The following is a 72,089-nucleotide window of genomic DNA, read 5'->3' as shown; positions in this document are numbered from 1 at the left end:
CACTTGGTGTTTTGTGTCTTTGGCCAAAATGTTAGATCTATCGTATCTTTTGACTCGTAGCTCCGATTTAGTCACCGTTTTTTTAGATCGTGTATTTTTTTGGGATCAATCCGTTGGCAAACTTCCTTAGGCGGTTTGTCCCAAATATTTTTCGAAACGGGACCTCGAAAGCCTACAATTTTGCCTTTTTTCGATTTTGTCCGTTTTGAATTTCTTTCATATCCTTTGTGTATGCATGATTTAGCACGGTACATATTGTTTTAAGGCCTATTATTTCACTTACAATGTAAATATGTATAACACATATAATTTTAAATATAACGTCACTTCATTAAACACGCTTTTTAAATCACCAATATGCGCCGCCAAATGGAGTTACATTTGGCGGCGCATAACCTTTGCTTTCAGATTGTGCTGAAATTCCCGAGATCACCCTAAAACGAACCTAACATCAAGACTCCTGGATAGTGTCTTGACATTCGAGGTAGTCAGGATGCCGAAAAAAGACATTTTACTAATTTTTAATATTCTCTTTAACGTTTTCAATTTATATTGTATTATTAGTTTTGTGTATGCATGACTTAGTAAGGTATATATAGTTTTAAGGGCTATTATTTCACTCGCAATGTAATTATGTGTAACGTATATAATTTTGAATCTTATGTCACTTCATTAAACACACATTTTTAAATCATTAATTAGCGCTGCCAGATGGAGTACCATTTGGCGGCGCATAACCTTCGGTTTCATATTGTGCTGAAATTCTCAAGATCACCCTAAAACGGCCGAACGAATAAGACTCTCAGAACGTGCTTGCCATTCGAGGTCATCTAGATTCCTAAAAATACATATTTCCTCGCAAATTCGCACCACGCACCAAACACGACTGACGGTTCATGGCGCTTGGTGTTTTGTGTCTTTGGCCAAAATGTTAGATCTATCGTATCTTTTGACTCGTAGCTCCGATTTAATCACCGATTTTTTTAGATCGTGTATTTTTTCGGGATCAATCCATTGGCAAACGCCGTAGGCGGTTTGTCCCAAATATTTTTCGAAACGGGACCTCGAAAGCCTTCAATTTTGCCTTTTTTCGATTTTGTCCGTTTTAAATTTCTTTCATATCTTTTGTGTATGCATGACTTAGCACGGTACATATTATTTTAAGGCCTATTATTTCACTTACAATCTAAATATGTATAACACATATAATTTTAAATATAACGCCACTTCATTAAACACGCTTTTTAAATCACCAATATTCGCCGCCAAATGGAGTTACATTTCCTTTGGTTTCAGATTGTGCTGAAATTCCCGAGATCACCCTAAAACGACCCTAACATCAAGACTCCTGGATAGTGTCTTGACATTCGAGCTCGTCAGGATGCCGAAAAAAGATATTTTACTAATTTTTAATATTCTCTTTGAACGTTTTCAATTTATATCGTATTATTAGTTTTGTGTATGCATGACTTAGCAATGTATATATAGTTTTAAGGCCTATTATTTCACTCGCAATGTAATTATGTGTAACGTATATAATTTTGAATCTAATGTCACTTCATTAAACACACTTTTTTAAATCATTAATTTGTGCCGCCAGATGGAGTACCATTTGGCGGCGCATAACATTCCGTTTTAGATTGTGCTGAAATTCTCAAGATCACCCTAAAACGGCCGAACGACCAAGGCTCTCAGAACGTGCTTGCCATTCGAGGTCATCTAGATTCCGAAAAAGACATATTTCCTCGCAAATTCTCACTACGCACCAAACACGACTGACGGTTCGTAGCGCTTGGTGTTTTGTGTCTTTGGCCAAAATGTTAGATCTATCGTATCTTTTGACTCGTAGCTCCGATTTAGTCACCGTTTTTTTAGATCGTGTATTTTTCGGGATCAATCCGTTGGCAAACTGTCGTAGGAGGTTTGTCCCAAATATTTTTCGAAACGGGACCTCGAAAGCCTTCAATTTTGCCTTTTTCGATTTTGTCCGTTTTGAATTTCTTTCATATCCTTTGTGTATGCATGATTTAGCACGGTACATATTGTTTTAAGGCCTATTATTTCACTTACAATGTAAATATGTATAACACATATAATTTTAAATATAACGTCACTTCATTAAACACGCTTTTTAAATCACCAATATGCGCCGCCAAATGGAGTTACCTTTGGCGGCGCATAACCTTTGCTTTCAGATTGTGCTAAAATTCCCGAGATCACCCTAAACGACCGTAACATCAAGACTCCTGGATAGTGTCTTGACATTCGAGGTAGTCAGGATGCCGAAAAAAGGCATTTTACTAATTTTTAATATTTTCTTTGAACGTTTTCAATTTATATCGTATTATTAGTTTTGTGTATGCATGACTTAGCAAGGTATATATAGTTTTAAGGCCTATTATTTCACACGCAATGTAATTATATGTAACGTATATAATTTTGAATCTAATGTCACTTCAATAAACAAACTTTTTTAAATCATTAATTAGCGCCGCCAGATGGAGTACCATTTGCGGCGCATAACCTTCGGTTTCAGATTGTGCTGAAATTCTCAAGATCAGCCTAAAACAGCTGAACGACCAAGACTCTCAGAACGTGCTTGCCATTCGAGGTCGTCTAGATTCCTAAAAAGACATATTTCCTCGCAAATTTGCACCACGCACCAAACACGACTGACGGTTCGTGGCACTTGGTGTTTTGTGTCTTTGGCCAAAATGTTAGATCTATCGTATCTTTTGACTCGTAGCTCCGATTTAGTCACCGTTTTTTTAGATCGTGTATTTTTTTGGGATCAATCCGTTGGCAAACTGCCGTAGGCGGTTTGTCCCAAATATTTTTCGAAACGGGACCTCGAAAGCCTACAATTTTGCCTTTTTTCGATTTTGTCCGTTTTGAATTTCTTTCATATCCTTTGTGTATGCATGATTTAGCACGGTACATATTGTTTTAAGGCCTATTATTTCACTTACAATGTAAATATATATAACACATATAATTTTAAATATAACGTCACTTCATTAAACACGCTTTTTAAATCACCAATATGCGCCGCCAAATGGAGTTACATTTGGCGGCGCATAACCTTTGCTTTCAGATTGTGCTGAAATTCCCGAGATCACCCTAAAACGACCCTAACATCAAGACTCCTTGATAGTGTCTTGACATTCGAGGTCGTCAGGATGCCGAAAAAAGACATTTTACTAATTTTTAATATTCTCTTTAACGTTTTCAATTTATATCGTATTATTAGTTTTGTGTATGCATGACTTAGTAAGGTATATATAGTTTTAAGGCCTATTATTTCACTCGCAATGTAATTATGTGTAACGTATATAATTTTGAATCTAATGTCACTTCATTAAACACACATTTTTAAATCATTAATTAGCGCTGCCAGATGGAGTACCATTTGGCGGCGCATAACCTTCGGTTTCATATTGTGCTGAAATTCTCATGATCACCCTAAAACGGCTGAACGACTAAGACTCTCAGAACGTGCTTGCCATTCGAGGTCATCTAGATTCCTAAAAATACATATTTCCTCGCAAATTCGCGCCACGCACCAAACACGACTGACGGTTCGTGGCGCTTGGTGTTTTGTGTCTTTGGCCAAAATGTTAGATCTATCGTATCTTTTGACTCGTAGCTCCGATTTAATCACCGATTTTTTTAGATCTTGTATTTTTTCGGGATCAATCCATTGGCAAACGCCGTAGGCGGTTTGTCCCAAATATTTTTCGAAACGGGACCTCGAAAGCCTTCAATTTTGCCTTTTTTCGATTTTGTCCGTTTTAAATTTCTTTCATATCTTTTGTGTATGCATGACTTAGCACGGTACATATTATTTTAAGGCCTATTATTTCACTTACAATCTAAATATGTATAACACATATAATTTTAAATATAACGCCACTTCATTAAACACGCTTTTTAAATCACCAATATTCGCCGCCAAATGGAGTTACATTTCCTTTGGTTTCAGATTGTGCTGAAATTCCCGAGATCACCCTAAAACGACCCTAACATCAAGACTCCTGGATAGTGTCTTGACATTCGAGCTCGTCAGGATGCCAAAAAAAGATATTTTACTAATTTTTAATATTCTCTTTGAACGTTTTCAATTTATATCGTATTATTAGTTTTGTGTATGCATGACTTAGCAATGTATATATAGTTTTAAGGCCTATTATTTCACTCGCAATGTAATTATGTGTAACGTATATAATTTTGAATCTAATGTCACTTCATTAAACACACTTTTTTAAATCATTAATTTGTGCCGCCAGATGGAGTACCATTTGGCGGCGCATAACATTCCGTTTTAGATTGTGCTGAAATTCTCAAGATCACCCTAAAACGGCCGAACGACCAAGGCTCTCAGAACGTGCTTGCCATTCGAGGTCATCTAGATTCCTAAAAAGACATATTTCCTCACAAATTCTCACTACGCACCAAACACGACTGACGGTTCGTAGCGCTTGGTGTTTTGTGTCTTTGGCCAAAATGTTAGATCTATCGTATCTTTTGACTCGTAGCTCGGATTTAGTCACCGTTTTTTTTAGATCGTGTATTTTTCGGGATCAATCCGTTGGCAAACTGCCGTAGGAGGTTTGTCCCAAATATTTTTCGAAACGGGACCTCGAAAGCCTTCAATTTTGCCTTTTTCGATTTTGTCCGTTTTGAATTTCTTTCATATCCTTTGTGTATGCATGATTTAGCACGGTACATATTGTTTTAAGGCCTATTATTTCACTTACAATGTAAATATGTATAACACATATAATTTTAAATATAACGTCACTTCATTAAACACGCTTTTTAAATCACCAATATGCGCCGCCAAATGGAGTTACCTTTGGCGGCGCATAACCTTTGCTTTCAGATTGTGCTAAAATTCCCGAGATCACCCTAAACGACCCTAACATCAAGACTCCTGGATAGTGTCTTGACATTCGAGGTCGTCAGGATGCCGAAAAAAGGCATTTTACTAATTTTTAATATTTTCTTTGAACGTTTTCAATTTATATCGTATTATTAGTTTTGTGTATGCATGACTTAGCAAGGTATATATAGTTTTAAGGCCTATTATTTCACACGCAATGTAATTATATGTAACGTATATAATTTTGAATCTAATGTCACTTCAATAAACAAACTTTTTTAAATCATTAATTAGCGCCGCAAGATGGAGTACCATTTGCGGCGCATAACCTTCGGTTTCAGATTGTGCTGAAATTCTCAAGATCAGCCTAAAACAGCTGAACGACCAAGACTCTCAGAACGTGCTTGCCATTCGAGGTCGTCTAGATTCCTAAAAAGACATATTTCCTCGCAAATTCGCACCACGCACCAAACACGACTGACGGTTCGTGGCACTTGGTGTTTTGTGTCTTTGGCCAAAATGTTAGATCTATCGTATCTTTTGACTCGTAGCTCCGATTTAGTCACCGTTTTTTTAGATCGTGTATTTGTTTGGGATCAATCCGTTGGCAAACTGCCGTAGGCGGTTTGTCCCAAATATTTTTCGAAACGGGACCTCGAAAGCCTTCAATTTTGCCTTTTTTCGATTTTGTCCGTTTTGAATTTCTTTCATATCCTTTGTGTATGCATGATTTAGCACGGTACATATTGTTTTAAGGCCTATTATTTCACTTACAATGTAAATATGTATAACACATATAATTTTAAATATAACGTCACTTCATTAAACACGCTTTTTAAATCACCAATATGCGCCGCCAAATGGAGTTACATTTGGCGGCGCATAACCTTTGCTTTCAGATTGTGCTGAAATTCCCGAGATCACCCTAAAACGACCCTAACATCAAGACTCCTGGATAGTGTCTTGACATTCGAGGTCGTCAGGATGCCGAAAAAAGACATTTTACTAATTTTTAATATTCTCTTTAACGTTTTCAATTTATATCGTATTATTAGTTTTGTGTATGCATGACTTAGTAAGGTATATATAGTTTTAAGGCCTATTATTTCACTCGCAATGTAATTATGTGTAACGTATATAATTTTGAATCTAATGTCACTTCATTAAACACACATTTTTAAATCATTAATTAGCGCTGCCAGATGGAGTACCATTTGGCGGCGCATAACCTTCGGTTTCATATTGTGCTGAAATTCTCAAGATCACCCTAAAACGGCCGAACGACTAAGACTCTCAGAACGTGCTAGCCATTCGAGGTCATCTATATTCCTAAAAATACATATTTCCTCGCAAATTCGCACCACGCACCAAACACGACTGACGGTTCGTGGCGCTTGGTGTTTTGTGTCTTTGGCCAAAATGTTAGATCTATCGTATCTTTTGACTCGTAGCTCCGATTTAATCACTGATTTTTTTAGATAGTGTATTTTTTCGGGATCAATCCATTGGCAAACGCCGTAGGCGGTTTGTCCCAAATATTTTTCGAAACGGGACCTCGAAAGCCTTCAATTTTGCCTTTTTTCGATTTTGTCCGTTTTAAATTTCTTTCATATCTTTTGTGTATGCATGACTTAGCACGGTACATATTATTTTAAGGCCTATTATTTCACTTACAATCTAAATATGTATAACACATATAATTTTAAATATAACGCCACTTCATTAAACACGCTTTTTAAATCACCAATATTCGCCGCCAAATGGAGTTACATTTCCTTTGGTTTCAGATTGTGCTGAAATTCTCGAGATCACCCTAAAACGACCCTAACATCAAGACTCCTGGATAGTGTCTTGACATTCGAGCTCGTCAGGATGCCGAAAAAAGATATTTTACTAATTTTTAATATTCTCTTTGAACGTTTTCAATTTATATCGTATTATTAGTTTTGTGTATGCATGACTTAGCAATGTGTATATAGTTTTAAGGTCTATTATTTCACTCGCAATGTAATTATGTGTAACGTATATAATTTTGAATCTAATGTCACTTCATTAAACACACTTTTTTAAATCATTAATTTGTGCCGCCAGATGGAGTACCATTTGGCGGCGCATAACATTCCGTTTCATATTGTGCTGAAATTCTCAAGATCACCCTAAAACGGCCGAACGACTAAGACTCTCAGAACGTGCTTGCCATTCGAGGTCATCTAGATTCCTAAAAATACATATTTCCTCGCAAATTCTCACTACGCACCAAACACGACTGACGGTTCGTAGCGCTTGGTGTTTTGTGTCTTTGGCCAAAATGTTAGATCTATCGTATCTTTTGACTCGTAGCTCCGATTTAGTCACCGTTTTTTTTAGATCGTGTATTTTTCGGGATCAATCCGTTGGCAAACTGCCGTAGGAGGTTTGTCCCAAATATTTTTCGAAACGGGACCTCGAAAGCCTTCAATTTTGCCTTTTTTCGATTTTGTCCATTTTGAATTTCTTTCATATCCTTTGTGTATGCATGATTTAGCACGGTACATATTGTTTTAAGGCCTATTATTTCACTTACAATGTAAATATGTATAACACATATAATTTTAAATATAACGTCACTTCATTAAACACGCTTTTTAAATCACCAATATGCGCCGCCAAATGGAGTTACCTTTGGCGGCGCATAACCTTTGCTTTCAGATTGTGCTGAAATTCCCGAGATCACCCTAAAACGACCCTAACATCAAGACTCCTGGATAGTGTCTTGACATTCGAGGTCGTCAGGATGCCGAAAAAAGACATTTTACTAATTTTTAATATTCTCTTTAACGTTTTCAATTTATATCGTATTATTAGTTTTGTGTATGCATGACTTAGCAAGGTATATATAGTTTTAAGGTCTATTATTTCACACGCAATGTAATTATATGTAACGTATATAATTTTTAATCTAATGTCACTTCAATAAACAAACTTTTTTAAATCATTAATTAGCGCCGCCAGATGGAGTACCATTTGCGGCGCATAACCTTCGGTTTCAGATTGTGCTGAAATTCTCAAGATCAGCCTAAAACAGCTGAACGACCAAGACTCTCAGAACGTGCTTGCTATTCGAGGTCGTCTAGATTCCTAAAAAGACATATTTCCTCGCAAATTCGCACCACGCACCAAACACGACTGACGGTTCGTGGCACTTGGTGTTTTGTGTCTTTGGCCAAAATGTTAGATCTATCGTATCTTTTGACTCGTAGCTCCGATTTAGTCACCGTTTTTTTTAGATCGTGTAGTTTTTTGGGATCAATCCATTGGCAAACTGCCGTAGGCGGTTTGTCCCAAATATATTTCGAAACGGGACCTCGAAAGCCTTCAATTTTGCCTTTTTTCGATTTTGTCCGTTTTGAATTTCTTTCATATCCTTTGTGTTTGCATGATTTAGCACGGTACATATTGTTTTAAGGCCTATTATTTCACTTACAATGTAAATATGTATAACACATATAATTTTAAATATAACGTCACTTCATTAAACACGCTTTTTAAATCACCAATATACGCCGCCAAATGGAGTTACATTTGGCGGCGCATAACCTTTGCTTTCAGATTGTGCTGAAATTCCTGAGATCACCCTAAAACGACCCTAACATGAAGACTCCTGGATAGTGTCTTGACATTCGAGGTCGTCAGGATGCCGAAAAAAGGCATTTTACTAATTTTTAATATTTTCTTTGAACGTTTTCAATTTATATCGTATTATTAGTTTTGTGTATGCATGACTTAGCAAGGTATATATAGTTTTAAGGCCTATTATTTCACACGGAATGTAATTATATGTAATGTATATAATTTTGAATCTAATTTCACTTCATTAAACAAACTTTTTTAAATCATTAATTAGCGCCGCCAGATGGAGTACCATTTGGCGGCGCATAACATTCGGTTTCAGATTGTGCTGAAATTCTCAAGATCACCCTAAAACAGCTGAACGACCAAGACTCTCAGAACGTGCTTGCCATTCGAGGTCGTCTAGATTCCTAAAAAGACATATTTCCTCGCAAATTCGCACCACGCACCAAACACGACTGACGGTTCGTGGCGCTTGGTGTTTTGTGTCTTTGGCCAAAATGTTAGATCTATCGTATCTTTTGACTCGTAGCTCCGATTTAGTCACCGTTTTTTTAGATCGTGTATTTTTTTGGGATCAATCCGTTGGCAAACTGCCGTAGGCGGTTTGTCCCAAATATTTTTCGAAACGGGACCTCGAAAGCCTACAATTTTGCCTTTTTTCGATTTTGTCCGTTTTGAATTTCTTTCATATCCTTTGTGTATGCATGATTTAGCACGGTACATATTGTTTTAAGGCCTATTATTTCACTTACAATGTAAATATATATAACACATATAATTTTAAATATAACGTCACTTCATTAAACACGCTTTTTAAATCACCAATATGCGCCGCCAAATGGAGTTACATTTGGCGGCGCATAACCTTTGCTTTCAGATTGTGCTGAAATTCCCGAGATCACCCTAAAACGACCCTAACATCAAGACTCCTGGATAGTGTCTTGACATTCGAGGTTGTCAGGATGCCGAAAAAAGACATTTTACTAATTTTTAATATTCTCTTTAACGTTTTCAATTTATATCGTATTATTAGTTTTGTGTATGCATGACTTAGTAAGGTATATATAGTTTTAAGGCCTATTATTTCACTCGCAATGTAATTATGTGTAACGTATATAATTTTGAATCTAATGTCACTTCATTAAACACACATTTTTAAATCATTAATTAGCGCTGCCAGATGGAGTACCATTTGGCGGCGCATAACCTTCGGTTTCATATTGTGCTGAAATTCTCATGATCACCCTAAAACGGCCGAACGACTAAGACTCTCAGAACGTGCTTGCCATTCGAGGTCATCTAGATTCCTAAAAATACATATTTCCTCGCAAATTCGCGCCACGCACCAAACACGACTGACGGTTCGTGGCGCTTGGTGTTTTGTGTCTTTGGCCAAAATGTTAGATCTATCGTATCTTTTGACTCGTAGCTCCGATTTAATCACTGATTTTTTTAGATAGTGTATTTTTTCGGGATCAATCCATTGGCAAACGCCGTAGGCGGTTTGTCCCAAATATTTTTCGAAACGGGACCTCGAAACCTTCAATTTTGCCTTTTTTCGATTTTGTCCGTTTTAAATTTCTTTCATATCTTTTGTGTATGCATGACTTAGCACGGTACATATTATTTTAAGGCCTATTATTTCACTTACAATCTAAATATGTATAACACATATAATTTTAAATATAACGCCACTTCATTAAACACGCTTTTTAAATCACCAATATTCGCCGCCAAATGGAGTTACATTTCCTTTGGTTTCAGATTGTGCTGAAATTCTCGAGATCACCCTAAAACGACCCTAACATCAAGACTCCTGGATAGTGTCTTGACATTCGAGCTCGTCAGGATGCCGAAAAAAGATATTTTACTAATTTTTAATATTCTCTTTGAACGTTTTCAATTTATATCGTATTATTAGTTTTGTGTATGCATGACTTAGCAATGTATATATAGTTTTAAGGCCTATTATTTCACTCGCAATGTAATTATGTGTAACGTATATAATTTTGAATCTAATGTCACTTCATTAAACACACTTTTTTAAATCATTAATTTGTGCCGCCAGATGGAGTACCATTTGGCGGCGCATAACATTCCGTTTCATATTGTGCTGAAATTCTCAAGATCACCCTAAAACGGCCGAACGACTAAGACTCTCAAAACGTGCTTGCCATTCGAGGTCATCTAGATTCCTAAAAAGACATATTTCCTCGCAAATTCTCACTACGCACCAAACACGACTGACGGTTCGTAGCGCTTGGTGTTTTGTGTCTTTGGCCAAAATGTTAGATCTATCGTATCTTTTGACTCGTAGCTCCGATTTAGTCACCGTTTTTTTTAGATCGTGTATTTTTCGGGATCAATCCGTTGGCAAACTGCCGTAGGAGGTTTGTCCCAAATATTTTTCGAAACGGGACCTCGAAAGCCTTCAATTTTGCCTTTTTTCGATTTTGTCCATTTTGAATTTCTTTCATATCCTTTGTGTATGCATGATTTAGCACGGTACATATTGTTTTAAGGCCTATTATTTCACTTACAATGTAAATATGTATAACACATATAATTTTAAATATAACGTCACTTCATTAAACACGCTTTTTAAATCACCAATATGCGCCGCCAAATGGAGTTACCTTTGGCGGCGCATAACCTTTGCTTTCAGATTGTGCTAAAATTCCCGAGATCACCCTAAACGACCCTAACATCAAGACTCCTGGATAGTGTCTTGACATTCGAGGTCGTCAGGATGCCGAAAAAAGGCATTTTACTAATTTTTAATATTTTCTTTGAACGTTTTCAATTTATATCGTATAATTAGTTTTGTGTATGCATGACTTAGCAAGGTATATATAGTTTTAAGGCCTATTATTTCACACGCAATGTAATTATATGTAACGTATATAATTTTGAATCTAATGTCACTTCAATAAACAAACTTTTTTAAATCATTAATTAGCGCCGCCAGATGGAGTACCATTTGCGGCGCATAACCTTCGGTTTCAGATTGTGCTGAAATTCTCAAGATCAGCCTAAAACAGCTGAACGACCAAGACTCTCAGAACGTGCTTGCTATTCGAGGTCGTCTAGATTCCTAAAAAGACATATTTCCTCGCAAATTCGCACCACGCACCAAACACGACTGACGGTTCGTGGCACTTGGTGTTTTGTGTCTTTGGCCAAAATGTTAGATCTATCGTATCTTTTGACTCGTAGCTCCGATTTAGTCACCGTTTTTTTTAGATCGTGTAGTTTTTTGGGATCAATCCATTGGCAAACTGCCGTAGGCGGTTTGTCCCAAATATATTTCGAAACGGGACCTCGAAAGCCTTCAATTTTGCCTTTTTTCGATTTTGTCCGTTTTGAATTTCTTTCATATCCTTTGTGTTTGCATGATTTAGCACGGTACATATTGTTTTAAGGCCTATTATTTCACTTACAATGTAAATATGTATAACACATATAATTTTAAATATAACGTCACTTCATTAAACACGCTTTTTAAATCACCAATATGCGCCGCCAAATGGAGTTACATTTGGCGGCGCATAACCTTTGCTTTCAGATTGTGCTGAAATTCCTGAGATCACCCTAAAACGACCCTAACATCAAGACTCCTGGATAGTGTCTTGACATTCGAGGTCGTCAGGATGCCGAAAAAAGGCATTTTACTAATTTTTAATATTTTCTTTGAACATTTTCAATTTATATCGTATTATTAGTTTTGTGTATGCATGACTTAGCAAGGTATATATAGTTTTAAGGCCTATTATTTCACACGCAATGTAATTATATGTAATGTATATAATTTTGAATCTAATTTCACTTCATTAAACAAACTTTTTTAAATCATTAATTAGCGCCGCCAGATGGAGTACCATTTGGCGGCGCATAACATTCGGTTTCAGATTGTGCTGAAATTCTCAAGATCACCCTAAAACAGCTGAACGACCAAGACTCTCAGAACGTGCTTGCCATTCGAGGTCGTCTAGATTCCTAAAAAGACATATTTCCTCGCAAATTCGCACCACGCACCAAACACGACTGACGGTTCGTGGCGCTTGGTGTTTTGTGTCTTTGGCCAAAATGTTAGATCTATCGTATCTTTTGACTCGTAGCTCCGATTTAGTCACTGTTTTTTTAGATCGTGTATTTTTTTGGGATCAATCCGTTGGCAAACTGCCGTAGGCGGTTTGTCCCAAATATTTTTCGAAACGGGACCTCGAAAGCCTACAATTTTGCCTTTTTTCGATTTTGTCCGTTTTGAATTTCTTTCATATCCTTTGTGTATGCATGATTTAGCACGGTACATATTGTTTTAAGGCCTATTATTTCACTTACAATGTAAATATATATAACACATATAATTTTAAATATAACGTCACTTCATTAAACACGCTTTTTAAATCACCAATATGCGCCGCCAAATGGAGTTACATTTGGCGGCGCATAACCTTTGCTTTCAGATTGTGCTGAAATTCCCGAGATCACCCTAAAACGACCCTAACATCAAGACTCCTGGATAGTGTCTTGACATTCGAGGTCGTCAGGATGCCGAAAAAAGACATTTTACTAATTTTTAATATTCTCTTTAACGTTTTCAATTTATATCGTATTATTAGTTTTGTGTATGCATGACTTAGTAAGGTATATATAGTTTTAAGGCCTATTATTTCACTCGCAATGTAATTATGTGTAACGTATATAATTTTGAATCTAATGTCACTTCATTAAACACACATTTTTAAATCATTAATTAGCGCTGCCAGATGGAGTACCATTTGGCGGCGCATAACCTTCGGTTTCATATTGTGCTGAAATTCTCATGATCACCCTAAAACGGCCGAACGACTAAGACTCTCAGAACGTGCTTGCCATTCGAGGTCATCTAGATTCCTAAAAATACATATTTCCTCGCAAATTCGCGCCACGCACCAAACACGACTGACGGTTCGTGGCGCTTGGTGTTTTGTGTCTTTGGCCAAAATGTTAGATCTATCGTATCTTTTGACTCGTAGCTCCGATTTAATCACCGATTTTTTTAGATCGTGTATTTTTTCGGGATCAATCCATTGGCAAACGCCGTAGGCGGTTTGTCCCAAATATTTTTCGAAACGGGACCTCGAAAGCCTTCAATTTTGCCTTTTTTCGATTTTGTCCGTTTTAAATTTCTTTCATATCTTTTGTGTATGCATGACTTAGCACGGTACATATTATTTTAAGGCCTATTATTTCACTTACAATCTAAATATGTATAACACATATAATTTTAAATATAACGCCACTTCATTAAACACGCTTTTTAAATCACCAATATTCGCCGCCAAATGGAGTTACATTTCCTTTGGTTTCAGATTGTGCTGAAATTCCCGAGATCACCCTAAAACGACCCTAACATCAAGACTCCTGGATAGTGTCTTGACATTCGAGCTCGTCAGGATGCCAAAAAAAGATATTTTACTAATTTTTAATATTCTCTTTGAACGTTTTCAATTTATATCGTATTATTAGTTTTGTGTATGCATGACTTAGCAATGTATATATAGTTTTAAGGCCTATTATTTCACTCGCAATGTAATTATGTGTAACGTATATAATTTTGAATCTAATGTCACTTCATTAAACACACTTTTTTAAATCATTAATTTGTGCCGCCAGATGGAGTACCATTTGGCGGCGCATAACATTCCGTTTTAGATTGTGCTGAAATTCTCAAGATCACCCTAAAACGGCCGAACGACCAAGGCTCTCAGAACGTGCTTGCCATTCGAGGTCATCTAGATTCCTAAAAAGACATATTTCCTCACAAATTCTCACTACGCACCAAACACGACTGACGGTTCGTAGCGCTTGGTGTTTTGTGTCTTTGGCCAAAATGTTAGATCTATCGTATCTTTTGACTCGTAGCTCCGATTTAGTCACCGTTTTTTTTAGATCGTGTATTTTTCGGGATCAATCCGTTGGCAAACTGCCGTAGGAGGTTTGTCCCAAATATTTTTCGAAACGGGACCTCGAAAGCCTTCAATTTTGCCTTTTTTCGATTTTGTCCGTTTTGAATTTCTTTCATATCCTTTGTGTATGCATGATTTAGCACGGTACATATTGTTTTAAGGCCTATTATTTCACTTACAATGTAAATATGTATAACACATATAATTTTAAATATAACGTCACTTCATTAAACACGCTTTTTAAATCACCAATATGCGCCGCCAAATGGAGTTACCTTTGGCGGCGCATAACCTTTGCTTTCAGATTGTGCTAAAATTCCCGAGATCACCCTAAACGACCCTAACATCAAGACTCCTGGATAGTGTCTTGACATTCGAGGTCGTCAGGATGCCGAAAAAAGGCATTTTACTAATTTTTAATATTTTCTTTGAACGTTTTCAATTTATATCGTATTATTAGTTTTGTGTATGCATGACTTAGCAAGGTATATATAGTTTTAAGGCCTATTATATCACACGCAATGTAATTATATGTAACGTATATAATTTTGAATCTAATGTCACTTCAATAAACAAACTTTTTTAAATCATTAATTAGCGCCGCCAGATGGAGTACCATTTTTGGCGCATAACCTTTGGTTTCAGATTGTGCTGAAATTCTCAAGATCAGCCTAAAACAGCTGAACGACCAAGACTCTCAGAACGTGCTTGCCATTCGAGGTCGTCTAGATTCCTAAAAAGACATATTTCCTCGCAAATTCGCACCACGCACCAAACACGACTGACGGTTCGTGGCACTTGGTGTTTTGTGTCTTTGGCCAAAATGTTAGATCTATCGTATCTTTTGACTCGTAGCTCCGATTTAGTCACCGTTTTTTTAGATCGTGTATTTTTTTGGGATCAATCCGTTGGCAAACTGCCGTAGGCTGTTTGTCCCAAATATTTTTCGAAACGGGACCTCGAAAGCCTTCAATTTTGCCTTTTTTTGATTTTGTCCGTTTTGAATTTCTTTCATATCCTTTGTGTATGCATGATTTAGCACGGTACATATTGTTTTAAGGCCTATTATTTCACTTACAATGTAAATATGTATAACACATATAATTTTAAATATAACGTCACTTCATTAAACACGCTTTTTAAATCACCAATATGCGCCGCCAAATGGAGTTACATTTGGCGGCGCATAACCTTTGCTTTCAGATTGTGCTGAAATTCCCGAGATCACCCTAAAACGACCCTAACATCAAGACTCCTGGATAGTGTCTTGACATTCGAGGTAGTCAGGATGCCGAAAAAAGACATTTTACTAATTTTTAATATTCTCTTTAACGTTTTCAATTTATATTGTATTATTAGTTTTGTGTATGCATGACTTAGTAAGGTATATATAGTTTTAAGGGCTATTATTTCACTCGCAATGTAATTATGTGTAACGTATATAATTTTGAATCTTATGTCACTTCATTAAACACACATTTTTAAATCATTAATTAGCGCTGCCAGATGGAGTACCATTTGGCGGCGCATAACCTTCGGTTTCATATTGTGCTGAAATTCTCAAGATCACCCTAAAACGGCCGAACGACTAAGACTCTCAGAACGTGCTTGCCATTCGAGGTCATCTAGATTCCTAAAAATACATATTTCCTCGCAAATTCGCACCACGCACCAAACACGACTGACGGTTCATGGCGCTTGGTGTTTTGTGTCTTTGGCCAAAATGTTAGATCTATCGTATCTTTTGACTCGTAGCTCCGATTTAATCACCGATTTTTTTAGATCGTGTATTTTTTCGGGATCAATCCATTGGCAAACGCCGTAGGCGGTTTGTCCCAAATATTTTTCGAAACGGGACCTCGAAAGCCTTCAATTTTGCCTTTTTTCGATTTTGTCCGTTTTAAATTTCTTTCATATCTTTTGTGTATGCATGACTTAGCACGGTACATATTATTTTAAAGCCTATTATTTCACTTACAATCTAAATATGTATAACACATATAATTTTAAATATAACGCCACTTCATTAAACACGCTTTTTAAATCACCAATATTCGCCGCCAAATGGAGTTACATTTCCTTTGGTTTCAGATTGTGCTGAAATTCCCGAGATCACCCTAAAACGACCCTAACATCAAGACTCCTGGATAGTGTCTTGACATTCGAGCTCGTCAGGATGCCGAAAAAAGATATTTTACTAATTTTTAATATTCTCTTTGAACGTTTTCAATTTATATCGTATTATTAGTTTTGTGTATGCATGACTTAGCAATGTATATATAGTGTTAAGGCCTATTATTTCACTCGCAATGTAATTATGTGTAACGTATATAATTTTGAATCTAATGTCACTTCATTAAACACACTTTTTTAAATCATTAATTTGTGCCGCCAGATGGAGTACCATTTGGCGGCGCATAACATTCCGTTTTAGATTGTGCTGAAATTCTCAAGATCACCCTAAAACGGCCGAACGACCAAGGCTCTCAGAACGTGCTTGCCATTCGAGGTCATCTAGATTCCTAAAAAGACATATTTCCTCGCAAATTCTCACTACGCACCAAACACGACTGACGGTTCGTAGCGCTTGGTGTTTTGTGTCTTTGGCCAAAATGTTAGATCTATCGTATCTTTTGACTCGTAGCTCCGATTTAGTCACCGTTTTTTTTAGATCGTGTATTTTTCGGGATCAATCCGTTGGCAAACTGCCGTAGGAGGTTTGTCCCAAATATTTTTCGAAACGGGACCTCGAAAGCCTTCAATTTTGCCTTTTTCGATTTTGTCCGTTTTGAATTTCTTTCATATCCTTTGTGTATGCATGATTTAGCACGGTACATATTGTTTTAAGGCCTATTATTTCACTTACAATGTAAATATGTATAACACATATAATTTTAAATATAACGTCACTTCATTAAACACGCTTTTTAAATCACCAATATGCGCCGCCAAATGGAGTTACCTTTGGCGGCGCATAACCTTTGCTTTCAGATTGTGCTAAAATTCCCGAGATCACCCTAAACGACCCTAACATCAAGACTCCTGGATAGTGTCTTGACATTCGAGGTAGTCAGGATGCCGAAAAAAGGCATTTTACTAATTTTTAATATTTTCTTTGAACGTTTTCAATTTATATCGTATTATTAGTTTTGTGTATGCATGACTTAGCAAGGTATATATAGTTTTAAGGCCTATTATTTCACACGCAATGTAATTATATGTAACGTATATAATTTTGAATCTAATGTCACTTCAATAAACAAACTTTTTTAAATCATTAATTAGCGCCGCCAGATGGAGTACCATTTGCGGCGCATAACCTTCGGTTTCAGATTGTGCTGAAATTCTCAAGATCAGCCTAAAACAGCTGAACGACCAAGACTCTCAGAACGTGCTTGCCATTCGAGGTCGTCTAGATTCCTAAAAAGACATATTTCCTCGCAAATTCGCACCACGCACCAAACACGACTGACGGTTCGTGGCACTTGGTGTTTTGTGTCTTTGGCCAAAATGTTACATCTATCGTATCTTTTGACTCGTAGCTCCGATTTAGTCACCGTTTTTTTAGATCGTGTATTTTTTTGGGATCAATCCGTTGGCAAACTGCCGTAGGCGGTTTGTCCCAAATATTTTTCGAAACGGGACCTCGAAAGCCTACAATTTTGCCTTTTTTCGATTTTGTCCGTTTTGAATTTCTTTCATATCCTTTGTGTATGCATGATTTAGCACGGTACATATTGTTTTAAGGCCTATTATTTCACTTACAATGTAAATATATATAACACATATAATTTTAAATATAACGTCACTTCATTAAACACGCTTTTTAAATCACCAATATGCGCCGCCAAATGGAGTTACATTTGGCGGCGCATAACCTTTGCTTTCAGATTGTGCTGAAATTCCCGAGATCACCCTAAAACGACCCTAACATCAAGACTCCTGGATAGTGTCTTGACATTCGAGGTCGTCAGGATGCCGAAAAAAGACATTTTACTAATTTTTAATATTCTCTTTAACGTTTTCAATTTATATCGTATTATTAGTTTTGTGTATGCATGACTTAGTAAGGTATATATAGTTTTAAGGCCTATTATTTCACTCGCAATGTAATTATGTGTAACGTATATAATTTTGAATCTAATGTCACTTCATTAAACACACATTTTTAAATCATTAATTAGCGCTGCCAGATGGAGTACCATTTGGCGGCGCATAACCTTCGGTTTCATATTGTGCTGAAATTCTCATGATCACCCTAAAACGGCCGAACGACTAAGACTCTCAGAACGTGCTTGCCATTCGAGGTCATCTAGATTCCTAAAAATACATATTTCCTCGCAAATTCGCGCCACGCACCAAACACGACTGACGGTTCGTGGCGCTTGGTGTTTTGTGTCTTTGGCCAAAATGTTAGATCTATCGTATCTTTTGACTCGTAGCTCTGATTTAATCACCGATTTTTTTAGATCGTGTATTTTTTCGGGATCAATCCATTGGCAAACGCCGTAGGCGGTTTGTCCCAAATATTTTTCGAAACGGGACCTCGAAAGCCTTCAATTTTGCCTTTTTTCGATTTTGTCCGTTTTAAATTTCTTTCATATCTTTTGTGTATGCATGACTTAGCACGGTACATATTATTTTAAGGCCTATTATTTCACTTACAATCTAAATATGTATAACACATATAATTTTAAATATAACGCCACTTCATTAAACACGCTTTTTAAATCACCAATATTCGCCGCCAAATGGAGTTACATTTCCTTTGGTTTCAGATTGTGCTGAAATTCCCGAGATCACCCTAAAACGACCCTAACATCAAGACTCCTGGATAGTGTCTTGACATTCGAGCTCGTCAGGATGCCAAAAAAAGATATTTTACTAATTTTTAATATTCTCTTTGAACGTTTTCAATTTATATCGTATTATTAGTTTTGTGTATGCATGACTTAGCAATGTATATATAGTTTTAAGGCCTATTATTTCACTCGCAATGTAATTATGTGTAACGTATATAATTTTGAATTTAATGTCACTTCATTAAACACACTTTTTTAAATCATTAATTTGTGCCGCCAGATGGAGTACCATTTGGCGGCGCATAACATTCCGTTTTAGATTGTGCTGAAATTCTCAAGATCACCCTAAAACGGCCGAACGACCAAGGCTCTCAGAACGTGCTTGCCATTCGAGGTCATCTAGATTCCTAAAAAGACATATTTCCTCACAAATTCTCACTACGCACCAAACACGACTGACGGTTCGTAGCGCTTGGTGTTTTGTGTCTTTGGCCAAAATGTTAGATCTATCGTATCTTTTGACTCGTAGCTCCGATTTAGTCACCGTTTTTTTTAGATCGTGTATTTTTCGGGATCAATCCGTTGGCAAACTGCCGTAGGAGGTTTGTGTGACGACCCGTCCTAATCCTCCTGGACGAAGTCATAAACATTTGGTCCCTTTGCGATGATCAACTCCAAGTAGTATCCTTAACATGAGCTAATGCACAGCGGAAGACTTAATTCGTACCTGAGAATAACATGCTTTAAAACGTCAACACAAAGGTTGGTGAGATATATAGGTTTGATGCTAGCAGCGCTATAACAATGGAACACAAGATTTCATATATAAACATTTTAATAAAAATATTCTAAGTGGTTGAGCACTTGGTAACCATACTTAACATTTAATCACGTCGCATATTCCCTTTATTATGAAATCTTACTACACCGTACCAAGTGTAGTCACGAAACGAAGTACTGTGCAACCGTTGAATACTGGTCGTCCAGTCCGGTTGGGGTTGTCAGGCCCGATAGATCTATCAACAGGATTCGCGTTTACAATACCGCTGTAAATATTAGTTACCAAGCTACAGGGAAATATGCCAGTGGTACAACTCAACGTAGAATATATTTTTCAGTTACTTGTGTCCATAACGTAAAACATAAAAATACATGTATTCTCATCCCGAAATATTTAGAGTTTAAAAGTGGGACTATATACTCACTTTCGTCTTGAAGATATGTAATTTTGACTTGGTCTCCGATTGATATCACAAACCTAACCATATATAATATATCAATACCTTTTCTTTTTAAACAATCGTCACGTATATATACTTATAATACTTTTAATAATTCCTTAGTCCGTAGTTAGCAGTTCGATGTTAGTAATTCAATTTTAAATGGTTCATTTTTAGGTGATTAATAAACCCCCAATGAAATAAATAAAAACCCCATCGTATATGTATTGGTCGAGATTAATCTTGACCCACGGTACCGGTGTTGTCAAATGACGTGTTGCGTACATAAAGTACCGGTGTTGTCAAATGACGTGTTGCGTACAATCATGGGATCTTATGATTAATCTTCTCGTATTGTTTACGGGTGATCCTGAACCATATAAAATTAAATTATGAGTACATATATATAAAATATCATGTTATTTTAGAAAGATGTGATTTATTTAATTTTTTTCCAATTAATCACGTAGCTAAATTAGTCTTGGATATCCGATTTCGTTTTGGTCATAGTTTCTTCGTTACAACTCCGTTTTCGTTGGTTCAACTTGCCACTTCCTTGGATCGAGTCCCTCTTTAAGAATATGAACTGTAAATACCTTAGTTTGTATTCAAAATCACAGGTCATAGGTCAAACTTTGGTGAAACTTATGAAGTTAATCATTTTCCATCATGTAAACAACCTTAAATGATTATTTTTCTAAAAATACTTATACTTTGAGTTAAATCATAAAATTTTTATGCGTTAACATATTCATAGTAAAAATCATTTTTCCAGAAAATAAACCTCCAATTCAAAGTTCAAGATGGTTTTTAATTATCCAACCCAAAACAGCCCCCGGTTGCACTCCGACGACGTAGATTCAGTTTTAAGGTGTTCTTTGTAAAAACAAGTTATATCTTGTTAAGTTAGCATATCATTATGATATATTACAGGTCTTAAAGTGTTTTAAAAGTTAAGTTAGAAGGATCTATTTAGTTTGCGAACAAGTTTGAAATAATTCAAACTATGTTCTCGTTGTTATAATTTATAACTCAAAATAAGATAGCTTTATGAATATGAATCGAATAAAATTATGAATAAGGTTACTACCTCAAGTTACTTGGATAAAGCTACTAGAAAGGAAGTATAATTCTTGATCTTCAAAGAGTTTTTGAAATGGGTTCAAAAGATTGAAAGTATAAACTTGAAATGGATGATCTTCATGAAGTGTTCTTGTTTGGTTTTTCTTATGATAATTTTAGGTTGTTTTAAGACTTATATTTGAAGTGTTTTTGCTGAATTGAAGTAGTAGAACAAAGGCTTTCAAGTGTGTGTTTTTAGGGAGTAAAATCTTAGAATAAAAATTAGAATGGAAATGATATAGATATAGATATAAAATGTCATATATATATAGATATAAAGAGATTCCAAATTGATATTTTAGCTAGAAGTTAAATACTAGATGTTAAGAGTTGTTAAACATGTTCCCCCATGACTAAAAAGGTTGAAAATGATGTTTTACTATTGGTATATACGAATAGTAAATACATCCAGAAGTTGTGTATAATACGGGTATAAATACAAAATTATGTTGTTTATGTGTTTAAAGATGTCTCATGAGTCATATGTAATGACAAGGATGTCATTTTCAATTATAAAATGTTGAAAATGATGTTTTCCTATTAGTATATTCCAATAGTAAATACATCTAGAAACTATGTATTAATACATCTTAATTCAATACATATATATTTATTTTAACTTAGAAGTTATAACGTTTATATATATATATATATATATATATATATATATATTTATATATATATATATAAAATATAATAATATAATAATATTGAAATAGAATATAATAATATAATATTATAATAAAGTAATAATATAATAATAATAAAATAATATAATAATAAAAGGAAAAGGAATCAAATGTGTTTAATTATAATAATATAATAATATAATAAAGTAATAAAATAATAATATAATAATATTGAAATGAAATATAATAATATAATAATAAATTTAGAATCAAATTTGAATCGTAAATTTTAAAAAAGTCGTATTTATTAAATACTTCAGGGGTATATTATGTAACTTATAATTAATAATTTCCATCATGTCATTTTCATGTGAATAGTAAATTAATTAATTTCATTTCATTTACCATTCATATGAATAGTAAATGAATTAATTTCGATTCAACTATTTAAGCTACACATTGTTGTACGTTGTGCTTTACAAATTGTACATTTTTAATTTAACTTCGTTTCTTAAAAAAAATTACAAGAATTATATCATAAAAATAAAACGACTTAATACATAAAATTTTTAATTTGAAATAGCATCGTTTAATAGTAAATTTTTATCATTTCATATATAAATCATGATGGGTTCGAGTTTTAAATTATAGGTTGTTCGTGAACCGTAGGGTAAAGTCCAATGGTTAGTTGATTACATAAAGATTTCAAAACTCTCGAGACTCAACATTACAGATTTTTGCTTATCGTGTCGGAAACATATAGAGTTTAAGGTTTAAATTTGATCGAAAATTTCCGGGTCATTACAGTACCTACCCGTTAAAGAAATTTCGTCCTCGAAATTTGATAGAGGTCGTCATGGATAACAATAAAACATTTTCATGACGAATATGAGTTGGTAACTTAGAGTTTTATCATTATTGAGTAATATAGATAAAACGATTCGATTACGCGAAGAGTATAAATGAGGCTATCGCAAAAGAGTGAGATGAGTAAAAATATATATTCGCTTAACCGAGTCGTAGTTATGATTGATTTTCGGAATTCATGGGATTTAGAGAAAATCTTACGTAATAAGATTTGGTTCTTCGGCGATCAGGATCTTCTTTGATTAAATGCAATAATCTGTTCCGATTTCTCTATCGGATATTTCACTATAAATTCATTCCCTTCAGTTCCTTATTTTCCACAACTCACATCTTCTAATCTTTTTCCTTAATTCCTACTTTAAGACATTCGCCAATATGCTCCATCCCATTCTGATCCTTGATATATTATTAATTTTCACATCCGTCATTCTTCTTTTTCATCTACCACCAGAAGAATCTATTTACTTCTACTATGCTCTTGTGTTCATGGTGTTTCTAGTTCTGCCGTGTCTTTACGTTGCAATACGTATTGATATATACGGTTTGTAATTTCTGGGGGTTGTTATCGGCCTTTGTATTCTTCATTATTTTTCAAAGCCTCATGCTTTCGTTTTCTCTTCCCGACTTCGAGTCAAGCGAGTAATGGTCCAGAATTCGTAGATATGAAATTTGGAATGAACATAGCTAATGTTCTCAGAAAGAAATGGTAATGGCACGATTTTGATATGTCAAATTACCAGATTACCCTTGAAAAGACCGAGTTATCAAGAAAATATTTTCTTGATATATTTAGAGATTAGATAGAATGTAAGAGCCGTGTAACATGGCACATGATGATGGTACTGTGAATCATCACATTCCATTAGAAACTCAACATGACTTACTGTAATATAATGACGTTGATCAAGTGTCATTATATTATACTAATTCATGCATCAGTTCCCAACACTACTTCAAAACATTCATATTTTAAACTTGATGGTTTCAGAATTTAGAAACTAGCACAGTTTCTTTTGTGTTGTAACGCAGATATTATGGAGAGATACATGATTTCAGATAAGAATAGTTATGAAAATATCTCCAGAAATATGGAGAATATGTATAACGGAAGATATGAAGATATCTTATAATATCTAAGATAAGATGATGATGAAGAGTATCATCTGAAAAGGTTTAGAATAAGGAGTAATGTGTTTGCTAACGATTTCAGCAGACACGGAATTATTTGAATTCTTTGAAGTCAAACTTATTCTTTGTGATTTATCTACGGCTTCCTTCATAATTTCACATAATCCGCTTTTCGGTACTAAATTTTCCATTGAATGTTTCCAATACTCCATTCTTTATCATCAACTTTTGGTCATTAAGACCATCTACAACATGCTGCTTCGTCAGTATTCTCAAAGTTAACGGATCTGGGTCATCGGTTATCAAACCGAGGTGGTTTCAGAAGAATTGTGTTTTTAGATGATTAAACGCTGATGGTAATATGGTGGAATATAAAAGGTTCTCCGGTAACAACGGCGAAAGGATAACGTATATATATATATATATCGAGACTAACCTTTCTGAAAAGTCGAGGTTAACTTGCTGGAGCTGTGACAAAATTGGCTAATTTGGAAATGGATTGCAAAGTTATTTTGGGTAATAATAACACTAAAGGAATTAACACTGCTACATGTTAAACGTTGACTCAGTCTCCGAGAGTTTTCAGGTGCATAACTATATGCAAGAATCTTTTCTTCCATAGATGAGGTGCGGTTGGTTCAACATCTCGATCGAAATGTTTTCAAAAATCATGAAAAGATGTGAACGCGGATTGTAATTGTCGAGGTACAAATGAGGTTTAAGATGAAATCAAGTGGCAAACTTGAAGAATCGTTTAGGTTCATATGTTATAATCAATATTTTAATTCATTTTAATTGTCCAATGTTAGCAGTTCAGTAGTCCGATTGTCCAATGGTCCAATAGATTCATATATAAATTAAATATATAATATTCGAATTAATTAATACGTATCGTGACCCGTGTACCGGTCTCAGTGTCGATCACAACTCAAAGTATATATATATTTTGGAACCACCTCAACCCTGTATAGTCAACTATAGAGTGTCTATGATCGTTCCGAAATATATATATAGATGGGTCGCTATGATAGGTCGAAACCTTGTATACGTGTCCCGTTATTTATAATGCGTAAAATAAATAAATATATATCTTGACCCATTATACAACGTGTTGTCTCAGAATTAATCCGACGTATTGTTGTACATGTGTCCCGACGGTATGTAAAGTACAAAAATTAAATGACAATAAATAAAATTGCGAGAATGTAAATTGCGATAAATTAAATGTTAATCCGTTAGCTGGGAACAGTTAGCTAGGAACAGTTAGCGTGGAATCTTAACAATATTTCAATTAATTAGTTCGTTTGTTTCTAACAAATTTTTATCATGCCCAATGTTTTCTTCGTTATGCCACTTGTTGGATTCTGATAGGTCAAAATCCAATTATGAAATTTGAATGGAAATGGTTATTTTGTGATGAACGGATACGTATATCGGTGGTTGTAAATAGGATAGTAAATGACCATTGAATCAGATTCGAAAAATGTACAGTGTAACTTATTAATGTGAAATCTAAATATTCCTCGGGTATTACCTACCCGTTAAAATATTTTTCATCATTAACAGTTTGTACGAAAGAATTTTAATTACAATCTTTATGAAAATATACTTGCATATATATTTCCTTCGGATGTAATCATGGATATAATGAGTCGATAAGATATTAAACTCATTTGATTTATCGCTAATACTAGATTACATAATCTCTAAAACTTTAGAAATTACATAATTGCCATAACGAGCGAAGATGAATGAGGTTGAATGATACATAAAGCGAAGATAATCAATGTAGAATGATATGTAGAACAAAGATCATACTCGAAGTACAGATGATGCTATTAAGGCGTGTGAGGTTAATATCCGAGGTACAGATTGAAATGTTGAGGTTTATGACGTGGTTGTGGTTTGGTGATAAGGGTACTGTTGGCGTTGATGATGGTGGTACGGTTTATGCCGCTGGTGCTGCTGCTGGTGTTTGTAACCTTCGCACCATGTTTTCCAAAGCCGTCACGCGAGCGCGAAGTTCGTTAATTTCTGCTAGTACACCGGGATGATTGGCGGTTGGAGCGAGCGGATGAATAAGATTCGAAATATGGGATAATATATAATCATAACGAGATACTCTAGAAATGAGAGAGAAAATGGTTTCTCGAACAGGTTCGCCGGTAAGTGCTTTAGGTTCATCGCTAAACGAGCAATTTGGTGGGTGGAAGGGATCGTCGATGTGAAATGAGTTTCAGATATCGGATGATATTCTAGCTATATAAAATATCTATATATATAATACTATAGATTTCGTAGACTACAGAGAAACCTACGGCATATGTCAGGCAAGTCTACAGATACGCTAAGATATGAATTATTAGATACGCTAAGATATGAATTTTGTCTATACACTATCGATGCACTAAATGTAGTAAGACGTGTCTAGAATTAAGAATGATAAGAATATAATTTCCTAAGGATGATAAGCAGGTGATTTCCGACTAGAAATGATAAGCAAAACTTTTGACATGCAGACACGGTCAAAGTCCAGACCCACTAATGCATCTAAACAATTAACAGTTAGACACACTAATGCAAGACCTGGTTCGCTAAGACCAACGCTCTGATACCAACTGTGACGACCCGTCCTAATCCTCCTGGACGAAGTCATAAACATTTGGTCCCTTTGCGATGATCAACTCCAAGTAGTATCCTTAACATGAGCTAATGCACAGCGGAAGACTTAATTCGTACCTGAGAATAACATGCTTTAAAACGTCAACACAAAGGTTGGTGAGATATATAGGTTTGATGCTAGCAGCGCTATAACAATGGAACACAAGATTTCATATATAAACATTTTAATAAAAATATTCTAAGTGGTTGAGCACTTGGTAACCATACTTAACATTTAATCACGTCGCATATTCCCTTTATTATGAAATCTTACTACACCGTACCAAGTGTAGTCACGAAACGAAGTACTGTGCAACCGTTGAATACTGGTCGTCCAGTCCGGTTGGGGTTGTCAGGCCCGATAGATCTATCAACAGGATTCGCGTTTACAATACCGCTGTAAATATTAGTTACCAAGCTACAGGGAAATATGCCAGTGGTACAACTCAACGTAGAATATATTTTTCAGTTACTTGTGTCCATAACGTAAAACATAAAAATACATGTATTCTCATCCCGAAATATTTAGAGTTTAAAAGTGGGACTATATACTCACTTTCGTCTTGAAGATATGTAATTTTGACTTGGTCTCCGATTGATATCACAAACCTAACCATATATAATATATCAATACCTTTTCTTTTTAAACAATCGTCACGTATATATACTTATAATACTTTTAATAATTCCTTAGTCCGTAGTTAGCAGTTCGATGTTAGTAATTCAATTTTAAATGGTTCATTTTTAGGTGATTAATAAACCCCCAATGAAATAAATAAAAACCCCATCGTATATGTATTGGTCGAGATTAATCTTGACCCACGGTACCGGTGTTGTCAAATGACGTGTTGCGTACATAAAGTACCGGTGTTGTCAAATGACGTGTTGCGTACAATCATGGGATCTTATGATTAATCTTCTCGTATTGTTTACGGGTGATCCTGAACCATATAAAATTAAATTATGAGTACATATATATAAAATATCATGTTATTTTAGAAAGATGTGATTTATTTAATTTTTTTCCAATTAATCACGTAGCTAAATTAGTCTTGGATATCCGATTTCGTTTTGGTCATAGTTTCTTCGTTACAACTCCGTTTTCGTTGGTTCAACTTGCCACTTCCTTGGATCGAGTCCCTCTTTAAGAATATGAACTGTAAATACCTTAGTTTGTATTCAAAATCACAGGTCATAGGTCAAACTTTGGTGAAACTTATGAAGTTAATCATTTTCCATCATGTAAACAACCTTAAATGATTATTTTTCTAAAAATACTTATACTTTGAGTTAAATCATAAAATTTTTATGCGTTAACATATTCATAGTAAAAATCATTTTTCCAGAAAATAAACCTCCAATTCAAAGTTCAAGATGGTTTTTAATTATCCAACCCAAAACAGCCCCCGGTTGCACTCCGACGACGTAGATTCAGTTTTAAGGTGTTCTTTGTAAAAACAAGTTATATCTTGTTAAGTTAGCATATCATTATGATATATTACAGGTCTTAAAGTGTTTTAAAAGTTAAGTTAGAAGGATCTATTTAGTTTGCGAACAAGTTTGAAATAATTCAAACTATGTTCTCGTTGTTATAATTTATAACTCAAAATAAGATAGCTTTATGAATATGAATCGAATAAAATTATGAATAAGGTTACTACCTCAAGTTACTTGGATAAAGCTACTAGAAAGGAAGTATAATTCTTGATCTTCAAAGAGTTTTTGAAATGGGTTCAAAAGATTGAAAGTATAAACTTGAAATGGATGATCTTCATGAAGTGTTCTTGTTTGGTTTTTCTTATGATAATTTTAGGTTGTTTTAAGACTTATATTTGAAGTGTTTTTGCTGAATTGAAGTAGTAGAACAAAGGCTTTCAAGTGTGTGTTTTTAGGGAGTAAAATCTTAGAATAAAAATTAGAATGGAAATGATATAGATATAGATATAAAATGTCATATATATATAGATATAAAGAGATTCCAAATTGATATTTTAGCTAGAAGTTAAATACTAGATGTTAAGAGTTGTTAAACATGTTCCCCCATGACTAAAAAGGTTGAAAATGATGTTTTACTATTGGTATATACGAATAGTAAATACATCCAGAAGTTGTGTATAATACGGGTATAAATACAAAATTATGTTGTTTATGTGTTTAAAGATGTCTCATGAGTCATATGTAATGACAAGGATGTCATTTTCAATTATAAAATGTTGAAAATGATGTTTTCCTATTAGTATATTCCAATAGTAAATACATCTAGAAACTATGTATTAATACATCTTAATTCAATACATATATATTTATTTTAACTTAGAAGTTATAACGTTTATATATATATATATATATATATATATATATATATATATATATATATATTTATATATATATATATAAAATATAATAATATAATAATATTGAAATAGAATATAATAATATAATATTATAATAAAGTAATAATATAATAATAATAAAATAATATAATAATAAAAGGAAAAGGAATCAAATGTGTTTAATTATAATAATATAATAATATAATAAAGTAATAAAATAATAATATAATAATATTGAAATGAAATATAATAATATAATAATAAATTTAGAATCAAATTTGAATCGTAAATTTTAAAAAAGTCGTATTTATTAAATACTTCAGGGGTATATTATGTAACTTATAATTAATAATTTCCATCATGTCATTTTCATGTGAATAGTAAATTAATTAATTTCATTTCATTTACCATTCATATGAATAGTAAATGAATTAATTTCGATTCAACTATTTAAGCTACACATTGTTGTACGTTGTGCTTTACAAATTGTACATTTTTAATTTAACTTCGTTTCTTAAAAAAAATTACAAGAATTATATCATAAAAATAAAACGACTTAATACATAAAATTTTTAATTTGAAATAGCATCGTTTAATAGTAAATTTTTATCATTTCATATATAAATCATGATGGGTTCGAGTTTTAAATTATAGGTTGTTCGTGAACCGTAGGGTAAAGTCCAATGGTTAGTTGATTACATAAAGATTTCAAAACTCTCGAGACTCAACATTACAGATTTTTGCTTATCGTGTCGGAAACATATAGAGTTTAAGGTTTAAATTTGATCGAAAATTTCCGGGTCATTACAGTTTGTCCCAAATATTTTTCGAAACGGGACCTCGAAAGCCTTCAATTTTGCCTTTTTTCGATTTTGTCCGTTTTGAATTTCTTTCATATCCTTTGTGTATGCATGATTTAGCACGGTACATATTGTTTTAAGGCCTATTACTTCACTTACAATGTAAATATGTATAACACATATAATTTTAAATATAACGTCACTTCATTAAACACGCTTTTTAAATCACCAATATGCGCCGCCAAATGGAGTTACCTTTGGCGGCGCATAACCTTTGCTTTCAGATTGTGCTAAAATTCCCGAGATCACCCTAAACGACCCTAACATCAAGACTCCTGGATAGTGTCTTGACATTCGAGGTCGTCAGGATGCCGAAAAAAGGCATTTTACTAATTTTTAATATTTTCTTTGAACGTTTTCAATTTATATCGTATTATTAGTTTTGTGTATGCATGACTTAGCAAGGTATATATAGTTTTAAGGCCTATTATTTCACACGCAATGTAATTATATGTAACGTATATAATTTTGAATCTAATGTCACTTCAATAATCAAACTTTTTTAAATCATTAATTAGCGCCGCAAGATGGAGTACCATTTGCGGCGCATAACCTTCGGTTTCAGATTGTGCTGAAATTCTCAAGATCAGCCTAAAACAGCTGAACGACCAAGACTCTCAGAACGTGCTTGCCATTCGAGGTCGTCTAGATTCCTAAAAGGACATATTTCCTCGCAAATTCGCACCACGCACCAAACACGACTGACGGTTCGTGGCACTTGGTGTTTTGTGTCTTTGGCCAAAATGTTAGATCTATCGTATCTTTTGACTCGTAGCTCCGATTTAGTCACCGTTTTTTTAGATCATGTATTTGTTTGGGATCAATCCGTTGGCAAACTGCCGTTGGCGGTTTGTCCCAAATATTTTTCGAAACGGGACCTCGAAAGCCTTCAATTTTGCCTTTTTTCGATTTTGTCCGTTTTGAATTTCTTTCATATCCTTTGTGTATGCATGATTTAGCACGGTACATATTGTTTTAAGGCCTATTATTTCACTTACAATGTAAATATGTATAACACATATAATTTTAAATATAACGTCACTTCATTAAACACGCTTTTTAAATCACCAATATGCGCCGCCAAATGGAGTTACATTTGCCGGCGCATAACCTTTGCTTTCAGATTGTGCTGAAATTCCCGAGATCACCCTAAAACGACCCTAACATCAAGACTCCTGGATAGTGTCTTGACATTCGAGGTCGTCAGGATGCCGAAAAAAGACATTTTACTAATTTTTAATATTCTCTTTAACGTTTTCAATTTATATCGTATTATTAGTTTTGTGTATGCATGACTTAGTAAGGTATATATAGTTTTAAGGCCTATTATTTCACTCGCAATGTAATTATGTGTAACGTATATAATTTTGAATCTAATGTCACTTCATTAAACACACATTTTTAAATCATTAATTAGCGCTGCCAGATGGAGTACCATTTGGCGGCGCATAACCTTCGGTTTCATATTGTGCTGAAATTCTCAAGATCACCCTAAAACGGCCGAACGACTAAGACTCTCAGAACGTGCTAGCCATTCGAGGTCATCTATATTCTTAAAAATACATATTTCCTCGCAAATTCGCACCACGCACCAAACACGACTGACGGTTCGTGGCGCTTGGTGTTTTGTGTCTTTGGCCAAAATGTTAGATCTATCGTATCTTTTGACTCGTAGCTCCGATTTAATCACTGATTTTTTTAGATAGTGTATTTTTTCGGGATCAATCCATTGGCAAACGCCGTAGGCGGTTTGTCCCAAATATTTTTCGAAACGGGACCTCGAAAGCCTTCAATTTTGCCTTTTTTCGATTTTGTCCGTTTTAAATTTCTTTCATATCTTTTGTGTATGCATGACTTAGCACGGTACATATTATTTTAAGGCCTATTATTTCACTTACAATCTAAATATGTATAACACATATAATTTTAAATATAACGCCACTTCATTAAACACGCTTTTTAAATCACCAATATTCGCCGCCAAATGGAGTTACATTTCCTTTGGTTTCAGATTGTGCTGAAATTCTCGAGATCACCCTAAAACGACCCTAACATCAAGACTCCTGGATAGTGTCTTGACATTCGAGCTCGTCAGGATGCCGAAAAAAGATATTTTACTAATTTTTAATATTCTCTTTGAACGTTTTCAATTTATATCGTATTATTAGTTTTGTGTATGCATGACTTAGCAATGTATATATAGTTTTAAGGCCTATTATTTCACTCGCAATGTAATTATGTGTAACGTATATAATTTTGAATCTAATGTCACTTCATTAAACACACTTTTTTAAATCATTAATTTGTGCCGCCAGATGGAGTACCATTTGGCGGCGCATAACATTCCGTTTCATATTGTGCTGAAATTCTCAAGATCACCCTAAAACGGCCGAACGACTAAGACTCTCAGAACGTGCTTGCCATTCGAGGTCATCTAGATTCCTAAAAAGACATATTTCCTCGCAAATTCTCACTACGCACCAAACACGACTGACGGTTCGTAGCGCTTGGTGTTTTGTGTCTTTGGCCAAAATGTTAGATCTATCGTATCTTTTGACTCGTAGCTCCGATTTAGTCACCGTTTTTTTTAGATCGTGTATTTTTCGGGATCAATCCGTTGGCAAACTGCCGTAGGAGGTTTGTCCCAAATATTTTTCGAAACGGGACCTCGAAAGCCTTCAATTTTGCCTTTTTTCGATTTTGTCCATTTTGAATTTCTTTCATATCCTTTGTGTATGCATGATTTAGCACGGTACATATTGTTTTAAGGCCTATTATTTCACTTACAATGTAAATATGTATAACACATATAATTTTAAATATAACGTCACTTCATTAAACACGCTTTTTAAATCACCAATATGCGCCGCCAAATGGAGTTACCTTTGGCGGCGCATAACCTTTGCTTTCAGATTGTGCTAAAATTCCCGAGATCACCCTAAACGACCCTAACATCAAGACTCCTGGATAGTGTCTTGACATTCGAGGTCGTCAGGATGCCGAAAAAAGGCATTTTACTAATTTTTAATATTTTCTTTGAACGTTTTCAATTTATATCGTATTATTAGTTTTGTGTATGCATGACTTAGCAAGGTATATATAGTTTTAAGGCCTATTATTTCACACGCAATGTAATTATATGTAACGTATATAATTTTGAATCTAATGTCACTTCAATAAACAAACTTTTTTAAATCATTAATTAGCGCCGCCAGATGGAGTACCATTTGCGGCGCATAACCTTCGGTTTCAGATTGTGCTGAAATTCTCAAGATTAGCCTAAAACAGCTGAACGACCAAGACTCTCAGAACGTGCTTGCTATTCGAGGTCGTCTAGATTCCTAAAAAGACATATTTCCTCGCAAATTCGCACCACGCACCAAACACGACTGACGGTTCGTGGCACTTGGTGTTTTGTGTCTTTGGCCAAAATGTTAGATCTATCGTATCTTTTGACTCGTAGCTCCGATTTAGTCACCGTTTTTTTTAGATCGTGTAGTTTTTTGGGATCAATCCATTGGCAAACTGCCGTAGGCGGTTTGTCCCAAATATATTTCGAAACGGGACCTCGAAAGCCTTCAATTTTGCCTTTTTTCGATTTTGTCCGTTTTGAATTTCTTTCATATCCTTTGTGTTTGCATGATTTAGCACGGTACATATTGTTTTAAGGCCTATTATTTCACTTACAATGTAAATATGTATAACACATATAATTTTAAATATAACGTCACTTCATTAAACACGCTTTTTAAATCACCAATATGCGCCGCCAAATGGAGTTACATTTGGCGGCGCATAACCTTTGCTTTCAGATTGTGCTGAAATTCCTGAGATCACCCTAAAACGACCCTAACATCAAGACTCCTGGATAGTGTCTTGACATTCGAGGTCGTCAGGATGCCGAAAAAAGGCATTTTACTAATTTTTAATATTTTCTTTGAACGTTTTCAATTTATATCGTATTATTAGTTTTGTGTATGCATCACTTAGCAAGGTATATATAGTTTTAAGGCCTATTATTTCACACGCAATGTAATTATATGTAATGTATATAATTTTGAATCTAATTTCACTTCATTAAACAAACTTTTTTAAATCATTAATTAGCGCCGCCAGATGGAGTATCATTTGGCGGCGCATAACATTCGGTTTCAGATTGTGCTGAAATTCTCAAGATCACCCTAAAACAGCTGAACGACCAAGACTCTCAGAAAGTGCTTGCCATTCGAGGTCGTCTAGATTCCTAAAAAGACATATTTCCTCGCAAATTCGCACCACGCACCAAACACGACTGACGGTTCGTGGCGCTTGGTGTTTTGTGTCTTTGGCCAAAATGTTAGATCTATCGTATCTTTTGACTCGTAGCTCCGATTTAGTCACCGTTTTTTTAGATCGTGTATTTTTTCGGGATCAATCCGTTGGCAAACTTCCGTAGGCGGTTTGTCCCAAATATATTTCAAAACTGGACCTCGAAAGCCTTCAATTTTAACTTTTTTCGATTTTGTCCGTTTTGAATTTCTTTCATATCTTTTGTATATGCATGACTTAGCACGGTACATATTGTTTTAAGGCCTATTATTTGACTTACAATGTAAATATGTATAACACATATAATTTTAAATATAACGTCACTTCATTAAACACGCTTTTTAAATCACCAATATGCGCCGCCAAATGGAGTTACATTTGGCGGCGCATAACCTTTGGTTTCAAATTGTGCTGAAATTCCCGAGATCACCCTAAAACGACCCTAACATCAAGACTCCTGGATAGTGTCTTGACATTCGAGGTCGTCAGGATGCTGAAAAAAGATATTTTACTAATTTTTAATATTCTCTTTGAACGTTTTCAATTTATATCGTATTATTAGTTTTGTGTATGCATGACTTAGCAATGTATATATAGTTTTAAGGCCTATTATTTCACTCGCAATGTAATTATGTGTAACGTATATAATTTTGAATCTAATGTCACTTCATTAAACACACTTTTTTAAATCATTAATTTGTGCCGCCAGATGGAGTACCATTTGGCGGCGCATAACCTTCCGTTTTAGATTGTGCTGAAATTCTCAAGATCACCCTAAAACGGCCGAACGACCAAGACTCTCAGAACGTGCTTGCCATTCGAGGTCATCTAGATTCCTAAAAAGACATATTTCCTCGCAAATTCGCACCACGCACCAAACACGACTGACGGTTCGTGGCGCTTGGTGTTTTGTGTCTTTGGCCAAAATGTTAGATCTATCGTATCTTTTGACTCGTATATCAGATTTAGTCATCGTTTTTTTTAGATCGTGTATTTTTCGGGATCAATCCGTTGGCAAACTGCCGTAGGAGGTTTGTCCCAAATATTTTTCGAAACGGGACCTCGAAAGCCTTCAATTTTGCCTTTTTTCGATTTTGTCCGTTTTGAATTTCTTTCATATCTTTTGTGTATGCATGACTTAGCACGGTACATATTGTTTTAAGGCCTATTATTTCACTTACAATATAAATATGTATAACACATATAATTTTAAAAATAACGTCACTTCATTAAACACGCTTTTTAAATCACCAATATGCCCCGCCAAATGGAGTTACATTTGGTGGCGCATAACCTTTGGTTTCAGATTGTGCTGAAATTCCCGAGATCACCCTAAAACGACCCTAACATCAAGACTCCTGGATAGTGTCTTGACATTCGAGGTCGTCAGGATGCTGAAAAAAGACATTTTACTAATTTTTAATATTCTCTTTGAACGTTTTCAATTTATATCGTATTATTAGTTTTGTGTATGCATGACTTAGCAAGGTATATATAGTTTTAAGGCCTATTATTTCACTCGCAATGTAATTATGTGTAACGCATATAATTTTGAATCTAATGTCACTTCATTAAATACACTTTTTTAAATCATTAATTTGCGCCGCCAGATGGAGTACCATTTGACGGCACATAACCTTCGGTTTCAGATTGTGCTGAAATTCTCAAGATCACCCTAAAACGGCCGAATGACCAAGAATCTCAGAACGTGCTTTCCATTCAAGGTTGTCTAGATTCCTAAAAAGACATATTTCCTCGCAAATTCGCACCACGCACCAAACACGACTGACGGTTCTTGGCACTTGGTGTTTTGTGTGTTTGGCCAAAATGTTAGATCTATCGTATCTTTTGACTCGTAGCTCCGATTTAGTCACCGTTTTTTTTAGATCGTGTATTTTTTCGGGATCAATGCGTTGGCAAACCGCCTTAGGCGGTTTGTCCCAAATATTTTTCGAATCGGGACCTCGAAAGCCTTCAATTTTGCCTTTTTTTTGATTTTGTCCGTTTTAAATTTCTTTCATATCTTTTGTGTATGCATGACTTAGCACGGTACATATTGTTTTAAGGCCTATTATTTCACTTACAATGTAAATATGTATAACACGTATAATTTTAAATATAACGTCACTTCATTAAACACGCTTTTTAAATCACCAATATGCCCCGCCAAATGGAGTTAAATTTGGCGGCGTATAACCTTTGGTTTCAGATTGTGCTGAAATTCCCGAGATCACCCTAAAACGACCTTAACATCAAGACTCCTGGATAGTGTCTTGACATTCGAGGTCGTCAGGATGCTGAAAAAAGACATTTTACTAATTTTTAATATTCTCTTTGAACGTTTTCAATTTATATCGTATTATTAGTTTTGTGTATGCATGACTTAGCAAGGTATATATTGTTTTAAGGCCTATTATTTCACTAGCAATGTAATTATGTGTAACGCATATAATTTTGAATCTAATGTCACTTCATTAAACACACTTTTTTAAATCATTAATTTGCGCCGCCAGATGGAGTACCATTTGGCGGCGCATAACCTTCGGTTTCAGATTGTGCTGAAATTCTCAAGATCACCCTAAATCGGCCGAACGACCAAGAATCTCAGAACGTGCTTGCCATTCGAGGTCGTCTAGATTCCTAAAAAGACATATTTCCTCGCAAATTCGCACCACGCACCAAACACGACTGACGGTTCGTTGCGCTTGGTGTTTTGTGTGTTTGGCCAAAATGAAAGGACCCGTCCTAATCCACCTGGACGAAGTCATCAATATTTGGTCCCATTGCGATGATCGGCTCCAAGTAATGTCCTTATATTGAGCAAATGCACAGCGGAAGACTTAATTCGTACCTGAGAATAAACATGCTTTAAAGTGTCAACCAAAAGGTTAGTGAGTTCATAGGTTTATCATAACAATCATTACAATATGTTAATAGACCACAAGATTTCATAATCATAAACATAATACACTCGCAAGTGTATGTAAAGCATTCTAAGTGGTTGAGCACTTGGTAACCATACTTAACATTTAATCAACGTCGCATATTTCCTTTATTATGAAATCTCACTACACCGTACCAAGTGTAGTTACCAAAAGGAAGTACTGTGCAACCGTTGAATACTGGTCGTCCAGTCCGGTTGGGGTTGTCAGGCCCGATAGATCTATCAACAGGATTCGCGTTTACAATACCCATGTAAATAGTAGTTACCAAGCTACAAGGAAATATGCCAGTGGTACAACTCAACGTAGAATATATTTTTAAGTACTTGTGTCTATTTTGTAAACATTTATAAAAGAAGTGCATGTATTCTCAGCCCAAAAATATATATTGCAAAAGCAATTAAAAAGGGAGCAAATGAAACTCACTTTTGCCTTGAAGGTATTTAATTCGCCTTGGTCTCCGATAGATATCACGAACCTAACCATATATATAATATATCAACATACTTTCTTTTTAAGTAATCGTTACATATATATATACTTTTAATACTTTTAATATTTTCTTAGTCCGTAGTTAGCAGTCCGATGTTAGTGGTCCACAATTAGTTGCTTAAATAAAATAAATAAAGACCCCATCGTATTCGTATTGATCAGAATTAATCTCGACCCATGGTACCATGTTGTCAAATGACGTGTTGCGTACATAAAGTACCGTGTTGTCAAATGACGTGTTGCGTACAATCATGAGGTCTTATGATTAATCTTCTCGTGTTGTTTACGGGTGGTCCTGAAATATATAAAATCAAATCATAAGTAATTATATATAAAATATCATATTAATTAGAAAAGATATGATTAATTTACTTTTTCTCCAAATATTTTCGTAGCTAAACTAGCTTCGGATACCCAATCTTGTTTTAGTCGTAGTTTCTTCATTACAACTCCGTTTTTGTTGGTTCAACTTGCCACTTCCTTGGATCGAGTCAAATTTTAAGAATATGAACTTAAAATACCTTAGTTTATATTCAAAATCATAGGTTATAGGTCAAACTTTGGTGAAACTTATGAAAGTGATCGTTTTCCATCATAAAAACAACATTTAATGATCATTTTTCTAAAAATACTTACACTTTGAGTTAAACCATGAAATTTTTAAGTGTTAACATATTCATAAGAAATATCATTTTTCCAGAACATGAACTTCCAATTCAAAGTTCAAGATGGTTTTTAATTATCCAACCCAAAACAGCCCCCGGTTGCACTCTGACGACGTAGATTCAGTTTTTAAGATGTTCTTTGTAAAACCAAGTTATATCTTGTTAGGTTAGCATATCATTATGATATATTACAGGTCTTGAAGTGTTTTAAAAGTCAAGTTAGAAGGATCTATTTAGTTTGCGAACAAGTTTGAAATCATTCAAACTATGTTCTTGTTGTTAAAATTTTATACCAAAAAATAAGATAGCTATATGAATATGAATTAAATAAGATTATGAACAAGGTTACTACCTCAAGTTACTTGGACAAAGTTACTGCAAAAGATAAGAAATAATCTTGGAATCAAAGAGTGGTGGAGTTAGATCAAAAGGTTGGAAGTAAACTTCTTCAAATGGGTGGTTATGTTGATATGTTCTTGAAAGAGTTTTCTTATGGTGTTTAAGGCTTGTAATTGAAGCTAAATGATGGGGAAAATTCTTGGAGATGATCAAGTATGAAGTTAGGAGTATTTTGAGAGAGAAATGATGAAATGTCCCGTTCTTATTGATTAAAAACGTTCCATATTAATTGATTTCGTTGCGAGGTTTTGACCTCTATATGAGACATTTTTCAAAGACTGCATTCATTTTTAAAACAAACCATAACCTTTATTTCATAGATAAAGGTTTTAAAAAGCTTTACGTAGATTATCAAATAATGATAATCTAAAATATCCTGTTTACACACGACCATTACATAATGGTTTACAATACAAATATGTTACAACAAAATAAGTTTCTTGAATGCAGTTTTTACACAATATCATACAAGCATGGACTCCAAATCTCGTCCTTATTTAAGTATGCGACAGCGGAAGCTCTTAATAATCACCTGAGAATAAACATGCTTAAAATGTCAACAAAAATGTTGGTGAGTTATAGGTTTAACCTATATATATCAAATCATAATAATAGACCACAAGATTTAATATTTCAATACACATCCCATACATAGAGATAAAAATCATTCATATGGTGAACACCTGGTAACCGACATTAACAAGATGTGTATATAAGAATATCCCCATCATTCCGGGACACCCTTCGGATATGATATAAATTTCGAAGTACTAAAGCATCCGGTACTTTGGATGGGGCTTGTTGGGCCCAATAGATCTATCTTTAGGATTCGCGTCAATTAGGGTGTCTGTTCCCTAATTCTTAGATTACCAGACTTAATAAAAAGGGGCATATTCGATTTCGATAATTCAACCATAGAATGTAGTTTCACGTACTTGTGTCTATTTTGTAAATCATTTATAAAACCTGCATGTATTCTCATCCCAAAAATATTAGATTTTAAAAGTGGGACTATAACTCACTTTCACAGATTTTTACTTCATCGGGAGGTAAGACTTGGCCACTGGTTGATTCACGAACCTATAACAATATATACATATATATCAAAGTATGTTCAAAATATATTTACAACACTTTTAATATATTTCGATGTTTTAAGTTTATTAAGTCAGCTGTCCTCGTTAGTAACCTACAACTAGTTGTCCACAGTTAGATGTACAGAAATAAATCGATAAATATTATCTTGAATCAATCCACGACCCAGTGTATACGTATCACAGTATTGATCACAACTCAAACTATATATATTTTGGAATCAACCTCAACCCTGTATAGCTAACTCCAACATTCACATATAGAGTGTCTATGGTTGTTCCGAAATATATATAGATGTGCCAACATGATAGGTCGAAACATTGTATACGTGTCTATGGTATCTCAAGATTACATAATATACAATACAAGTTGATTAAGTTATGGTTGGAATAGATTTGTTACCAATTTTCACGTAGCTAAAATGAGAAAAATTATCCAATCTTGTTTTACCCATAACTTCTTCATTTTAAATCCGTTTTGAGTGAATAAAATTGCTATGGTTTCATATTGAACTCTATTTTATGAATCTAAACAGAAAAATTATAGGTTTATAGTCGGAAAAATAAGTTACAAGTCGTTTTTCTAAAGGTAGTCATTTCAGTCGAAAGAACGACGTCTAGATGACCATTTTAGAAAACATACTTCCACTTTGAGTTTAACCATAATTTTTGGATATAGTTTCATGTTCATAATAAAAATCATTTTCTCAGAATAACAACTTTTAAATCAAAGTTTATCATAGTTTTTAATTAACTAACCCAAAACAGCCCGCGGTGTTACTACGACGGCGTAAATCCGATTTTACGGTGTTTTTCGTGTTTCCAGGTTTTAAATCATTAAGTTAGCATATCATATAGATATAGAACATGTGTTTAGTTGATTTTAAAAGTCAAGTTAGAAGGATTAACTTTTGTTTGCGAACAAGTTTAGAATTAACTAAACTATGTTCTAGTGATTACAAGTTTAAACCTTCGAATAAGATAGCTTTATATGTATGAATCGAATGATGTTATGAACATCATTACTACCTTAATTTCCTTGGATAAACCTACTGGAAAAGAGAAAAATGGATCTAGCTTCAATGGATCCTTGGATGGCTCGAAGTTCTTGAAGCAGAATCATGACACGAAAACAAGTTCAAGTAAGATCATCACTTGAAATAAGATTGTTATAGTTATAGAAATTGAACCAAAGTTTGAATATGATTATTACCTTGTATTAGAATGATAACCTACTGTAAGAAACAAAGATTTCTTGAGGTTGGATGATCACCTTACAAGATTGGAAGTGAGCTAGCAAACTTGAAAGTATTCTTGATTTTATGAAATTAGAACTTTTGGAATTTATGAAGAACACTTAGAACTTGAAGATAGAACTTGAGAGAGATCAATTAGATGAAGAAAATTGAAGAATGAAAGTGTTTGTAGGTGTTTTTGGTCGTTGGTGTATGGATTAGATATAAAGGATATGTAATTTTGTTTTCATGTAAATAAGTCATGAATGATTACTCATATTTTTGTAATTTTATGAGATATTTCATGCTAGTTGCCAAATGATGGTTCCCACATGTGTTAGGTGACTCACATGGGCTGCTAAGAGCTGATCATTGGAGTGTATATACCAATATTACATACATCTAAAAGCTGTGTATTGTACGAGTACGAATACGGGTGCATACGAGTAGAATTGTTGATGAAACTGAACGAGGATGTAATTGTAAGCATTTTTGTTAAGTAGAAGTATTTTGATAAGTGTATTGAAGTCTTTCAAAAGTGTATAAATACATATTAAAACACTACATGTATATACATTTTAACTGAGTCGTTAAGTCATCGTTAGTCGTTACATGTAAATGTTGTTTTGAAACCTTTAGGTTAACGATCTTGTTAAATGTTGTTAACCCAATGTTTATAATATCAAAAGAGATTTTAAATTATTATATTATCATGATATTATGATGTACGAATATCTCTTAATATGATATATATACATTAAATGTCGTTACAACGATAATCGTTACATATATGTCTCGTTTCAAAATCATTAAGTTAGTAGTCTTGTTTTTACATATGTAGTTCGTTGTTAATATACTTAATGATATGTTTAATTATCATAATATAATGTTAACTATATATATAACCATATATATGTCATCATATAGTTTTTACAAGTTTTAACGTTCGTGAATCACCGGTCAACTTGGGTGGTCAATTGTCTATATGAAACCTATTTCAATTAATCAAGTCTTAACAAGTTTGATTGCTTAACATGTTGGAAACATTTAATCATGTAAATATCACTCTCAATTAATATATATAAACATGGAAAAGTTCGGGTCACTACAGTACCTACCCGTTAAATAAATTTCGTCCCGAAATTTTAAGCTGTTGAAGGTGTTGACGAATCTTCTGGAAATAGATGCGGGTATTTCTTCTTCATCTGATCTTCACACTCCCAGGTGAACTCGGGTCCTCTACGAGCATTCCATCGAACCTTAACAATTGGTATCTTGTTTTGCTTAAGTCTTTTAACCTCACGATCCATTATTTCGACGGGTTCTTCGATGAATTGAAGTTTTTCGTTGATTTGGATTTCATCTAACGGAATAGTGAGATCTTCTTTAGCAAAACATTTCTTCAAATTCGAGACGTGGAAAGTGTTATGTACAGCCACGAGTTGTTGAGGTAACTCAAGTCGGTAAGCTACTGGTCCGACACGATTAATAATCTTGAATGGTCCAATATACCTTGGATTTAATTTCCCTCGTTTACCAAATCGAACAACGCCTTTCCAAGGTGCAACTTTAAGCATGACCATCTCTCCAATTTCAAATTCTATATCTTTTCTTTTAATGTCAGCGTAGCTCTTTTGTCGACTTTGGGCGGTTTTCAACCGTTGTTGAATTTGGATGATCTTCTCGGTAATTTCTTGTATAATCTCCGGACCCGTAATCTGTCTATCCCCCACTTCACTCCAACAAATAGGAGACCTGCACTTTCTACCATAAAGTGCTTCAAACGGCGCCATCTCAATGCTTGAATGGTAGCTGTTGTTGTAGGAAAATTCTGCTAACGGTAGATGTCGATCCCAACTGTTTCCGAAATCAATAACACATGCTCGTAGCATGTCTTCAAGCGTTTGTATCGTCCTTTCACTCTGCCCATCAGTTTGTGGATGATAGGCAGTACTCATGTCTAGACGAGTTCCTAATGCTTGCTGTAATGTCTGCCAGAATCTTGAAATAAATCTGTCATCCCTATCAGAGATAATAGAGATTGGTATTCCATGTCTGGAGACGACTTCCTTCAAATACAGTCGTGCTAACTTCTCCATCTTGTCATCTTCTCTTATTGGCAGGAAGTGTGCTGATTTGGTGAGACGATCAACTATTACCCAAATAGTATCAAAACCACTTGCAGTCCTTGGCAATTTAGTGATGAAATCCATGGTAATGTTTTCCCATTTCCATTCCGGGATTTCGGGTTGTTGAAGTAGACCTGATGGTTTCTGATGCTCAGCTTTGACCTTAGAACACGTCAAACATTCTCCTACGTATTTTGCAACATCGGCTTTCATACCCGGCCACCAAAAATGTTTCTTGAGATCCTTGTACATCTTCCCCGTTCCAGGATGTTTTGAGTATCTGGTTTTATGAGCTTCTCTAAGTACCATTTCTCTCATATCTCCAAATTTTGGTACCCAAATCCTTTCAGCCCTATACCGGGTTCCATCTTCCCGAATATTAAGATGCTTCTCCGATCCTTTGGGTATTTCATCCTTTAAATTTCCCTCTTTTAAAACTCCTTGTTGCGCCTCCTTTATTTGAGTAGTAATGTTATTATGAATCATTATATTCATAGATTTTACTCGAATGGGTTCTCTGTCCTTCCTGCTCAAGGCATCGGCTACCACATTTGCCTTCCCCGGGTGGTAACGAATCTCAAAGTCGTAATAATTCAACAATTCAATCCACCTACGCTGCCTCATATTCAGTTGTTTCTGATTAAATATGTGTTGAAGACTTTTGTGGTCGGTATATATAATACTTTTGACCCCATATAAGTAGTGCCTCCAAGTCTTTAATGCAAAAACAACCGCGCCTAATTCCAAATCATGCGTCGTATAATTTTGCTCGTGAATCTTCAATTGTCTAGAGGCATAAGCAATCACCTTCGTTCGTTGCATTAATACACAACCGAGACCTTGCTTTGATGCGTCACAATAAATCACAAAATCATCATTCCCTTCAGGCAATGACAATATAGGTGCCGTAGTTAGCTTTTTCTTCAATAACTGAAACGCTTTCTCTTGTTCATCCTTCCATTCAAATTTCTTCCCTTTATGCGTTAATGCAGTCAAGGGTTTTGCTATTCTGGAAAAGTCTTGGATGAACCTTCTGTAGTAACCAGCTAGTCCTAAAAACTGGCGTTGTGTTTCGGAGTTTTCGGGGTTTCCCACTTTTCAACAGTTTCTATCTTTGTCGGATCCACTTTAATACCTTCTTTGTTCACTATATGACCGAGGAATTGAACTTCTTTCAACCAAAATGCACACTTTGAAAACTTAGCGTACAATTCTTACTTCCTCAATACTTCTAACACCTTTCTCAAATGTTCACCGTGTTCTTGGTCATTCTTTGAGTAAATAAGTATGTCATCAATGAAAACAATGACAAACTTGTCAAGGTATGGTCCACACACTCGGTTCATAAGGTCCATGAACACAGCTGGTGCATTAGTTAAACCAAACGGCATGACCATAAACTCGTAATGACCGTAACGTGTTCTGAAAGCAGTCTTTGGAATATCATCTTCTTTCACCCGCATTTGATGATACCCGGAACGTAAGTCAATCTTTGAATAAACAGACGAGCCTTGTAGTTGATCAAATAAGTCGTCAATTCTCGATAGTGGGTAGCGGTTCTTGATGGTAAGTTTGTTCAACTCTCGGTAGTCGATACACAACCTGAATGTACCATCTTTCTTTTTGACAAACAAAACAGGAGCTCCCCACGGTGATGTGCTTGGTCGAATGAAACCACGCTCTAAAATTTCTTGTAATTGGCTTTGCAGTTCTTTCATCTCGCTGGGTGCGAGTCTGTAAGGAGCACGAGCTATTGGTGCAGCTCCTGGTACAAGATCTATTTGAAATTCAACGGATCGATGTGGGGGTAATCCCGGTAATTCTTTCGGAAATACATCGGGAAATTCTTTTGCGACGGGAACATCATTGATGCTCTTTTTTTCAGTTTGTACTTTCTCGACGTGTGCTAGAACAGCATAGCAACCTTTTCTTATTAGTTTTTGTGCCTTCAAATTACTAATAAGATGTAGCTTCGTGTTGCCCTTTTCTCCGTACACCATTAAGGGTTTTCCTTTTTCTCGTATAATGCGAATTGCATTTTTGTAACAAACGATCTCTGCTTTCACTTCTTTAAACCAGTCCATACCAATTATCACATCAAAACTCCCTAACTCTACTGGTATCAAATCAATCTTAAATGTTTCGCTAACCAGTTTAATTTCTCGATTCCGACATATATTATCTGCTGAAATTAATTTACCATTTGCTAATTCGAGTAAAAATTTACTATCCAAAGGCGTCAATGGACAACTTAATTTAGCACAAAAATCTCTACTCATATAGCTTCTATCCGCACCCGAATCAAATAAAACGTAAGCAGATTTATTGTCAATAAGAAACGTACCCGTAACAAGCTCCGGGTCTTCCTGTGCCTCTGCCGCATTAATATTGAAAACTCTTCCGCGGCCTTGTCCATTCGTGTTCTCCTGGTTCGGGCAATTTCTAATAATGTGGCCCGGTTTTCCACATTTATAACAAACTACATTGGCATAACTTGCTCCGACACTACTTGCTCCGCCATTACTCGTTCCGACACCATTTGTTCCTTTCGTTCTGTTAACCCCTGGTCCGTAGACATCACACTTCGCCGCGCTATGACCATTTCTTTTACACTTGTTGCAAAATTTGGTGCAGAACCCCGAGTGATACTTTTCACACCTTTGGCATAGCTGCTTCTGATTGTTGTTGTTGTTTCGGTTATTATTGTTGTTAAGATGATTGTTGTGGTTGCTGTTGTTGTTGTTGTTGTTGTTGTTGTTGGTCCGTTTGTTGTAGTTGCGATTGATGTTGCGATTGTTAGGATAGTTGTTGCGATTATTGTTATAATTGCTGTTGTTGTTGTATTGGTGATTCTTATCACCGTTTTCCTCCCACTTTCTTTTGACTTGCTTCACATTGGCCTCTTCAGCAGTCTGTTCTTTAATTCTTTCTTCAATCTGGTTCACTAGTTTGTGAGCCATTCTACATGCCTGTTGTATGGAGGCGGGCTCGTGTGAACTTATATCTTCTTGGATTCTTTCCGGTAATCCTTTCACAAACGCGTCGATCTTCTCTTCCTCATCTTCGAATGCTCCCGGACACAATAGGCACAATTCTGTGAATCGTCTTTCGTACGTGGTAATATCAAATCCTTGGGTTCGTAACCCTCTAAGTTCTGTCTTGAGCTTATTGACCTCGGTTCTGGGACGGTACTTCTCGTTCATCAAGTGCTTGAATGCTGACCACGGTAGTGCGTACGCATCGTCTTGTCCCACTTGCTCTAGATAGGTATTCCACCATGTTAATGCAGAACCTGTGAAGGTATGCGTAGCGTACTTCACTTTGTCCTCTTCAGTACACTTACTTATGGCAAACACCGATTCAACCTTCTCGGTCCACCGTTTCAATCCGATCGGTCCTTCGGTTCCATCAAATTCCAAAGGTTTGCAGGCAGTGAATTCTTTGTAGGTGCATCCTACACGATTTCCTGTACTGATAGATCCAAGGTTATTGTTGGTATGTAGCGCAGCCTGTACTGCGGCTATGTTTGAAGCTAGAAAAGTACGGAATTCCTCTTCATTCATATTCACGGTGTGTCGAGTAGTTGGTGCCATTTCCTTCAAAATAGTCAAATGGAACAAGTTAATCATACAGAATATTAAGAGTAGTTAATAGTATTTCGTAGCATAATATGAACTCATTTATAAAAGATTTTTCTTCATATTAGCGTTTTATAAGTTTAAATTCGGGTAGTACCTACCCGTTAAGTTCATACTTAGTAGCTAATATACAATTCAACTACTACAATTCTATATGAAAAACTGATTATAATAATATTTCGCGTTCAAACTTTTACACAATATTTTACAAACTTACAATACCGCTTATTTTACATATAGCATGAAATATAGCACACAATAAATTTGATACAAGGTGGTTGTGAAGATAATTCTAGCTAGTACACAAGTCGTTCAGCAAAGGCAATAAAGACACGTAATTCATACGTCCAGAAACAAGTCATGCATTCTGGTTTTACTAGGATTACTTCCCATCCTTGGTCTTGTGGAACATAACCGTTATGGCCGTTGATAAGACAGCGTGTTGTAACGTCGTCAAAGGGACGAGGGTTACGTAATGTCCAACAGTCCCGTAACAATCTAAAAACCTCATTTCTTACCCCAATTACCGACTCCGTCACTTGTGGGAACGTTTTGTTTAATAGTTGTAGCCCGATGATCTTGTTCTCACTTTGGTGAGAAGCGAACATTACTAATCCGTAAGCATAACATGCTTCTTTATGTTGCATGTTAGCCGCTTTTTCTAAATCACGAAGTCCAATATTCGGATATATTGAGTCAAAATAATTTCTTAACCCGTTGCGTAAAATAGCATTTGGGTTCCCCGCAATATATGCGTCAAAGTAAACACATCGTAACTTATGGGTTTCCCAATGTGATATCCCCCATCTTTCAAACGAAAGTCTCTTATAAACCAAGACATTCTTGGAACGTTCTTCGAATGTCTTACAAACTGATCTCGCCTTAAATAGTTGTGCCGAGGAATTCTGGCCGACTCTAGACAAGATTTCATCAATCATGTCTCCGGGTAGGTCTCTTAAAATATTGGGTTGTCTATCCATTTTGTGTTTTTAAACTGTAAAATAGACAAGAGTTAGATTCATAAAAAAATACTTATTAATACAAGCAATTTTTACATATATCATAAAGCATAAGAATACTATATTACATATATTACACCACACGAATACAACTATCTTATTCCGACTCGCTCGTTTCTTCTTCTTCAGTTTTGGTTCATTTTGCCAAGTTTCTAGGGATATATGATGTTCCCCTAATACGAGCCGTTGATGTCGACATTGGTTTAGAAAAACCTGGTGGTTTAGAGGTTCCCGGGTCATTGTTACAACTTAAGGACTTCGGGGGTTGATGATACATATAAAGTTCATCGGGGTTGGAATTAGATTTCTCTATTTTTATGCCCTTTCCCTTATTATTTTCTTTTGCCTTTTTAAATTCAGTTGGGGTAATTTCTATAACATCATTGGAATTCTCGTCAGAATCCGATTCATCGGAGAATTGGTAATCCTCCCAATATTTTGCTTCCTTGGCGAAAACACCATTGACCATAATTAACCTTGGTCGGTTGGTTGAGGATTCTCTTTTACTTAACCGTTTTATTATTTCCCCCACCGGTTCCGATTCTTCTTCCGGTTCCGATTCTTCTTCCGGTTCCGATTCTTCTTCCGGTTCCGACTCTTCTTCCGGTTCCTCTTCGGGAACTTGTGAATTAGTCCACGAATCATTCCAATTTACATTTGACTCTTCATTATTATTAGGTGAGTCAATGGGACTTGTTCTAGAGGTAGACATCTATCACATAATATCAAACACGTTAAGAGATTAATATATCACATAATATTCATATGTTAAAAATATATAGTTTCCAACAAAAATGTTAAGCAATCATTTTTAAAGAAAACACGGTCGAAGTCCAGACTCACTAATGCATCCTAACAAACTCGATAAGACACACTAATGCAAATTTTCTGGTTCTCTAAGACCAATGCTCGGATACCAACTGAAATGTCCCGTTCTTATTGATTAAAAACGTTCCATATTAATTGATTTCGTTGCGAGGTTTTGACCTCTATATGAGACATTTTTCAAAGACTGCATTCATTTTTAAAACAAACCATAACCTTTATTTCATAGATAAAGGTTTTAAAAAGCTTTACGTAGATTATCAAATAATGATAATCTAAAATATCATGTTTACACACGACCATTACATAATGGTTTACAATACAAATATGTTACAACAAAATAAGTTTCTTGAATGCAGTTTTTACACAATATCATACAAGCATGGACTCCAAATCTCGTCCTTATTTAAGTATGCGACAGCGGAAGCTCTTAATAATCACCTGAGAATAAACATGCTTAAAATGTCAACAAAAATGTTGGTGAGTTATAGGTTTAACCTATATATATCAAATCATAATAATAGACCACAAGATTTCATATTTCAATACACATCCCATACATAGAGATAAAAATCATTCATATGGTGAACACCTGGTAACCGACATTAACAAGATGCGTATATAAGAATATCCCCATCATTCCGGGACACCCTTCGGATATGATATAAATTTCGAAGTACTAAAGCATCCGGTACTTTGGATGGGGCTTGTTGGGCCCAATAGATCTATCTTTAGGATTCGCGTCAATTAGGGTGTCTGTTCCCTAATTCTTAGATTACCAGACTTAATAAAAAGGGGCATATTCGATTTCGATAATTCAACCATAGAATGTAGTTTCACGTACTTGTGTCTATTTTGTAAATCATTTATAAAACCTGCATGTATTCTCATCCCAAAAATATTAGATTTTAAAAGTGGGACTATAACTCACTTTCACAGATTTTTACTTCGTCGAGAAGTAAGACTTGGCCACTGGTTGATTCACGAACCTATAACAATATATACATATATATCAAAGTATGTTCAAAATATATTTACAACACTTTTAATATATTTCGATGTTTTAAGTTTATTAAGTCAGCTGTCCTCGTTAGTAACCTACAACTAGTTGTCCACAGTTAGATGTACAGAAATAAATCGATAAATATTATCTTGAATCAATGCACGACCCAGTGTATACGTATCTCAGTATTGATCACAACTCAAACTATATATATTTTGGAATCAACCTCAACCCTGTATAGCTAACTCCAACATTCACATATAGAGTGTCTATGGTTGTTCCGAAATATATATAGATGTGTCGACATGATAGGTCGAAACATTGTATACGTGTCTATGGTATCTCAAGATTACATAATATACAATACAAGTTGATTAAGTTATGGTTGGAATAGATTTGTTACCAATTTTCACGTAGCTAAAATGAGAAAAATTATCCAATCTTGTTTTACCCATAACTTCTTCATTTTAAATCCGTTTTGAGTGAATCAAATTGCTATGGTTTCATATTGAACTCTATTTTATGAATCTAAACATAAAAAGTATAGGTTTATAGTCGGAAAAATAAGCTACAAGTCGTTTTTGTAAAGGTAGTCATTTCAGTCGAAAGAACGACGTCTAGATGACCATTTTAGAAAACATACTTCCACTTTGAGTTTAACCATAATTTTTGGATATAGTTTCATGTTCATAATAAAAATAATTTTCTCAGAATAACAACTTTTAAATCAAAGTTTTTAATTAACTAACCCAAAACAGCCCGCGGTGTTACTACGACGACGTAAATCCGGTTTTACGGTGTTTTCCGTGTTTCCAGGTTTTAAATCATTAAGTTAGCATATCATATAGATATAGAACATGTGTTTAGTTGATTTTAAAAGTCAAGTTAGAAGGATTAACTTTTGTTTGCGAACAAGTTTAGAATTAACTAAACTATGTTCTAGTGATTACAAGTTTAAACCTTCGAATAAGATAGCTTTATATGTATGAATCGAATGATGTTATGAACATCATTACTAACTTAATTTCCTTGGATAAACCTACTGGAAAATAGAAAAATGGATCTAGCTTCAATGGATCCTTGGATGGCTCGAAGTTCTTGAAGCAGAATCATGACACGAAAACAAGTTCAAGTAAGATCATCACTTGAAATAAGATTGTTATAGTTATAGAAATTGAACCAAAGTTTGAATATGATTATTACCTTGTATTAGAATGATAACCTACTGTAAGAAACAAATATTTCTTGAGGTTGGATGATCACCTTACAAGATTGGAAGTGAGCTAGCAAACTTGAAAGTATTCTTGATTTTATGAAACTAGAACTTTTGGAATTTATGAAGAACACTTAGAACTTGAAGATAGAACTTGAGAGAGATCAATTAGATGAAGAAAATTGAAGAATGAAAGTGTTTGTAGGTGTTTTTGGTCGTTGGTGTATGGATTAGATATAAAGGATATGTAATTTTGTTTTCATGTAAATAAGTCATGAATGATTACTCATATTTTTGTAATTTTATGAGATATTTCATGCTAGTTGCCAAATGATGGTTCCCACATGTGTTAGGTGACTCACATGGGCTGCTAAGAGCTGATCATTGGAGTGTATATACCAATAGTACATACATCTAAAAGCTGTGTATTGTACGAGTACGAATACGGGTGCATACGAGTAGAATTGTTGATGAAACTGAACGAGGATGTAATTGTAAGCATTTTTGTTAAGTAGAAGTATTTTGATAAGTATATTGAAGTCTTTCAAAAGTGTATAAATACATATTAAAACACTACATGTATATACATTTTAACTGAGTCGTTAAGTCATCGTTAGTCGTTACATGTAAATGTTGTTTTGAAACCTTTAGGTTAACGATCTTGTTAAATGTTGTTAACCCAATGTTTATAATATCAAAAGAGATTTTAAATTATTATATTATCATGATATTATGATATACGAATATCTCTTAATATGATATATATACATTAAATGTCGTTACAACGATAATCGTTACATATATGTCTCGTTTCAAAATCATTAAGTTAGTAGTCTTGTTTTTACATATGTAGTTCATTGTGAATATACTTAATGATATGTTTAATTATCATAATATAATGTTAACTATATATATAATCATATATATGTCATCATATAGTTTTTACAAGTTTTAACGTTCGTGAATCACCGGTCAACTTGGGTGGTCAATTGTCTATATGAAACCTATTTCAATTAATCAAGTCTTAACAAGTTTGATTGCTTAACATGTTGGAAACATTTAATCATGTAAATATCACTCTCAATTAATATATATAAACATGGAAAATTTCGGGTCACTACAAATGAGGGTGTAGGTATGAGAAAATGGAGTGAAGAAATGGTGTTCATTTATAAAAACGTTTTTAGTTTATAAAGAAAGAAAAGGATTCCTAATTTTGTTTTCTTACTAATAATTCATACTACTTGACAAATCCTAGTTACGTCATATCTAGGGCAGTAATAATTTTGATTAGGATGTTGATTTGATGTGTATATACCAATAGTAAATATGTATAGAAGCTGGGTATGATACGGGTACATATACCCTAGATATACGTATAGAAATCTTGAGGAAACGGAACGAGAATTCAAATATAGCTATCTTTTGTGAATATACTTATATTGTTTTATGTATTTAAGTCCTTAAAAAGTGATTAAATACTTTATATATACGATACGTGTATAAGCATTATATATTATAAGTATATATATCAAAGAATGTTACGTATAGTTATCGTTTTGAAAACTTAAGTTAGTAGTTTCAAAATATACTTATAACTCATTGTCATTAGTACACAATGAGACGTTAAACCATCTTTAGATCATGTTAAATATATATAAATACATATATATACACAAACATATAATTATCGTATGTTATATAGTTCGTGATATCATCGGTCATATTGGACGGTCAAACGTTGTGTAAAACTCTTTTCAAAAACACAAGTCTCAACAATTTGGATTGCTTATCAAGTTGGTATGGTTTAATTTATGTAAATATTAATCTCATAAGTATAATTTGGTCGGAAAATTCCGGGTCATTACAGTACCTACCCGTTAAAGAAATTTCGTCCCCGAAATTTGATAGAGGTTGTTATGGATAACAATAAGAAGGTTTTCATGACAAATATAACGTGATAATGGAGTTTTATCATCATTGAGTAATGTAGATAAAACGATTCGATTATGCGAAGAATATAAATGAGACTATCGTAAAAGAGTGAGATGAGTAAAATATATTCGTCTTAACCGATGACGTAGTTATGATTGATTTCTGGGATTTAAGGGATTTAAAGAGAATCTTACGTAACAAGATTTGGTTCTTTGGTGATTAAGGAAATCAGGATCTTCTTTGATTATATGCAATAATCTGTTTCGATTGCTCTTTCGGATATTTCACTATAAATTCACCCCTTCGTTTCCTTATTTTCCATGACTAACACCTTCTATTCTTTCTCCCTTGATTCTTACTTTAAAGCATTCATCAATATGCTCCATCCAGTCCTGATTTTTGATATACTCCTAACTTTTATATCTGTCATTCTTCTTTTTCATCTACCACCAGAAGAATCTATTTACTTCTACTATACTCTTATGTTTATAGTGTTTCTAATTCTCCCGTGTCTCTATATTGCTATCTGCATCGATATACACGGTTTGTAATTTCGGGGTTATTATCAGAGTTTATATTCTTCCTTATTTTTCGGAGCTTCATGCTTTCGTTTTCTCTTCCCGACTTCGAGTCAAGCGAGTAATGGTCCGGAATTCGTAGATATGAAATTCAGAATGAACATAGCTAATGCTCTAAGAAGAAAATGGTAATAGAACGATTTTGATTTGTTAAATTACCAGAATACCCTGGAGATGACCGAGTCATCCAGAAAAATATTCTCTTGATATGTTTAGAGATTAGATAGAATGTAAGAGTCGTGTAAATGGCACATGATGACGGCTGTGAATCATCATGCTTTATTAGAAACTCAGCATGACTTTCTGTAATATAATGACGTTGATCAAGTGTCATTATATTATACTAATCCATGCTTCAGTTCCCAACACTACTTCAAAACATTCATATTTTAAACTCGAAGGTTTCAGAATTTAGAAACTAACACAGTTTCTTTTATGTTGCAGATATTACGGAGAGATAAATGATCTCAGATAAGAATAGTTGTGAAAATATCGCCAGAAATATGGAGGATATTTATAATAGAACATACGAGAATATCTTAGAATTTCTAATATCAATGGATGATGAAGAAGATTTGTATGTGAAGGTTTAGAATGAGAAATAAGATGTTTGCTAACGATTTCAGCAGGCACAGAATCATTTGGATTCTTTGAAGGCAAACTTATTCTTTGTGATTTGTCCACGGCTTTCTTCATAGTTTCGCATAATCCGCTTTTTGGTACTAAATTTTCTATCGAGCGTTCCTAACACTCCTTTCTTTATCATCAAACTTTTGGCCATTAAGATCATCTACAATATGCTGCTTCGTCAGCATTTTCAAAGTTAACTGATCTGGGTCATCTGTTATCAAACCGAGGTAGTTTCAGGAGAATTGTGTTTTTAGAATGATTAATCGCTGATGGTAATATTGTGGAATATAAAAGGTTCCCCAGTAACAATAAAGAGTACGCATATACATCGCGGTTATAATAAAGTTGTTTCGGATGAAAAGTCGGAGTTGACTTGCTGGAGCGGTGACAAAATTAGCTACTTTAGAAAGGGATTACAAAACGATCTTCGGTAATAACAATGTCAAAGGAACTAGAACAGATACGTGTCAAACGTTTACTCAGTTTCCGAGGGTTTTTCAGGTGCATAACTATATGCATCAATCTTTTCTTCCGTAGATGAAGTGCGGTTGGTTTATCCTCTCGATTGAGTTGTTTTTAAGAATCATGATAGATTTGAACGTTGATTGTAATCGTCGAGATACAATGAGGTTTAATGTAACGACCCGCACTTTTTCGATCGTTCTATACTTATAAGATTAATATTTACATAAATTAAACCTTACCAACATGATAAGCAATCCAAATTGTCGAGATTTATATTTTCGAAAAGAGTTTACACAACGTTTGACCGTCTAGTTTGACCGATGATATCACGAACTATATAACATATGATAATTATACGTTTGTGTATATATATGTATATATACATATTTAACATGATCTAAGAATGTTTTAATATCTCATTTTGTATTAATAACAATAAGTTATAAGTATATTTTAAAACTACTAACTTAAGTTTTCAAAACGATAACTATACGTAATGTTTTTCGACGTAAATACTTATAACCTATATTACTTATACATGCATCGTATAGATATGTATTTTATCACTTTTAAAGGGCTTACATACATAAAACAATATAAGTATATTTACAAAAGATAGCTATATTTGAATCCTCGTTCCGTTTCCTCAAAGATTTCTATACGTATACCTAGAGTATATGTACCCGTATCATACGCAGCTTCTAGATGTATTTACTATTGGTATATACCAATAAAAATCTGCTCCTTAGCAGCCTTAAATGATTAAGAAACATGTGGAACCAACCATTTGTCAAGTAGCATGAATTATTTAGCAAGAAAACAAAGTTAGGTATCTTTTTTTTCCTTTATAACCTAAAAACGTTTTTATGCATGCACACCATTTCTTCACCTCATTTTCTCATACTTACACTTCCATTTCTCTCTCAAAATACTCTTAACTTCATACTTGATCATCTCCAAGCATTTTCCCCATCATTTAGCTTCAAAAACCTTACTTAATCACCATAAGAAAACCATACAAAAACACTTCAAGAAATCCTTCCAAGAACACAAACTTACTTCCAATCTTTCATCCAATTCCATCACCCTTTTGGTTCTAGCTTTTTACTCCTCTTTTACAGCAACCTTGTCCAAGGAACTTGAGGTAGAATCTATGTTCATAACCTTATTCGATTCATATATATATAGCTATCTTATTTTGTGGTATAAAATTTTAACAACAAGAACATAGTTTGAATGTTTTCAAACTTGTTTGCAAACTAAATAGATCCTTCTAACTTAACTTTTAAAATACTTCAAGACCTGTAATATATCATAAATATATGCTAATTTAACAAGGTATAACTTGGTTTTTCAAAGAACACCTTAAAAACTGAATTTACGACGTCGGAGTGCAACCGGGGGCTGTTTTGGGTTGGATAATTAAAAACCATCTTAAACTTTGAATTGGAGGTTTATTTTTTTGGAAAAATGATTTTTACTATGAATATGATAACACATAAAAATTTCATGATTTAACTCAAAGTATAAGTATTTTTAGAAAAATAATCATTTAAGGTTGTTTACATGATGGAAAATGATTAACTTCATAAGTTTCACTAAAGTTTGACCTATGACCTGTGATTTCGAATACAAACTAAGGTATTTACAGTTCATAGTCTTAAAGAGGGACTCGATCCAAGGAAGTGACAAGTTGAATCAACGAAAACGGAGTTGTAACGAAGAAACTATGACCAAAACGAGATCGGATATCTAAGACTTGTTTAACTTCGGGATTAATTGGGAAAAATTAAATAAAATCACATATTTCTAAGATAACATGATATTTTATATATATGTACTTATAATTCAATTTTATATGGTTCAGGATCACCCGCAAACAACACGAGAAGATTAATCATAAGATCCCATGTTTGTACGCAACACGTCATTTGACAACACCGGTACTTTATGTACGCAACACGTCATTTGACAACACCGGTACCGTGGGTCAAGATTAATCTCGACCAATACATATACGATGGGGTTTTATTTATTTCGTTAGGGGATTTTATTTATTTCATTGCGGGTATATTAAACATCTAAAAATGAACCATTAAAATTGAATTACTAACAACGAACTGCTAACTACGGACTAAGGAATTAATCAAAGTATTAAAAGTATAACAAGTATATATATGTGACGTTTGTTTAAAAAGAAAAGGTATTGATATATTATATATGGATAGGTTCGTGATATCAACCGGAGACCAAGTCAAATTATATATATCTTCAAGACAACAGTGAGTATATAGTCCCACTTTTAAACTCTAAATATTTCGGGATGAGAATACACGTATTTTATGTTTTACGATATGGACACAAGTAACTGAAAAATATATTCTACGTTGAGTTGTACCACTGGCATACTTCCCTGTAGCTTGGTAACTGTTATTTACAGCGGTATTGTAAACGCGAATCCTGTTGATAGATCTATCGGGCCTGACAACCCCAACCGGACTGGACGACCAGTATTCAACGGTTGCACAGTACTTCGTTTCGTGACTACACTTGGTACGGTGTAGTAAGATTTCATAATAAAGGGAATATGCGACGTGATTAAATGTTAAGTATGGTTACCAAGTGCTCAACCACTTAGAATATTTTTATTAAAATGTTTATATATGAAATCTTGTGGTCTATATTTATATCGCTGCCGGCATTAAACCTATATCTCACCAACTTTATGTTGACGTTTTAAACATGTCTATTCTCAGGTGATAATTAGAAGCTTCCGCTGCATCATGTTGAATCTAAGCAGGATCTTGCGTACGCATATTTGTGTCAAAAATAAGACTGCATATCCAAGAACTTGTGTTGTAAAATATGCTAGAAATCGGGTTGTTATTATCATTTGTAAAGTTTGTAAGTCGAAGATTATCGCTAAACGATAATCATCTTTATTTTGTCCAAAGCTTGTATCAAAAATAAGGATCATGGTTTGTAATGTATAATATATGAAGTTTTTCTTTAAAAAAATGTCGCATATAGAGGTCAATACCTCGCAATGAAATCATACGTTATCTAACACGTTCTTACGGTTAAGGACGGGTTATGACATGTGGTATCAGAGCGGTGGTCTTAGCGAACCAGGTTTGCATTAGTGTGTCTAACTGATAAGTCGTTAGGATACATTAGTAAGTCTGGACTTTGACCGGGTTTGATTTAAAAACCATTGCTTATCATTGTTGGTTAAAATTTATATGTAAATATTATGTAGTACTAATGGGTTAGTTGTTGTGTGATAGATGTCGGGCTCAAAACTTATCATCACGTTCAGCGACTCCGAACCAGAATCTTCAGATGGTGTTCCAGTCATTAACCTATCCGATGACGAAAATAATATCTTTGGGGAAGACTCACAAATTCCGGATGAACCGACTATAGAGAACCCGGAAAGTGAACCCGAGGAGGAAAGTGAACCCGAGGAGGAAAGTGAACCCGAGGAGGAAAGTGAACCCGAGGAAGAAATACAGGAAATTACAAAAGACGAGTTCGAACTAGGAAAGAAACGAAAGGCTAATGAATTAGAAAATTCAAATCCCGAGTTTAGTAAGGATGATGTGGCACCAACTCCACTAGACACTACCACCCCTATTCCCGCTATTCCTATTCGTTCTATCCCGGCATCCAGTTCTTTAGTCCCACAGCCAAAATATAGGCAGACAGCCAGGATAAGCGTTAAGCGATTCTTTGAACCTAAACGTCCTAGAAAATAGACCAAACGATGCGCTGCCGTATTAAACCATGGGATCATATAATGTTTTGTATAATATTATTAGTGTGGTTTGTTTAATGTTCGATGTAAGATAAGCATATGTAAAATAGTGAAGTGTGAAATGCAATAATTTTCCATGGTTAAGTATTATTTAGATGGTAGTAATTGATTCTGTACTAAGCTATTAAGTATGAACATTAACGGGTAGGTACTACCCTAGATATAATTATAAAACGCTAATAAGAAGAAAAGGCTTTTATAATAATACCTGGTTCATATTATTAATAAGCTATAATGTACTGTAAATATACACTACATCTATAATATTCCATGAGAATAATTATTTTCTTTTCATTCTTATAGAAGAATATGGCGCGATTGAACCGAATGACGGAACAAGAAATCCAGGAACTCATCAATCAGCGAGTGAACGACAGAATGTTATGGGTCGAGGCTGCAAGAGGTGCTGCAGTTAACCCAAATCCTCGTGTGGGGTGCACTTACAAAACTTTTCAAGCTTGCAAGCCCTCATCATTCAGTGGAACAGAAGGACCGATCGGTTTAACCCGGTGGATAGAAAAGATGGAGACTGTGTTTAAAATCAGTGGTTGTGTTGAAAAGGACATGACCAAGTATGCATCGTGCACTTTACAAGATAGTGCACTCACGTGGTGGAAAAATTATGTGAAGGCTGTAGGAGGAGATGTAGCTTATGATACTCCGTGGGAAGAATTCAAAACAATGTTAATCAACGAATATTGTCCAAGGAACGAGGTTAGGAAGTTGGAAGATGAGTTACGAAGTCTGAAGGTTATTGGTACTGAAATCACCAACTACAATCAGCGATTCATGAAATTAGTTTTGCTATGTCCTGAATTGGTTCCAACCGAAGAACGGAAGATTGAAATGTACAAAGATGGTTTGCCCAAAAAGGTCAAGGAAAATGTTACAGCATCGAAACCTAAGACAATTCATGAAGCTATAACCATGGCAAACGAGCTAATGGATCAGGTCATCATGGATAAGAAAGTATCCAATACTGATGTGAAGGTATCAGGTAACAAAAGAAAGTGGAATGGAAATTATGATCGAGGTAACCAACAACAATCTTTTAAGAAACAAGAAAACACGCAAGGTGCGGGTAGTGGTTTAAGCTTTGGTTATAAAGGACAAAATCCTTTATGTAACCGATGCCACAAACATCACTCTGGTTACTGTAATGTGGTATGCAACAAATGTAATCGAAAGGGTCATCTTGCTGAAGATTGTAGGGCTCTCGTTACAAATACAAATGGTACCAAGACTCCTGCCACCAATGCAAATAGAACTGCTTTGGCTACCATTACTTGTTTTGGGTGTGGAAAACAAGGTCACTATAAGAGCCAGTGCCCGAATCCAGAGAAGAATATCGGACCTGCACGTGGGAGAGCATTTGTTATTAATGCTAGAGAGGCATGTGAAGACCCGGAGCTTGTTACGGGTATGTTTACCATTAATAACTTATCCGCATCTATTATATTTGATACTGGTGCTGATAGAAGTTACGTGTGTAGAGACTTTCACGCTAAATTGAATTGTTCATCATTACCTCTAGATGCTAAGTACATGATTGAGTTAGCTAATGGTAAACTAATTAAAGCCGATAAAATTTGCCGTGATTGTAAAATAAATTTAGCCGGAGAAACATTTAAGATTGATTTGATACCCGTAGAATTAGGAAGTTTTGATGTAATAATCGGCATGGACTGGATGTCCAAAATAGGAGCTGAAGTTGTGTGCGCCAAGAAGGCAATTCGCATTCCTCGTAAGGATAAAACGCCAGTAATGATTTATGGAGAGAAGGGTAAATCAAAGCTAAAACTCATTAGTTATTTGAAAGCTCAAAAGTGCTTGAAGAAAGGGTGCTATGCTATCTTAGCACATGTTAATAAAGTCGAAAAAAAAGAAAAAGAGAAGTGCATCAATGACGTGCCTGTGGCAAGAGATTTTCCTGAAGTATTTCCGGAAGAGTTGCCGGGATTACCTCCATTTAGATCTGTAGAATTTCAAATAGATCTTGTACCAGGAGCTGCACCGGTTGCCCGTGCTCCATATAGACTTGCACCGTCCGAGTTAAAAGAACTTCAGAGTCAGTTAAAAGAATTACTGGATCGTGGATTCATACGACCAAGTACTTCACCGTGGGGAGCTCCAATTTTATTCGTCAAGAAGAAAGACGGATCTTTCCGAATGTGTATAGATTATCGTGAATTAAATAAGTTAACTATCAAGAATCGGTATCCACTACCGAGAATTGACGACTTATTTGATCAACTCCAAGGATCATGTGTGTACTCGAAAATTGACCTAAGATCGGGCTATCATCAATTACGTGTCAAAGAAGAAGATATACCGAAAACTGCTTTTCGGACACGCTACGGTCATTACGAATTTTTGGTCATGCCGTTTGGATTGACGAATGCGCCAGCTGTATTCATGGACCTCATGAATCGAGTTTGTAGTCCATATTTAGATAAGTTTGTTATCGTTTTCATTGATGATATTCTTATCTATTCCAAGAGTGAGCAAGAGCATGAGCAGCATTTAAGGTTGATATTAGAGTTGTTGAGAAAAGAACAGCTATATGCTAAATTTTCTAAATGTGCTTTCTGGTTGAAAGAAGTGCAATTTCTTGGCCACGTTGTTAGTAGCAAAGGAATTCAGGTTGATCCAGCAAAAATTGAAGCCATTGAAAAATGGGAGACTCCTAAGACACCAATGCAGATACGCCAATTTTTGGGTTTAGCCGGTTATTATAGAAGGTTTATTCAAGATTTTTCCCGAATAGCTAAGCCGTTGACAGCGTTAACGCAAAAAGGGAAGAAATATGAATGGACTTCTGAGCAGGAGAGTGCATTTCAATTACTGAAAAAGAAGTTGACTACGGCGCCTATTTTATCGTTACCAGAAGGGAACGATGATTTTGAAATATATTGTGACGCTTCGCGACAAGGTTTTGGTTGCGTTCTTATGCAACGGAAGAAAGTTATTGCATACGCATCCCGACAATTAAAGATTCACGAGCGGAATTATACGACGCATGATCTAGAACTGGGAGCAGTCGTGTTTGCATTGAAGATATGGAGACACTACTTGTATGGGGTTAAATGCACTGTGTTTACTGATCATAAAAGCCTTCAACATATTTTCGATCAAAAACAGCTGAACATGAGGCAACGTAGGTGGGTCGAGCTGATAAACGACTATGATTGTGAAATTCGTTATCATCCCGGGAAGGCGAACGTGGTGGCCGATGCTCTAAGCAGAAAGGAACGAGAACCAATTCGAGTACGAGCGATGAACATAAAAATTCGCATGAATCTCAACTCACAAATCAAAGAAGTTCAACGAGAAGCACTTACTAAAGAAAACATAAGAAATGAAATAATGAAGAAGTATGAGAAGCAACTCGTTATACGGGAAGACGGAATTCGATATTTTGCAAACCGTATTTGGGTACTGAAGTTGGGTGGATTAAGGAAGTTGATATTGAATGAGGCACATAAGACAAGATACTCGATACATCCTGGAGTTGGAAAGATGTATCAAGATCTTAAGACGCATTATTGGTGGCCTAATTTAAAGACAGACGTTGCAACATATGTTGGGGAGTGTTTAACTTGTTCCAAAGTCAAAGCAGAACACCAAAAGCCGTCAGGATTACTTCAACAACCAGAAATCCCAGAATGGAAATGGGACGGTATTACCATGGATTTCATCACGAAGTTACCAAAGACTGCCTGGGGATACGACACTATTTGGGTAATTGTTGATCGTCTTACCAAATCTGCACATTTCTTGCCTATAAAGGAAACGGATAGAATGGAGAAATTATTACGATTATATATAAAGGAAATAGTTTCAAGGCATGGAATACCTATTTCCATTATATCTGATCGTGATAGTAGATTTACCTCAAAGTTCTGGCAATCACTACAGGAGGCACTAGGAACTCGTTTGGATATGAGTACCGCATATCATCCGCAAACCGACGGGCAGAGTGAAAGAACAATTCAGACTCTTGAAGACATGCTCAGGGCATGTGTGATCGATTTTGGAAACGGATGGGATAAATATCTACCGTTAGCAGAATTCTCGTATAATAATAGTTATCATGCGAGCATTGGAGCTGCGCCATTCGAAGCATTGTATGGAAGGAAGTGTAGATCTCCTATCTGTTGGAATGAAGTAGGAGATCGACAATTAACGGGTCCCGAGATCATACACGAAACGACTGAGAAGATTGTACAAATCAAGGAGAGATTGAAAACAGCCCGTAGTCGCCAAAAGAGCTACGCCGATGTTCGAAGGAAACCATTAGAGTTTCAGATCGGTGACATGGTTATGTTAAAAGTGTCACCATGGAAAGGTGTAATACGTTTCGGCAAAAGGGGTAAACTGAACCCAAGGTACGTAGGCCCGTTCAAGATTATTGAACGCATTGGACCGGTAGCTTATCGACTCGAGTTACCGCAACAACTCGCCGGAGTACATAATACCTTTCACGTCTCGAACCTCAAGAAGTGTCTTGCAAAGGAAGATCTCACCATTCCTCTTGAAGAAATCCATGTCGATGAGAAACTACAATTCATCGAAGAACCAATCGGAATCATGGACCGTGAAGTTAAACAGCTCAAGCAGAGCAACATACCGATCGTTAAGGTTCGTTGGAATGCTCGAAGAGGTCCTGAGTTTACTTGGGAACGAGAGGATCAGATGAAACAAAAGTATCCACACTTGTTTCTCGATGACGCAAAATAGGTACAATTTTAAAATTTCGGGACGAAATTTATTTAACGGGGAGGTAATGTAACGACCCGCACTTTTTCGATCGTTCTATACTTATAAGATTAATATTTACATAAATTAAACCTTACCAACATGATAAGCAATCCAAATTGTCGAGATTTATATTTCCGAAAAGAGTTTACACAACGTTTGACCGTCTAGTTTGACCGATGATATCACGAACTATATAACATATGATAATTATACGTTTGTGTATATATATGTATATATACATATTTAACATGATCTAAGAATGTTTTAATATCTCATTTTGTATTAATAACAATAAGTTATAAGTATATTTTAAAACTACTAACTTAAGTTTTCAAAACGATAACTATACGTAATGTTTTTCGACGTAAATACTTATAACCTATATTACTTATACATGCATCGTATAGATATGTATTTTATCACTTTTAAAGGGCTTACATACATAAAACAATATAAGTATATTTACAAAAGATAGCTATATTTGAATCCTCGTTCCGTTTCCTCAAAGATTTCTATACGTATACCTAGAGTATATGTACCCGTATCATACGCAGCTTCTAGATGTATTTACTATTGGTATATACCAATAAAAATCTGCTCCTTAGCAGCCTTAAATGATTAAGAAACATGTGGAACCAACCATTTGTCAAGTAGCATGAATTATTTAGCAAGAAAACAAAGTTAGGTATCTTTTTTTTCCTTTATAACCTAAAAACGTTTTTATGCATGCACACCATTTCTTCACTTCATTTTCTCATACTTACACTTCCATTTCTCTCTCAAAATACTCTTAACTTCATACTTGATCATCTCCAAGCATTTTCCCCATCATTTAGCTTCAAAAACCTTACTTAATCACCATAAGAAAACCATACAAAAACACTTCAAGAAATCCTTCCAAGAACACAAACTTACTTCCAATCTTTCATCCAATTCCATCACCCTTTTGGTTCTAGCTTTTTACTCCTCTTTTACAGCAACCTTGTCCAAGGAACTTGAGGTAGAATCTATGTTCATAACCTTATTCGATTCATATATATATAGCTATCTTATTTTGTGGTATAAAATTTTAACAACAAGAACATAGTTTGAATGTTTTCAAACTTGTTTGCAAACTAAATAGATCCTTCTAACTTAACTTTTAAAATACTTCAAGACCTGTAATATATCATAAATATATGCTAATTTAACAAGGTATAACTTGGTTTTTCAAAGAACACCTTAAAAACTGAATTTACGACGTCGGAGTGCAACCGGGGGCTGTTTTGGGTTGGATAATTAAAAACCATCTTAAACTTTGAATTGGAGGTTTATTTTTTTGGAAAAATGATTTTTACTATGAATATGATAACACATAAAAATTTCATGATTTAACTCAAAGTATAAGTATTTTTAGAAAAATAATCATTTAAGGTTGTTTACATGATGGAAAATGATTAACTTCATAAGTTTCACTAAAGTTTGACCTATGACCTGTGATTTCGAATACAAACTAAGGTATTTACAGTTCATAGTCTTAAAGAGGGACTCGATCCAAGGAAGTGACAAGTTGAATCAACGAAAACGGAGTTGTAACGAAGAAACTATGACCAAAACGAGATCGGATATCTAAGACTTGTTTAACTTCGGGATTAATTGGGAAAAATTAAATAAAATCACATATTTCTAAGATAACATGATATTTTATATATATGTACTTATAATTCAATTTTATATGGTTCAGGATCACCCGCAAACAACACGAGAAGATTAATCATAAGATCCCATGTTTGTACGCAACACGTCATTTGACAACACCGGTACTTTATGTACGCAACACGTCATTTGACAACACCGGTACCGTGGGTCAAGATTAATCTCGACCAATACATATACGATGGGGTTTTATTTATTTCGTTAGGGGATTTTATTTATTTCATTGCGGGTATATTAAACATCTAAAAATGAACCATTAAAATTGAATTACTAACAACGAACTGCTAACTACGGACTAAGGAATTAATCAAAGTATTAAAAGTATAACAAGTATATATATGTGACGTTTGTTTAAAAAGAAAAGGTATTGATATATTATATATGGATAGGTTCGTGATATCAACCGGAGACCAAGTCAAATTATATATATCTTCAAGACAACAGTGAGTATATAGTCCCACTTTTAAACTCTAAATATTTCGGGATGAGAATACACGTATTTTATGTTTTACGATATGGACACAAGTAACTGAAAAATATATTCTACGTTGAGTTGTACCACTGGCATACTTCCCTGTAGCTTGGTAACTGTTATTTACAGCGGTATTGTAAACGCGAATCCTGTTGATAGATCTATCGGGCCTGACAACCCCAACCGGACTGGACGACCAGTATTCAACGGTTGCACAGTACTTCGTTTCGTGACTACACTTGGTACGGTGTAGTAAGATTTCATAATAAAGGGAATATGCGACGTGATTAAATGTTAAGTATGGTTACCAAGTGCTCAACCACTTAGAATATTTTTATTAAAATGTTTATATATGAAATCTTGTGGTCTATATTTATATCGCTGCCGGCATTAAACCTATATCTCACCAACTTTATGTTGACGTTTTAAACATGTCTATTCTCAGGTGATAATTAGAAGCTTCCGCTGCATCATGTTGAATCTAAGCAGGATCTTGCGTACGCATATTTGTGTCAAAAATAAGACTGCATATCCAAGAACTTGTGTTGTAAAATATGCTAGAAATCGGGTTGTTATTATCATTTGTAAAGTTTGTAAGTCGAAGATTATCGCTAAACGATAATCATCTTTATTTTGTCCAAAGCTTGTATCAAAAATAAGGATCATGGTTTGTAATGTATAATATATGAAGTTTTTCTTTAAAAAAATGTCGCATATAGAGGTCAATACCTCGCAATGAAATCATACGTTATCTAACACGTTCTTACGGTTAAGGACGGGTTATGACATTTAAGATGAAATCAAGTGGCAATCTTGAAGAAATATTTAGTTTCATATGTTATAATCAATATTTTAATTCATTTTAATTGTCCAATGTCATTAGTCCACAGCCGATAGTCCACAGTAACAGTCCAATAATTCATATATAGTTTAATATATAATATACGAATTAATTAATATGTGTCGTGATCCGTATACGTCTCAGACTCGATCACAACTCAAACTATATATATAATTGTAGAATCAACCTCAACCCTGTATAGAGAACTCGATCATTACTGCATATAGAGTGTCTATGGTGATTCCAAATAATATATATAGATGCGTCGATATGACATGTCAAAACATTGTATACGTGTCCCGATATTTAAAGTGCGTAAAATAATTACAGAAATTAAATGACGATAAATAAAAGTGCGATAATTAAATTGCGATAAATAAACTGCGATAAATAAAATGTAATCAGTTAGCTAGGAACAGTTAGCTGGAACAGTTAGCGTGGATTCTTAACAAAATTTTTCATAGTTAATTTGTTTGTTTCTAACAGATTTTATTTTGTCATATGTTCTCTTCATATGCCACTTGTTGGATTCTGGGAAGTCAAAATCCAAATATGAAATTGAATGAAAATGGTTATTCTGCAGTAAACGGATACGTATATCGGTGGTTGTAAGTAGGATAGTAAATGACTGTTGAATCAGCTTCGATGAATGTACAATGTAACTTATTAAGATGAAATCTAATTATTCCTCAGTTATTACCTACCCGTTAAAAAAAAAATTTCACCATTAATATTTTGTACAAAAGAACTTTTAATTAAAATCTTTATGAAAACATATATACATATATATTTTCTTCAGATGAAATCATGAATTTAATGAGTTAATATGATATTAATCTCATTTGCTTATCGGTTTGAGCTAGAATAAGAAATCTCTAAAACTTTTTGAAACCACATATTCTTCGCAGAACATCAATGAAGTTATGGATCAATACTTCATCGTTCATTATTTTTGGTACTCCTTGGTATCAATGGTGCGTATGATGTTGATGTTTGTGGGACAGATTATGATGTCGAGACGTGTGATGCGGATGTTGTTTGTTAGTGGTGATGATGGTATTGTTGATGTTATTGATGGTGGTGCTGATTATGCTGCTGGCGCTGCTGCTGGTGTTTGCAACCTTCGCACCATGTTCTCCAAAGCCGTCACGCGAGCGCGAAGTTCGTTAACTTCTGCTAGTACACCGGGATGATTGGCAGTTGGAGCGAGCGAATGAACAAGATTTGTAATATGGGATAGTATATAATCGTGATGAGATACTCTAGAAATGAGAGAGAAAATGGTGTTTCGAATAGGTTCGCCGGTAAGTGCTTCAGGTTCATCGCCAAGAGGGCAATTTGGTGGATGGAATGGATCACCTTCTTCTTGTCTCCAGTGATTTAGTATATTACGAACCCATACCCAATTCATCCAGAATAGATGATGGGAAATTGGTTGATCCATTCTGGTGATGCTGCTTTCGGAGCCCGAATGGAAATCCATATCGGCATAACTGTCGGAATCTGAAGAATTCGAACTAGATGCGGAATCCATCTTGTATAATGGGGAAAATGAATTTTTGGTATGGAATAGATTATAGGAGTTAGATTTGGTACTCTTCAATACATAATTTACATATGTATATATAATACCAAAATCCCGTAAATTACGGAGAATCTTTGAAAAGATATCAGTCAAAGTTCGCAATAACAGATATGCTAAGATAAGAATTCGTCTATACACTATCAATGCAGTAAATGCAGTAAAACGTGTCTAGACTTATGAATGATAAGCAGGTAATTTCCTAAGGATGATAAGCAGATGATTTCCGACTAGAAATGATAAGCAAAACTTTTGACATGTAGACACGGTCGAAGTCCAGACTCATTAATGTATCTTAACAACTACTAGTTAGACACACTAATGGAAGACCTGGTTCACTACGAACACCGCTCTGATACCAACTGAAAGGACCCGTCCTAATCCACCTGGACGAAGTCATCAACATTTGGTCCCATTGCGATGATCGGCTCCAAGTAATGTCCTTATATTGAGCAAATGCACAGCGGAAGACTTAATTCGTACCTGAGAATAAACATGCTTTAAAGTGTCAACCAAAAGGTTGGTGAGTTCATAGGTTTATCATAACAATCATTTCAATATGTTAATAGACCACAAGATTTCATAATCATAAACATAATACACTCGCAAGTGTATGTAAAGCATTCTAAGTGGTTGAGCACTTGGTAACCATACTTAACATTTAATCAACGTCGCATATTCCCTTTATTATGAAATCTCACTACACCGTACCAAGTGTAGTTACCAAAACGAAGTACTGTGCAACCGTTGAATACTGGTCGTCCAGTCCGGTTGGGGTTGTCAGGCCCGATAGATCTATCAACAGGTTTCGCGTTTACACTACCCATGTAAATAGTAGTTACCAAGCTACAGGGAAATATGCCAGTGGTACAACTCAACGTAGAATATATTTTTAAGTACTTGTGTCTATTTTGTAAACATTTATAAAAGCAGTGCATGTATTCTCAGCCCAAAAATATATATTGCAAAAACAATTAAAAAGGGAGCAAATGAAACTCACTTTTGCCTTGAAGGTATTTAATTCAACTTGGTCTCCGATAGATATCACGAACCTAACCATATATATAATATATCAACATATTTTCTTTTTAAGTAATCGTTACATATATATATACTTTTAATACTTTTAATATTTTCTTAGTCCGTAGTTAGCAGTCCGATGTTAGTGGTCCACAATTAGTTGCTTAAATAAAATAAATAAAGACCCCATCGTATTCGTATTGATCAGAATTAATCTCGACCCATGGTACCATGTTGTCAAATGACGTGTTGCGTACATAAAGTACCGTGTTGTCAAATGACGTGTTGCGTACAATCATGAGGTCTTATGATTAATCTTCTCGTGTTGTTTACGGGTGGTCCTGAAATATATAAAATCAAATCATAAGTAATTATATATAAAATATCATATTAATTAGAAAAGATATGATTAATTTACTTTTTCTCCAAATATTTTCGTAGCTAAACTAGCTTCGGATACCCAATCTTGTTTTAGTCGTAGTTTCTTCATTACAACTCCGTTTTTGTTGGTTCAACTTGCCACTTCCTTGGATCGAGTCAAATTTTAAGAATATGAACTTAAAATACCTTAGTTTATATTCAAAATCATAGGTTATAGGTCAAACTTTGGTGAAACTTATGAAAGTGATCGTTTTCCATCATAAAAACAACATTTAATGATCATTTTTCTAAAAATACTTACACTTTGAGTTAAACCATGAAATTTTTATGTGTTAACATATTCATAAGAAATATCATTTTTCCAGAACATGAACTTCCAATTCAAAGTTCAAGATGGTTTTTAATTATCCAACCCAAAACAGCCCCCGGTTGCACTCTGACGACGTAGATTCAGTTTTTAAGATGTTCTTTGTAAAACCAAGTTATATCTTGTCAGGTTAGCATATAATTATGATATATTACAGGTCTTGAAGTGTTTTAAAAGTCAAGTTAGAAGGATCTATTTAGTTTGCGAACAAGTTTGAAATCATTCAAACTATGTTCTTGTTGTTAAAATTTTATACCACAAAATAAGATAGCTATATGAATATGAATTAAATAAGATTATGAACAAGGTTACTACCTCAAGTTACTTAGACAAAGTTACTGCAAAAGATAAGAAATAATCTTGGAATCAAAGAGTGGTGGAGTTAGATCAAAAGGTTGGAAGTAAACTTCTTCAAATGGGTGGTTATTTTGATATGTTCTTGAAAGAGTTTTCTTATGGTGTTTAAGGCTTGTAATTGAAGCTAAATGATGGGGAAAATGCTTGGAGATGATCAAGTATGAAGTTAGGAGTATTTTGAGAGAGAAATGAGGGTGTAGGTATGAGAAAATAGAGTGAAGAAATGGTGTTCATTTATAAAAACGTTTTTAGTTTATAAAGAAAGAAAAGGATTCCTAATTTTGTTTTCTTACTAATAATTCATACTACTTGACAAATCCTAGTTACCTCATATCTAGGGCAGTAATAATGTTGATTAGGATGTTGATTTGATGTGTATATACCAATAGTAAATACGTATAGAAGCTGGGTATGATATGGGTACATATACCCTAGATATACGTATAGAAATCTTGAGGAAACGGAACGAGAATTCAAATATAGCTATCTTTTGTGAATATACTTATATTGTTTTATGTATTTAAGTCCTTAAAAAGTGATTAAATACTTTATATATACGATACGTGTATAAGCATTATATATTATAAGTATATATATCAAAGAATGTTACGTATAGTTATCGTTTTGAAAACTTAAGTTAGTAGTTTCAAAATATACTTATAACTCATTGTCATTAGTACACAATGAGATGTTAAACCATCCTTAGATCATGTTAAATATATATAAATACATATATATACACAAACATATAATTATCGTATGTTATATAGTTCGTGATATCATCGGTCATATTGGACGGTCAAACGTTGTGTAAAACTCTTTTCAAAAACACAAGTCTCAAAAATTTGGATTGCTTATCAAGTTGGTATGGTTTAATTTATGTAAATATTAATCTCATGAGTATAATTTGGTCAGAAAATTCTGGGTCATTACACAAAATGTTAGATCTATCGTATCTTTTGACTCGTAGCTCCGATTTAGTCACCGTTTTTTTTAGATCGTGTATTTTTTCGGGATGAATCCGTTGGCAAACCGCCTTTAGGCGGTTTGTCCCAAATATTTTTCGAATCGGGACCTCGAAAGCCTTCAATTTTGCGTTTTTTCGATTTTGATCATTTTGAATTTCTTTCATATCTTTTGTGTATGCATGACTTAGCATGGTACATATTGTTTTAAGGACTATTATTTCACTTACAATGTAAATATGTATAACACATATAATTTTAAATATAACGTCACTTCATTAAACACGCTTTTTTAAATCACCAATATGCGCCGCCAAATGGAGTTACATTTGGCGGCGCATAACCTTTGGTTTCAGATTGTGCTGAAATTCCCGAGATCACCCTAAAACGACCCTAACATCAAGACTCTTGGATAGTGTCTTGACATTCGAGGTCGTCAGGATGCCGAAAAAAGACATTTTACTAATTTTTAATATTCTCTTTGAACGTTTTCAATTTATATCGTATTATTAGTTTTGTGTATGCATGACTTAGCAAGGTATATATAGTTTTAAGGCCTATTATTTCACTCGCAATGTAATTATGTGTAACGCATATAATTTTGAATCTAATATCACTTCATTAAACACACTTTTTTAAATCATTAATTTGCGCCGCTAGATGGAGTACCATTTGGCGGCGCATAACCTTCGGTTTCAGATTGTGCTAAAATTCTCAAGATCATCTTAAAACGGCAACGACCAAGACTCTCAGAACGTGCCTGCCATTCGAGGTCATCTAGATTCCTAAAAAGAAATATTTCCTCGCAAATTCGCACCACGCACCAAACACGACTGACGGTTCGTGGCGCTTGGTGTTTTGTGTCTTTGGCCAAAATGTTAGATCTATCGTATCTTTTGACTCGTAGCTCCGATTTAGTCACCGTTTTTTAGATCGTGTTTTTTTGGGATTAATCCGTTGGCAAACTGCCGTAGGCGGTTTGTCCCAAATATTTTTCAAAACGGGACCTCGAAAGCCTTCAATTTTGCCTTTTTTTTGATTTTATCCATTTTGAATTTCTTTCATATCTTTTGTGTATGCATGACTTAGCACGGTACATATTGTTTTAAGGGCTATTATTTCACTTACAATGTAAATATGTATAACACATGTAATTTTAAATATAACGTCACTTCTTTAAACACGCTTTTTAAA

The sequence above is a fragment of the Rutidosis leptorrhynchoides genome, chromosome 8, assembly GCF_046630445.1.
Source record: "Rutidosis leptorrhynchoides isolate AG116_Rl617_1_P2 chromosome 8, CSIRO_AGI_Rlap_v1, whole genome shotgun sequence".
NCBI classification, from domain to species: domain Eukaryota; kingdom Viridiplantae; phylum Streptophyta; class Magnoliopsida; order Asterales; family Asteraceae; genus Rutidosis; species Rutidosis leptorrhynchoides.
This window is presented reverse-complemented; position numbering follows the sequence as displayed.